This window comes from Lissotriton vulgaris, chromosome 6 (genome assembly GCF_964263255.1).
Source record: "Lissotriton vulgaris chromosome 6, aLisVul1.2, whole genome shotgun sequence".
Taxonomy (NCBI): domain Eukaryota; kingdom Metazoa; phylum Chordata; class Amphibia; order Caudata; family Salamandridae; genus Lissotriton; species Lissotriton vulgaris.
Genome location: NC_141694.1, coordinates 1,433,889,420 through 1,433,961,508, shown reverse-complemented (window position 1 = coordinate 1,433,961,508; position 72,089 = coordinate 1,433,889,420).

The following is a 72,089-nucleotide window of genomic DNA, read 5'->3' as shown; positions in this document are numbered from 1 at the left end:
TCTTCGTTTTATTATTTTTTTTTACGGCAGGATCCACGCACCACGCGTGCATTTTGCCATTTAAAAAATATAATAAAATACAATTTGGGCTCTAGGGGTCCTTGTGGGACCCCCTAAGCAGGTCTAGAGGGTCAGGGTATTTCTACCCTGCCCCCTTTATACATTTTGCACACTTGTTCCACTGACTTCTGCAGCCTTGCTTCTACCAAGGCACAAAATGGCTGTCAACACTTCCTGGTTTCGAATGTTGACAACCTTTGACAACCAATTAGCATTCAGCGCCTGATCGGCATGGAGCGCTTAGGGAGTGCTCAGGATGCGCTTTAAGTTCTGTGAAATGAGCAATAAGGCCAAAACAGCCTTGCAAAACCTTAATGGGAGAAGGGGGCTGCGCGCCCCCCATCCCAGGCTCCTCAGGGCCTGGAGACCCCATCCACAGGGGCTCAGCCATCATTCAATGGTTGAGGGAGTCTGTAAGGCCCCCTCCCCGGACCGATTTATTTTCAGCCCTGGTGGCCCCATCCCCAGGACCCGACCTTGTCATTCTGAGTGTGCTTGAGCCCCCCATGGCACCCAGTCTTCACTGTTGGTGACCACAGGGGAGCACAAATGCCACAGCGGTCCCTGCCAGCTTCCTGCCTTCAGCCAGAGCCAGCATTGCTCTCATACACAGGAAGCTGCTAAACATGCAGTTCTCTGTGTGTGTAAGAAATTATTTTCTCTGTCAGCAAAAAACTCCACTCACAGCAAGTGGGAGAACTTTGAACGTTGGGGTCTACATTTGACCCTTCTTCAGGGGAATTTTTTTTTTAACAGATATGTAACATATGACGTTATTTCCAATTGGTGTGTTAACTGTGATGCTTAGGTTCGTCTTGCTGGCACTGTAAAAGAATATGTGATATAATCTCATTCATATTCTGGTTATCAAGATACATTCAATAATACTAATTGTGTTTGCACATGCGGCGTTCTGTGTGTCCCAGTGCCTGTGTTCAATCAACACCCAAATCAAAATCTAAGTGAATCCTGTTCTAGTGGTGCTCAAAAATAAAAAGAAATTAATAATGGCACCTATATAAAAATGATCAATGACACTGTTAAAAGCCAACTCACGTTGTGTCAAATAACCTGATTCACTGAAAATGAAAAGCAGACCAAAACAAACTAAGTCAATGTCCTTCTGTAAACATAGCTAACTGCGAGTAATAAAACACTGGGTTACAGGGTTGTATTTTAAAAGAGGCTTACCAATGATACATTCACTAGTTTTTCATCTAAAGATTCCCAAGCTCCAAGTAGAATTAGATACCAGCTCCGGGTTTATCGTGCCAGTGTTTAAATGTGTGCCCCGATTCTACAAAATGAAGGTTCCCTCATCAGTTACAGTACCAAAAGGTGACCGCCCAAGCTGTGGACCATAAACAATAAAACAGCTTGAAGTGCACAAAACCGCTATCATCTTACCTCCGAATTAACATATACCCTCCAAATACAAGCAACCACCACAGCGTCTTACAAGCCTCGAACCGCTGGCTTCTGCCGGGAACAGGTAGACCCGCCCAACTAGGTCATGAGGTAATTCTTGGTACGTCCTCTCTTACGGAGTTCCAAAAGACACTTTGTTATTCCAAACTGATGGGAACAAAAATAAATAGAAAAACTGTATTTTGCAGTCAGTCACTCGACGTATTCATCATCGAGTTGCATAAACTCTGTGTAATAAAATATGAAGTTGTATGATAACTCTTGAAGTCAGCGCAAAATGTTAATTATGCACAAGCCCATAGTTAATCTTAAACTACCTCCAAAAATGTCACGTTGTCACCTCCTCTGGTGAGAGTAAATACATCCATGTAATTTAACGCTGGTGTGCCACTCATCACCAACACAGCCTCTGTGGTGTGTAAACAGGTGGGATGATATGAATTGCACCAAGACCGGCGTAACTGATGTGTGCCTCAAAAAGAAACCATATTCAATGCAAAGTGTCCATCAATCCCAGGTCATAAATTCAATATTCAGTTAAAAATGAAAAATCAATATGTAGCCTGCCATGAAACAAACTTACCATACCATAGAGCTGTTTGTAAAGCTCAGGCAGCCTACTAAACTAACGAGATTAACCTCAGCTCTAATCCTGCTAAATGTATCTTCAAGATTTTAAAAGATCTCAGAGTCAGGTTCCTGCAATTACTTTGGAATTGCAGTGTGAAGAAGTGGCCTCCTTCTTCGTGGAAAAGGTGCATGCTATATATAGGTCCTTTCCTTCTTTGACCTCTTCCTTTAGACCGATCCCTTTAAGTTTAGGCTCGAGCTCTAGTCTCACGGTTATTCCTGAGATTTCTCAAGAGGAGCTGATTAGGTTAAGTACGAAAATTAAATCAGGCTCCCCAGCTGACCCTTTAAAGCCCGCTCTTTTCAAAGAGTCTCTTCCGTTGTTTTTAGCCCCTCTCTGTCAGATTATTAATTCTTCCTTTTTCTCTGCCATGGTGCCTACAAGGTGGAAACAGGCATGGGTGTCCCCCATCCTTAAGAAACCAGCATTGGATCAGGCCAAGCCCGGCAACTTTAGGCCCATATCTCTCCTTCCTTGGGTGGAAAAAGTGGCGGAGTCACATGTTAACACCATATTAACTAACTTTTTGCATTCCAATGACATTCTGGATATGTCACAAAACGGTTTCCGTCTCGGCCATAGTACTGAGACTGCTCTCCTGGCCATGACTGAGCATCTACGGACCATTCTTGATGCAGGTCAGATGGCGGCACTGATCCTGCTGGATCTCAGTGCCGCCTTTGACACAGTCTCACATGGCATATTGATACAACGACTAGAGGAGGCAGGTATTACGGGTGTGATTCTGGAATGGTTCAGATCCTTTCTGTCCGGAAGATCTTTTTGAGTCACTGCTCCCCCTTTTCTTTCTCAGGCTCACTCTATTGAACAGATTGTGCCTCAGGGCTCTGCCCTGAGTCCCACTTTATTCAACCTGTATGTCCAGCCAGTAGCTGCAGTCGCAAGGCAGTGGGATCTTTCGAATGTCTCATATGCGGACGACAAGCAGCTGGTTGTGGCATTGACAGAAGGTTCCACCCTGCACGCCTCTAGATTTAGAGATGGCTTGACGGCGGTGTCAGAGTGGATGACTTCCAACTACCTACAGTTAAATGCAAGTAAAACTGAGGTTCTGTTAGTTGGTAAGAATGCTAGCCTGTGGGGTGAACATTGGTGGCTGACGGCATTAGGTAAGACTCCTGAACCTAAGGTGGAGGCCAAAAACCTGGGGGTGTGGATGGACTCCTCCCTTAGCTTTCGGATCCACACTAAAAAAGTTGCCAGTACATGTTTTGGTTTATTACTGGGGCTTAAACCTCTTCTAAAGTTTTTTGAACCCTCAATGCGTCAGCTGATTGTCCAGTCAACTATTATATCTCAACTGGACTACGTGAGCTCCCTTCTTTTGGGGGCCAATCAAGCTGAGATTGATCGATTGCAACGTATTCAAAACATGGCGGCTCGAACCTTGTTAGGGCTTCCTCGGTGCTGTCCTATTTGTGACACTATTCAGAAACTCCATTGGCTTCCTATGGCAGAGCGTATTAAGTTTAAAACCTTATGCCTTTCATTTAGGATACTGAAACTTGCTTCGCCCAGCCTGCTCTGCAACCTGCTGACTCCTTATGTTCCACCTTGAGCGGTGCGCTCTTTTGGGCAGCACCTGGTTATGGTTCCCCATGTGAAGCGCTGTCGAGCAGGAGGACGCTCTTTCCGTTGTCTGGCGGCCAAACTATGGAACTCTCTGCCATTCCAGATCCGTGGTTTGGAGGGCATGCTGGACTTCAGGAGAGCAATTAAAACGTATCTTTTTCCATCACAATAGTTTATGCCGTCAGTTCTTATTGGAGTTCCTTAGCTGTGGCTTTCGGGATTGGTCTCTGTGAGTGAAAGCATCGGGATGCCCCTTTGCTGGGGCAACAGAGCGCTATATAAGCATAGTTAACATAACATAACATAACATAATAAGCGGTTCCTCAGTGTGTTTCCTGACAATTTTGGTGAGAAGTTCTTAACAAAGAAGCACATACTTCATTTAGTTAAGAGGAAAGACCCTTGTTTGAGGGAGATTTACCTCTTTATAGTCTTGTTGTCATCTCTGTAGGAGGATCATGTTATCACATATTTCTGAATAAAGACACATCAGGATAATTCCCATTGCCAAAATGCACACAAGGCCACTGGTGACATTTCATTGTGCTCCATTTTGGAGCTGTAGTGTAGAATATGTACTGGAGATTTTCCCAAGGAGGTAGCACTAAGAAATTAAACCGTAGAAAGCACATCACCTGGGTAGATATTTTGTGCAAAACTGTGGACTCTTGTTGGATAAAAGGGCAGGTGTGCTGATTTTCTGGCCAAATCACTCACATAGCTACTGACATACCCAGGAAGATACTTAGATACTCAAACTCTCACTCAGACACTCATGCAGCAACTCGCAGACCCATACAGCAACTCACCCAGCCAATACATTTTTAAAAAACATAGAAATTCACAGAAAAAAAACAGTGACACTTTACTTAGGAAATATACATTTTATTAAACCTTAGAAATTCACTGAAAAAAACAAAGGTTACCGGGATGTTGTAGTTAGGCTCAGATTTCACTCATACAAAACTATTGAAATTCAGCAGTTACAGTTACAGGAGCTAAGTATAACTTAAGCCACCACTATGCTCTGCTTATCACCTCACTTATTACAGCACTCATTATATGGTCAGTGATATCACTAATGACATCTCAAATGATATCACTGATGACAACATCTACAAAACTACTCACATAACCACTCAAACCCCTATACAACCTCTCTTACACCCTCTCACACAATCACTCAAATACCCATTCATTGACCCATGCAAGTACTCATACAACCAGTCTCTCATCCAGATCCACTTGCACACCTACTTATTCACTCATACAGCCACTCGCACAACCAATCACTCACCCATACAGCCACTCACACAGCTGCATACTCAACCATATAGCTACTCTCACACACACACTTATTCCTGGATGCATCCACTCACACACCCACTCTTTCACCAAAACATCCTTTCAACAAAGCCACTCACTCACTCACCCATTCCAGCACTCACACACTCACACTCACACAATCACTTAGAAACCCATTCATACAAAGCACTCCCAAATCCATTCACTTACCCTTACAGCCATTCAGACAGCCAGTCACTCATACATGCAGCCATTCAGATACCTGCTCACTCATCCATAGTCACTCACACACCCACCCATATTGTCACTCAGACAGTGAATCACTCAACCATAAAGCCACTGACACACCTACTCATTCACTAATACAGCCACTCACTGACCAACACAGCTACTCACACATCCCGGTATACACTCATAGAGCCACTTACTCACACACCCATTCACACACCCATACAGCCACTCACACACCGACTCACACATTAGATACAAACAGTGACACAACCACTGGTGTCACATATGTTAGAAAGGGTATCACTCAGTAGTGCAGAAAGAATAGTAATTCAATTTATGCAGTAGCTTCATATATATATTTAAGCCTCAGAAAGAAACGTTAACAAAATAATTGCACTAACTGGAAAATGTCACCACGGATGTCATTATAGATGTCATTATTGATCTCATTAGTGATGTCACTGACCGCCTCACGAGTGATGCAGTATGCAAAGTCTTAAGCAGTGCATTGTGGGGGCGTAAGGTATAGTTAGCTCAGGTAACTAGAACTGCTGAATTTCAATAGTTTTGTACAAGTGAGATTGGAGTCTAACTATAGTGTCCATGTAACCTTTGTTTTTCAGTGCAAATATAAACATATATACAGACAAAAACAGCTTCACATACACTTACCTTAAATACACCTAACTATTGCTATAAAGGTGTATATATAATAAAAATACATGTGGTAAATGCATTGCAGGAAAAGGCATTGTATAGCGATGCCTGCATTGTAAAGGCTGTTTCCAGTTATTACCTACACTAAAGGAAAGATCATGGAAAATGAAAAAATAAACAAATTATTGGTTACATCCAAATGTATCTGAACGTCACACTTATGACTCATGTTATTACTAGGGATGGCCGTCAAATTCCGTTCCGCTTGCGGAAATTGCTATATTTTGACATTTTCGCGTTCTGCGAAAAGTGCGAAAATGCCAAAATCTCTGCGATTCGCAGCGTAGGGGAGATTGTTTTCATGTTTGCACTTTGAAAATGCGTTCTCGTGCACATAATTGCCTTACCGGGATCCCCGCGTTCACTGACGAGTTTTCCGATCCGTTCCCATGCTCCACGAGATGTTGGTAGCCGGTCGTGTTATCTCGCGAGAGATAGCAATCACGTTATTCGCCTCGCCATCAGACACCGCGAGAGTCTGAGATTGCAAACATGTCATTCTCCAACACGAGAGAGAGCATGAGGTCACGAACACGTCAATCTCCACCGCGACAGAGAGCGTGAGATCGCAAACACGTCATTTTGGATTCGCCATCAACATCCAACGGAAGTGTGGTGAAGCTCGCGACCTCGAACACGCAATATTTTGAATCTGGAGAAGAATATTATCTCTAGCAGCATAAAACCTTCTGTAAATGATGATTTGAATAAAGAAAACTGCTCAGATTGACATTTGGCTGTCCTTTTTTGTGCAAGGATTCCTTTTTAAAAAATCTTTAGGGGGAGAGGGAGGAAGTGCCACAGAGTCTCTAACTTCCTGTTCCTGTCCAGCAGGCTCCTCCCAGTGCTTTGTCATTCTCCTGTTCATTCTGCCTTTAGTTTTTTGAGCTGGAAGGATCACTCTTTGTGTCTGCTGCATCATTATCATTGGATTTGAGGACATTTGAATTTGATATTTTACAAGCAAGTTGGTGTTGTGTCTGTTTGATTGGGGACATTGCAGTTGCTGCAACTACAATTTTGGTACTTATCATTCTTTTTTTTTTAATTGTTGTGGGTAGCCAATAGGCCCAGAGCTAGTCATGGGTGGGTGCATGATGAAGCCATTGTTCCTTTGGTGGATGTTGAATGTATTTCAAACATCATTTAGGGCATGGATGGCATTGGATTGAGTTGGAAAATGTGTTTTTGGGGGGTATTTCTGTTTTTGGATTTGTGTTAAAGAAAGGCATTTGTTGTGTGTGTCTGGTGTGTTGGTGTGCACCCTGCAGACCTTGTTGTGGCATGTGGATTTTCGTTTTTGGCATTTTATTGCATTAAAAAGGCAAAAGGTGGTTTAGCATACATCCTTTGCCATGCTTTTATAGGCCATTTGTCAGTTCATTGTTTCCCAGGCCTCCTGCTTGTTGCTTGTGATTTGTGAGTGTCCATGTGGCTGGTGGCCTTTTCTGATGGGAGTTATTAGTGTGTTGCTTTTGACATATAGGCCTGCATGGTATTCTTTTGTGGCCTAGGCTTCTTGGTGTGGGCTTGGCCATGAGGCTGGCGGCCATTATGAAGGCAGGCAGTGTGCTTTTTGCAATAGGCCTGCATTGTCTGTCTTCTGTTTCTTGTAGTTGGGTAGGCCTGGCCACGTGGCTGGTGGCCATTTTGAAGCCTAGGCCTGCAAGCTTGTGTGGCCTTGTCTGCCAACAGGCCCGCTTTCATCCAGTAGGCTCAGAGAAGTTAGCCACAGGTGCATTAAACAAGTGTTTCTGTGTGGTCTGTTGAATTTAAACATCATTTAAGGTATGGATGGCATTGGATTGAGTCTGAAAATTTGTTTTGGGGGGATATTTCTGTTTTTGGTTGTGTGTTAAAGAAATGCCTTTGTTGTGTGTGTCTGGTGTGTTGATGTGCACCCCGCAGACCTTGTTTTGCCCTGTGGATTTTCGTTTTTGCTTTTTATTGCATTAAAAAGGCAAAGCAGTGTGGTTTAGCATGCATCCTTTGCCTGGCTTTTATAGGCCTTTTGTCAGTTCATTTTTTCACAGGCCTCCTGCTTGTTGTTTGTGATTTGTGAGTGTCCATGTGGCTGGTGGCCTTCTCTGGTGGGAGGTATTAGTGTGCTGCTTTTGGGTCAAACAGCGCAGCGGGAAAAGTAAGGAATTGTGATTTGATGCACTGATCCTTCCGGCAGGTAGAAAATACGAGGGAATGATAAACCAGTGACCGGAGGGCACCCAGCTTTTTCACTACACAGCAGACTTCTTAATTGGAGGTGAAGAACTGGCTCGCCCCCACGGGGGGTCTGTACACCCCTGGCACATAGAACTCTTATAGTGCTTGAGAGTGTGAAGAAAATCACAGATATTTTTGCCCTTGTCCTGAAGAGGCCTAAAGGAATTGTGAGGTGAAACACAACCGCGACCGCGTCAACAGATATTTGAGGAGTCCCAGAAATTATGATATTGGCTTAAGAGTATAGGTGCAAACTAGTGAATAAGAAAGAGGTGTGATACCTCTGGCTCTAAAAGGACGACCTCAGTGTATATCACTCGGATTTAGGAGTGTGCACCAGTAGTTGTACATGTCACTGTTTTGTATAGGCTGTATTTATTGTGTATATGTATTATATTGATGTTGTTATAATGATTTGTGTCTCTTTATGTTATATGTATATTATGTCCGATGTCTTTGTTTTAAGTGGAGAAGTGTGGCTCAATAGTTAGAGCGGCAGACCCTGATGCAGAGGTCTGGCCCGGGACCAGGGTTCAATTCCCGACGCGGCAGGGTCTTGGGTCAAAATGTCCGCGGGCTCGATAATTCTCACCTCGGTGCCTACTCTAACCATGGGTTCCACTCTGCAACTCTGTGCAATAGCTTGCTTAATCTCCACAACGGCCCCGTCAGCGCTGGGGATGCCTGGCTTCACCTTGGAGATGCCCAGAAGAGACCATCTCACAGGGAAAGCCAGGAAGGGTTCCCCAGCGGTATACAGCGTCAGGACACTCCAAGATGGAGTCCCAGTGCGCTTTACAAGTATACACATTTACATTTACATTTTAAGTAATGGATTTCATGTCCCACTGAATAATATATGCTCTTATTTGAATAATTCATAATTATATTTTTGAAATACTTAAAACATCAGGGTAATTGATGGTACCTTGATTGAAAATAATGAGTGATTGATCCCTCCATACCGTTCCTTTTTTGGACATCTTTGATGTTTTTTGCCCATGCATAGGAGGGTCATTTGGGCATACCCCCCTTAACTGTATCTAGCTTTTGCCATATAGGCATGCATGGTATTCCTTTGTGGCCTAGGCTTCTTGTTGTGGGCCTGGCCATGAGGCTGGTGGCCATTTTGAAGGCAGACAGTGTGCTTTTTGCAATAGGCCTGCATTGTCTGTCTTCTGTTTCTTGTGGTTGGGTGGGCCTGGCCATGTGGCTGGTGGCCATTTTGAAGTCTAGGCCTGCAAGCTTGTGTGGCCTTGTCTGCCCACAGGCCTGCTTTCATCCAGTAGGCTTAGAGCAGGTAGCCACAGGTGCATTAAACAAGTGTTTCAGTGTGGCCTGTTGAATTCACACACCATTTAGGGCATGGAAGGCATTGGATTGAGCCTGAAAATGTGTTTTTGGGGGGTATTTCTGTTTTTGGGTGTGTGTTAAAGAAATGCCTTTGTTGTGTGTGTCTGGTGTGATGCAGTGCACCCTGCAGACCTTGTTTTGCCCTATGGATTTTCATTTTTGCAATTATTGCATTAATAAAGCAAAGCAGTGTGGTTTAGCATGCATTCTTTGCCTGGATTTTATAGGCCTTTTGTCAGTTCATTTTTCCCATGCCTCCTGCTTGTTGCTTGTGATTTGTGAGTGTCCATGTGGCTGGTGGCCTTTTCTGGTGGGATTTATTAGTGTGCTCCTTTTGCCATATAGGCCTTCACTGATTTCCTATTCGCATACTGCTTCCATCCATCCCCTTTGCCAGTAGCAGCTCCATGAATGATGTGATGGTCAAATAATGTAATGCCAAACAGGGTCCACCCCACTTCCATTACATTTGTATTTTGGTTGTTGTTCTTATTCTCTTTCCTATCCTTCTTGAGTGTGTAGTGTATACACAGTAGTATACCATAGCCCTTGTTGACAAAGTCTCACAAATGGCTAGACTATATCTTTTATTTGTTTGTTTGTACTAGTAGTAATTGGACCACAATAACAAATACAAAATTTCACTGATGTTCTTCTCCTGGCTTATTTGCTTTTAGGTGCACAAAAAGACAGAGGAGGAGGTGTCATCTTCATTACCCGTTGTACTGCCAGATAGAAGTCCTGCTGCGCACCACATCATGTCCATGTGTGACCACAGACATCTCTGCAACTTGTGCACCTGCGTCCTGCCTGACAACTGAAGAAGATGGCCCTAAAGAAAGGTACCAGGTCCTCCAGTACTAAGAAAGTTGCTGGTGAGAAAAAGAAGGAACAGAAAAAGGAAGTGGCACTAACCACGACTGGTGTGCCGACCAATGTGTTTCTTGGGACCAAAAGAATTACGCCTGCAGCAGCGTTGTCTGGGAACCAAGCTGGGAATAGCACCTCTTCACCAGCGGGCCAACCCCACCAACCTAGGCCCAACCCCATGAGTGTCGCAGAGGTAGTCAGTCTACTAACGAGCAGTGATGTTGAAATGTCATTATCGTAAAGTAGTACACAATCAACGCAGGTGGAAACTCAGCAGATAAGTGTGCAGCAGCAGGCGCAGCCGCAAGAACAGCAGCAGCCTCAAGAACAGCAGCAGCCGCAAGAACAGCCAAAACAACAGCCCACAATAGTAGTTGTTCCTCCTGAAGTAGGGGCATTTCAGGAAATCGAGCTTCCTGCAGACAAAGTGGAGCAAACCACTGTTTCAGAAGATCCATTGTCTTCTAGACCCCTAGAAAGGAAAAGGAGGGTCAGTCCATCATCTTCTTCTTCAAGCGCCACTTCTGATGATCAAGATGTCACTTGGAAGCCACTAGCTCAGTCTGAGAGTGATGCACGCCACAAGACAAGGCTAGTGAAAAGGAAGGTTCCAGAAAGCCTTAGAGTTATGGAGGTAGATGTACAAGAGGGGGATGATGATGATGACGAGCCAGTTATCACGAACATCACTCCTGGCCCAAAGGGGATGGAGACCAACATTATTACCCTATCCAAAATGGCTGCGAGGGATGTAACACGGATACCATCAACCAAGGTAACACCACCACAACCTCCAGCTTCCATATTTGCATTTGCAAAGGCCCCGCAGTGACCTATATCCAGCATAACTACCATCTCAGTAGGTAGTGATAGAAGTCACAGTGTAGCAGCACAGAGTCACATTTCAAGCACACCCTCCAATTCATCTGGTATTGAAAGTGACTTATCCATCAGCACCAGAAAGTTCTCCTCCCCAGTTTGGGACTTCTTTTCGGTTAGCAGTAAGAAGGAGAACATTGCTATATGCTCAATTTGTCGACATGCTGTTAGGCGGGGTAAGCTTGGTACAAGCTATGGTACCGGAGGCAAAATAAGTAATCTCAAAATACATCACACTATCGTGTGGGAGGCTCACCTACTTCGCTTAGAACAAAGTAAAACTCAACCCATTGTTGTTGTGGGCATGAAGAATCAGTGGACGATATTATTGCAGCGGAAGGTCAACAAGAGGGAGACATTTCTAGCCCTGTCTCCAGTAGTGTAGTGGTACCGCCCACATCCTCAGCAACATCTCAGTGGCACCGCAGGAAGAGTCATACTCAGAGTCAGGCTCAGACACAAAGGCAACGAACTACTGTAATGAAACAAAATGTGTAGTTGAGCTTAACTGGCTTAAAGAAAACAACAGCACCACATAATAAAATAATCCAGCCTACCATTGAGAGCAGGCTTAGGTTGGAAGGGCAGTACCAACACAACCACCCAACGGCACCGTTGTACAATGCAAAGCTGGCTAAAATATTATCGCTGGACCTTCTGCCTTTTCCATTTGTGGAAGGGGTGGGTTTTCTTGAATTTGTGTCAGCATCTGCCCTAAATGGAAGGTTCCCCGCCGGTCTTATTTAGCAAGAATTGCTGTTCCAGCACTACATCAAGATGTGCTGGAATTTGTTAGACAAGCTTTGCATCAGAGTGCTGTTCACAATATCCACCTGACAACAGACATGTGGACCAGTTGCCAAGCCACTGATTACATGTGCTTCACTGCACACTGGGTCTCTTTTGTGGGGGTTAGAGATAAGCTATCTGAAGTAGGTGCTGTTGACACAGCTGAGATTTTTAAAGCTACTCGGAAACATGCAACTGTAGCCATGTTCGCCATGGAGAAATCTCTTACTGCTGTAAACATATTGGAAGTTTCACATCAAAGTTTTTGAATGGATGCGCCCAAGAGGGCTTAACATTGGTTTTGTTTCCACAGATAATGGCAGTAATGTACTTAAGGCCATGGTCCTTGATTCCTATTTCAGGGTTCCGTGTTTGGTGCACTGCATTAACATTATAGTTCAAGACTTTCTGAAAAAAGAAGCCATAGTCAGCAACTTACTGACCACCTGCCAAAGAATATGCACTCATTTCAGCCATTCTCTCAAAGCTCAGAAGCAGCTGAGGATCATTCAACGTGACTATAGAATGCCAATGAAAACACTCATCTCGGAGGTGGCAACAGATTGGAACTCAACTTATCACATGCTTGACAGTCTGTTTGAGCAGTACGGGCCAATCAATAAATATGTCATGCGAAGAGGGGATGCTCCTGTGAAAGGCATGACCCTTCAAATGTACCAATGGTGCCTAGTTAAATGCCTGACTGAGATGCTTCTTCCTTTCAAGGTCTTCACACGTGAAGTCAACAAGGAGGACTGTACTATGGGCAAAACTATCCCATTATTGCAAATTCTGGAGCATCAGCTGAAGGAGGTGTGTGAAGCATACAAAGATGTAGAGGAAAAAAAAGAAGCATATGAGTTGGTAGAGAGCTTAGCCTGTCGCTTAGCTGACAATACAAGGGTGCAAAATAAATGTTGTCACAAGAACAGTACATTTGTGCCACAATCCTGGATCCATGGGCAAAATGAGCACTGAAGACATTAATTCCTTTTTCAGAAATGGTTGTTGCCCGCTACAAAACTTGGATAGCTGAGTCAGCGAGTAAGTTGGAAAATGAACGGCTGCTAATTAAAAGCCTGCTAGATCAACCCACAAGAAGTACTGCACCAGGGCATCAGGCATCTAGTTGAAATTCTGAGCCTGAGGGCAGTGCGTTTGGCTCAGAACACTCACCAACACTATCGACAACAGCAAGAACTGGATCATTAGGCCCAGTAAAATTGTTAAACGATTGGTATTTACATTTAGGCATTGGTAAGTCCAGTGCTGATGCAAATAGAAAAGAGCCCAAAAAAAGTTTAGCACGCCTGAACATTGAGCGAATGGTTGAGGCCTACCTGGACGACCCAACAGAGGTGTACATTGATCAAAACCCATTGCGGTATTGGTATGGGAAAAGGGCCCAATGGCCACTGCTCAGCAAGCTGGCAATAAACTATCTGGCTTGCCCTGTCGCACGTGTCTCTTCTGAACCTGTTTTCAGTGCTGCTGGTTCTATTGTAACAATGAGAAGGACCAGTCTCTTGCCCAAAAACGTGGAGAGGTTAACCATGATCAAAATGAATCAGCACTTTACACCACCGAATTACCCAATACATGACTCAAGGGGGGAAGATTAGGACAGTGGCTCAGGTGACAGAAGTGTGTTAGATGATGATTACCTACTTCTTGTTGAACCCTCAGAGTTTGAGGATGAGCTATACTTCCCTGACAATTAGGCTTGCACTTCTAACTGTCTTCCTCCCTTATTTTCCTTTATTTGTGTGTCTCTCTTTCTGATTAGAAACTTTGAATTACAACAAATCCATCACCACCGTCTTCTACTCTTTTTATTGCAATATACGAGTTCCAGCTGTCTGCATTTCACAGTACACTCCTCCGAATCCTGCTCCTCCGTCCTCCTGAATCTCCCTAAATCCATTGCCCTCAAGACAGATGATGATTGGATGATGCAAAATAGAAGATATAATACATTATTTTCTAGTCCCTCCAAAAGAAGTGGAACATGATGATGATTACTATAGCTATCATCCTTTCTGATCCGAGAGAGACTGCCGATTAACTGAAGATGAGAAGGAACAGGTAATGAATATGCCATGCATTGGATGCTGAGTGATTTTGCTGTTGTTTGTTGTGCACAAAGTTATTTCATTGTGTACTATATATAATAATCTACACACTAAAAGTAACTCAAGGCAATTTTTCTCTTCTTGTAACTATTTTTATTAAGAAATGTGTACTTCTACTGCAGCCCGGTACATTGCTTTTGAATATAGGAAAGGGACTTTACATAAGATGAGAAGGAACAAGTAATGAATGGCATGCATTGGACACCAACTCTGAGTGATTGATTGTGTTTTTGTTGTTTGTTGTGCATGAAGTGAAGTCAAAGTGTACTCGTATTTACTCTACACACTAAGAGTGACTCAAGTCAATATGTCCACTCTTGTTGTTTAATAACACAATTGTACTTCTACTGCAGGCCGATCCATTGCATTTTTGAATATGGAATCTGGACTCACTCGGTACACTGCAGACTGAGTTGAAGAACACCATCATGATGACCACATTGACATAGTATCTTCACAGTTACTCAGTACAAGTATCGGAGATGATTGATGGAATAAGTCAGGGCATTTCATGAGTGGCATAAAAAGGTAAACAAGTGAACAACAACCACAGCAGACCTAAATGTCTGTGTAGCGGTGGAAATGAGTGTAGCAGCGGTAGGACTGAGGTGCATTGATTTAGTCACTTAAATTGTAAAATGCTATGTTGCTGGATATGTGCTTTGTCCAACTCTTTCAAAAAATGTACGCTTAATGGATGATGTGCAAAGGGTGCCGTCACTGTGGGCCTGCTCTGTCCTGTTGTTGTAATAGGCCAATGCTGGAAACAGACTAGAGTAGAGATGATGCATACATGCCGCCTCGGAAAGTGTTCTTGTTGCACTACACCATAACTTGTGTATTTTTTTTTACTTGGTTTCTCAATATCTCTGTTGTTTTTCCCATCTACAATTACCGGCCAGGCCTTATCCTGTGCTATACTTGGGAAAACAATGTACACTTATCTTACCAATGAATCTACATCTGCCAGGCAGGCAGTGGCGATACCAAAGATTGATGGACGGAGCATTCATGGAAGGGAGGACCAAGAGGAATGTTGAGATGCAAATCCACATTTTGACCAGGATAACACAGTAACAGTATCAACTTTCATCATCTTTTAAATAATTTGATTCATCTTTACAACAGTGTGTTGTTGTTGTTATTATTATCATTAGTTTGCTCTCTGTTTATAATTCATCCCCACAGATATTTTTAAATGTTCTTTGCTATCTGTAAAAGTAAGCCCGGAACAACTGAACACAAACTGTATGTAATCCGGGTCTCCTTATCAATCATCATCATCATGCATGCATTTCCTTTTTCTCCCTTAACATATTGATATGGATATGGTAGTCTACAAAGATTGTTATTTGTTGTTTGTCCATGCGTACTGTTTTTCTGTGTCAAACTTTTCCCCAAACCCCCCTTCCCATCCATTCAACAAACCCTAACCCTCTTCCTCTGGGCTGCGTGACTTATTGAGGTGTGACTAAATTAAATGTACACCAATAATTTATCATACGCTTGCTGGGGTGGATGTGGCAAAAGCAACAGTACTTCAATTTCAAGGCAGGGCGAGGATCTTCTTCTGCTTGCCCACCCATGAACAGTATATTTGTGAGGGTGATTTTTTTACCAAAGGAACCTATACATCAGCATTAATTGCCAGCATCAATTTCATTTGTTGTCATCCTCCTACACAGCACTAACGGTTACGCTTGTGTCCAGTGTACTGTAGTGGTGAAATGGTGTTTCCACCCAATCGCGCACTGTTCACTTGGCGCCCTGGCGCTTTCTATATTCTTAATGCTTTAATCTTATTTAAACCACACTTTAGTTGGATTACATTGGTTTATTTTCTTATTTCATGCTTATATTTTCTTCATATAGGCTATGATTGCATTGTTCTACATCCGCATAATTTCATGACAACAAACATATTATCACAATATTGCTTAACATCTTGTATATCGACATTTGTTTAGCACTTCTATTGTTTATACATTAAATCAACTTTTCTTGAGCGAGCCCAATGCATTTCGGCACTCGTGTGTGCCTTCATCAGGGGCAGAATCTACAACGTACCTGTCGACAGCGTATTGTTTAGAGCCGGTTGGCATTATTAGCGAGAGGTTGAGAAACAAACTGATGTGGTTGCATTTTTTTTTTTTTTTTTTTAGAGCGCTAGGAGCAAGACAAGGTAAACACGGCTAGCTAACGCGACCCGTTTTCCGTTTTCATTTGCTGTTCAGTTTTCACTAAGGAATCGGTTTGATTTGTTTATTTCAGAACCTCAAGGCATATTAGAACAAGGTATGTTGCAACAACGTGCTGCATATAGATTAATTTAGCGGATGAGCTCATGGTGTTGAGACATTTTTGTTGTTTATTACTTTTGCAGAAACTGGCGAGATCACTATTGAAGGTATGTAGGAGATCTAGTGGTATGGTTCTATTACTCTTATAGGCATATATGGATTAGCTACAAATGGGTTTACATTTGTATTTTGAACAGGAGTATAGTGGTCACGGTGAAGGACAGCATCTCATCACACACAACACCATTAACCAGGTAGGCACAGATCAAATTTACATATCCACACAACCCCCCACCAACACAAGACACTTACACTGTTTTCTGAATTTTCTCTTGTAGATTCTGCCCCTGATGAAGGCACACACGAGTGCCGAAATGCATTGGGCTCGCTCAAGAAAAGTTGATTTAATGTATAAACAATAGAAGTGCTAAACAAATGTCGATATACAAGATGTTAAGCAATATTGTGATAATATGTTTGTTGTCATGAAATTATGCGGATGTAGAACAATGCAATCATAGCCTATATGAAGAAAATATAAGCATGAAATAAGAAAATAAACCAATGTAATCCAACTAAAGTGTGGTTTAAATAAGATTAAAGCATTAAGAATATAGAAAGCGCCAGGGCGCCAAGTGAACAGTGCGCGATTGGGTGGAAACACCATTTCACCATAACCGATTCTTGAACCAGGTCTGACAAACCTCAACAATCGCAGCACCAGTGTACCAAATTGATCAACACAGGAAAAACGGAGTGCTCCCATCACCCCCTCAAAATTTCAGTGTACTGTAGGCCTAGTCAAGTGACTCAACACAACTATAGTTTGTAACTTTGTGTACTAGGCTATCCCCACCACCATTATGTTTTATTGTATTTTTGCATATTATTGTTTCGCAGTAAGTTCTGTACTGTACTTCATTCTACTACTCCTCGAAGACTCTCTCCCAGGCGACTGACTGTCTCATTTTCTTTTTTTGCAAATGCTGCTGCCAGTGTCTATTACTACTACTACCACCACAACCATGGAATGTTAGGAAAGGAAACCATCATCAATCAATCAATCAAAAACATTTATAGAGCACGCTACTCACCCGTGAAGGTCTCAAGGTGCTGAGAGGGAGGGGGAGGGTGCTGCTACCGCTCGAAAAGCCAGGTCTTGAGGTGTTTCCTGAAGGTGAGGTGGTCCTGGGTCATTCGTAGGTGTGCGGGGAGGGAGTTCCATGTTCTGGCTGCCAGGTAGGAGAATGATCTTCCTCCGGCGGTGGTTCTGCGAATCCGTGGAACGGTGGCGAGGGCGAGGCTGGCGGAGCGGAGCTGGCGGGCTGGAGTGTAGAACGAGAGGTGGTTGTTGAGGTATTCGGGGCCTATTCGTGGATCGCTTTGTGTGCATGGATGAGGAGACTGAATGTGATCCTCTTGTTGACAGGGAGCCAGTGCAGGTTTCTCAGGTGAGCGGATATGTGGCTGTGGCGAGGGATGTTGAGGATGAGCCGTGCGGAGGCGTTCTGTATGCGTTGTAGTCATTTCTGTAGTTTGGTGGTGGTTCCTGCATTTAGGGTGTTACCGTAGTCCAGTTGGCTGGTGACGAGGGCCTGGGTGACCGTCTTTCTGGTTTTGGTGGGGAGCCACAGGAAGATCTTTCGGAGCATGCGCAGGGTGTTGAAACATGATGACGAGATGGCGTTGACTTGCTTGGTCATCGTGAGGGAGGAGTCCAGGATGAATCCCAGGTTGTGTGCGTGGTCCGAGGGTGTCGGCGCGGAGCCCAGAGATGGGGGGCCACTAGGAGTCATCCCAGGCAGATAGGGATTGTCTGAGGATGAGGACCTCCGTCTTGCCTGAGTTCAGCTTCAGGCGGCTGAGCTTCATCCATTCTGCGACGTCTTTCATTCCTTCCTGTAGGTTGGTTTTGGCGGTGGCTGGGTCTTTGGTGAGGGAGAGTATCAGCTGGGTGTCATTGGCGTAGGAGATGATGTTGGTGTTGTGTTTGCGTGCGATGGTGGCGAGGGGGCTCATGTAGATATTGAAGAGGGTTGGGCTGAGCGAGGAGCCTTGGGGTACACCGCAGATGATCTCGGTGGCTTCTGAGCCGAAGGGAGGGAGGCGGACTCTCTGGGTTCTGTCAGAGAGGAACGAGGTGATCCAGTCCAGGGCCTTTCCTTGGATCCCAGTGTTGTAGAGGCGGGTTATTAGGGTGCGATGGCATACGGTATCGAAGGCTGCCGAGATGTCCAGGAGGATGAGGGCGGTTGTTTCTCCGTTGTTCATCAGGGTCCTGATGTCATCGGTGGCTGCTATGAGGGCAGTCTCGGTGCTGTGGTTGGCTCGGAATCCGGACTGGGATGGGTCGAGTGAGTTGTTTGCCTTGAGGAAAGCAGTCAGCAGTTTATTGATGGTCTTCTCAATGACTTTGGCCGGGAAGGGAAGAAGAGAGATGGGGCGGATGTTCTTGAGGTCTTTGGGGTCCACTGTGGGTTTCTTCAGCAGGGCGTTGATTTCTGCGTGCTTCCAGCTCTCAGGGAAGGCAGCTGATGTGAACAAGATGTTTATGATGTTTCAGAGATGGGGTACGATGATGGTGTCCGCTTTGTTGAAGATATGATGGGGGCATGGGTACGAGGGGGAGCCGGAGTGGATGGAGTTCATGACGTTGGTGGTGTCTTCAGTGCTGATGGGGGGTCCAGGCGCTGAGGGTGGTGGTCGCTGGTTGGGTGGCTGGAGGCGGAGTTTGGGGTCCGAAGCTGTCGTGTATGTCTGCGATCATTCGGTGGAAGAACGTGGCGAGGGAGTTGCAGAGTTCTTGTGACGGTGTGATGTCGTTGTTGCTGGTGCTGGGGTTGGAGAGCTCTTTGACGATGTTGAAGAGTTCCTTGCTGTTGTGGGTGTTGTTGTGTAGTCGCTCTTTGAATGATGTCCTCTTGGTGGTGTGGATCAGCTGGTGGTGTTCCCGGGTGGCGATCTTGAGGGCTGTCATGTTTTCTGTAGTTCATTCGTGGTGCCAGGTTTTTTTGAGGGTTTGGCAGGATTTCTTTGATTCTTTGAGGGCGTCTGTGAACCATGATGTTTTCCTGTTGCCAGTCATGCCTGGGGGGTTCTTCAGTGGTGTGAGGTCTTCGGCGCAGTTGGTGATCCACTGTGAGAGGTTGTGGGCTGTGTCCTTGGTGTCGGCGGCTGGCTCAGCGTTGAGTGGAGCTGATCTGTGGTGATTTTGCTCCAGCATCTGCGGGGGATTTGTTGCGTGCGGTGGTGGGATGTATTCTTTTTGAAGGTGAAGTGGATGCATCTGTGGTCGGTCCAGTGTAGTCTGGAGGAGTGGCTGAAGGAGACGTGGTGGCTGGCGGAGAAGATGGGTTCGAGCGTGTGCCCGGCGATGTGGGTGGGGGTGTTCACCAATTGCTTGAGTCCGAGGTTGGTGAGGTTGGCGAACAGGGTGTTGGTGGTGTTGTCACTGCGTGGCCTCCATGTGACTGGCTGTGGGAGAGAGGAGCAGCTGGGGGGCGGGAGCATGTTGCGAATGAGGACAGCAGGGGGCGGGCCGTATGAACGCAGCGTCGGGATAATGGTGGTACGGAGGGAGGCCGGGGAGGGGCCACAAGGGCAACGAAGAATGAGGCGCACACAGTGAACGGGTGCACAGAATGAAAAACGGGGAGAGGGGGCACAGAGCACACAAGAAAATGAGGCAACAGAGTTCAGGAGCGCAGAATGAAAAAACGGGGAGAGGGGGCACAGGGCACACAAGAAAACGAGGCAACAGAGATCAGCGGCACAGAATGAAAAAACGGGGAGAGGGGGCACAGGGCACACAAGAAAACGAAGCAACAGAGATCAGGGGCACAGAATGAAAAAACAAGGAGAGGGGGCACAGGGCACACAAGAAAACGAGGCAACAGAGATCAGGGGCACAGAATGAAAAAACGGGGAGAGGGGGCACAGGGCACACAAGAAACAAGGCAACAGAGAACACAATTACAAAACGGGCAGGACAACATGAGACCAACAGTGAGCAGGGTCACAGCAAACTTGCTCAGGCGGCAGGCGCAGCGAGGCACTAGCGGGGGGTAGCGCCACAGGAGGACCGTGTGGCGGCTGGAGGGCGACCTACCTGATGGCAGGGTCAAAGGTCGCTCATCACCATGCTGCCATCGCTGTGCATAAGTTAAACATCAAGCAAATGTAAGAGAAGTTTGGGGGAGGCATAATGAATAATGGACATCAGTTTTCAGTCAAAAATACTTTATTTGGTTCATTACAAAAACCACAAAAGTATACAAAAACATGCAAAGAGGTCCAAAGGGCACCAAGTAACACAATAACATAAAAAAATATGCAATTAAGGTATAAACAGGGGTGAATGCCCAATTAAAAATGCATAAAAGTACAAGTACATGGTGTCCAATTTAAAAAAGAGTTATGAGCAGCAATCCATGGTTAAAAAAGAGGAATAAAAACATTATGCACTTATTTTAAAAAGAAATAAGATGTATTATAATTCATCTAAGTCCAATTGATCTTTTTACTGAGTCTCATTGCTATGGTTAAAAATTTGGCGACATTGCAGATTTCCCATATGTTTGGCAGTAATTGAAGGTACAGTAAAGCGGGCTTCACTTGGCTAAATCCTTTCCCCTATAATAAGGGTATAATAAACTTTTTCCTTATATAAGTGAAGTAACCACAGAAAAACAAGAAATGGGCAGTATCCATGAGGGAACAACCATCGCATTTGCACAGATCCAGATCAAGGGATTTAGTCCAACAGGGGCGGCCAGAAATCAAAAAGTGGATTTTATTTAACCAAAACTTAGTTAAAAGATATCTATGGTTTGAGATGTTGACGACCTTTAGATACAGTTCCAGTTCGCACCCAGAGGATACGATCAATTGATGCGTTCTCACAGTAGGCTTTGCCAGCTCCAGGCCTTCTCTGTCCGACCCTCTATTTAACATAAAGGTGCTTTTCACCCACTTTAGGTCGCCCTTAACCAAGTAAGATGGCTTATTAAACAGTTCTGGCCGTCCCAGCTTTATGGATAATTGTTGGACATATTTCAACACAGAATGTAGTCCCAATGATCTAGTGCGAGGCAATCATTTAAAACTTTGTGGTTCACCTTCAATTCCGGGTTCAGCCAGACTGAAATCCACTTCAGTAGTGGGGCCATAGCGATTCGATCCTCCAAATAATTTATGCCACATTCCTGATGTACAATAAAACCGGCCATAGATCTTGGTAAGGAAAGAATTGTTTTGAGAAAATTGTCCTCCGCTACCTGAAGCATCTTAACGGGTCTGAAGCCCCACAAGTCTGCACCATACATCGCAATAGCAATGCATTTTGCAGTATAAACCTTCAGTACCGCCTCCAGAGGTTTCACCCCTAATTTGCAGGAAAAACCCAGAACTTCCGAGATAGAACGAACAAAAGCATTCTTTTTCTCCAACAGTTGGGGATGCCAAGTTGAACAGTCATCAAAAACTACCACCAAATAGGGAAATCGCGACACTCTTGTCAATTTATGCCCATTGCAATGCAACGCCTTAACATTTTTCTGGGCCCTACCTTTCTGGCCCACAACCATTACATGAGATTTACCACAATTGACAATTAGATCAAGAGATGACATGAAGACATAAAAAGAATTTAGTAGGCATTGGAGACCCACTGCAGTGCGGGCTAAGAGGGCAGCATCATCCGCATATAATAATGCCGGTAATAGAAACTTCCCAGCCCTGGGTATATCTTTACATGATAGTTCTAAAACACCTCCCAGATCGTTAATAGATAGTGTAAAGAGCAAAGGAGCTAAAATGCATCCTTGCCTTACACCATTGGAGATGCTCATCTTCCCCGTGCTGTTACCTTTTCGATCATACCTCACAGAGGCTGTAAGATCCCTATAGGGGTCTGTCAGGAAGTACACAATATCGGGGTCAATACCAATCCTTAAAAGCAAACCCCATAACTTGGACCTATTTACTCGATCAAACGCCGAGGATAGGTCCATAAATGCAATATACAGATTTCCTTGCTTCGCTATTGTGTACTTCCCTATGAGCAGTTGCAAATTGACGCTTTGGTCTATTGTGCTTCGCCCTTTTCTAAACCCATACTGTAAGGCGGAAAGAGTATCAGTTTCTTCAAGCCAATCAGTCAGTTTGCATAAGACCACTCTCCCTAGGACCTTTACGGCTGAATCAATGAGAGAAATTGGGCAGTAATTACCCGGGTCACCTCTATCGCCTTTTTTATAGATAGGGACAATAACCGACTGGGACCATGTCTCCGGAATGCCTATACTAGAAATTCTATTAAAAACATTTGTTAAGATTTTGGACCAAAATGCTATGTTAGCTTTGAAAAGGTCGGAGGGGACACCATTCGGCCCTGGAGCCTTATTACTAGTCATTTTGCCAATGGCGTCGACCACCTCACCTTCGTTTACTGCTAATGTATAAGGGAGCCTGGTGAAGGTGGTCGACGCCTCAGCCCCAGAATTCTTATCCTCATAAACTGACTTAAAGTGCAGCAGCCATTTATCTTCTTGTATTCCACAGTCCAGTTCATTGTTAAAAGAGTCAGCAAAATAAGATTGGTTTACCACTGCCCAGAACTTGGCGCTATTTTTCAACACGTCAATTGACGTTAACTCTGCCCAGGCGTCCTCTCTAATCTCACATCGCCTCCTTTCAACGGCTACCTTATAATCTTTCCTGAGGGTGGCTACAAGCAGTCTGTCCAATGGTTTGCTTTTAAGGGCCGCTTTTAGTTTTTTGTTGGCCATTGAACAATTTTTATCAAACCAGCCTGCCCTCCCATTGGTTTTACCTTTGCCATGTCGTGTCAGGTTGGAGGCAATTTCATGACAGACTTTTTGATACGCCTCCACTACTTCTTTGTCCCCAGCATCGGCATTCATACAAAGGTCCAGTTCCTCCCGGCTACCATTACAGAGATTTGAGAAAAACTCCTTTGGGACTATCTTGCACCACTTAATTCTGCGGGCTTGGTCAGTTGACCGGATATCGCATTTGTCCACCATATTCGGCCTACTCTCAGTTATTATGATAACATCTCATATCCTTAACAGGACTGGATTGTGGTCACTGAAATGGGACCTCACAACGGAATAACTGATGATATGACTGCCACAGATACTACTTAAAAAAATAAAATCTATTGTTGACCCGCTGCCTTGTCCTTTAAATGTGGGAATGTCTTCACCTCCCCTACTTGGTAACATCAGCCCATTTTCAGCCAACATGGTTTCCAGTAAAACACCCTGGTCTGTATGCTCGAAGTGAATGTCAACTTGATCCGGGGGACCCAAAAAAACGTTTGGTGGATATTTGTCCGGACACTCATGGATATTAAAGTCCCCCAACAGTAAAATGGTGCATTCAGCCTCAAGTGACTCTTTAAATCTTAAGAAGAAAGAGTTTAGCATCATTAAGTTGCTTGTAGGTTGAGCCCTGTCAAAGGAATTATAAAAGTTTACCACAAGGACATTGTGGTGACCCTTACGTGTTATTTGTACTGCCAGGCAATAGGGGCAGCCAGTGGCTATTTCTTTGTACATACCAGGGATTTTAGCAGAGATCAGCGTTACCAAACCACCCCGCGCCCGTCCCCGAGTAGAGGAGACAGCTGGGAGATAGAAAGTGGTGAAACCATCTACTGTTAAGACATTTTGTGTGTCCCAGGTTTCCTGCATGCCGATAATGTCCATAGTACTTAGGAAATCCCTCCAAATGGGGTCATCAACTTTGTTCCTAAGACCGGCAATATTCCATGTGGCCACAAATAACTCCCCCTTCCCTCTTACTTTCTTATTTTCAATTACAGGTTCTTGTTCACCACCGCCAATACATGGGTCGGTAACTAAGGCTGGTAGGCCCGTGTCTGTGTTCAACTCCTGAAAAGTCTGGGTAGTTTTTACCTGCTGTGGTGGGGTTTGGGGGGTGTTTTCCATCTCACTTACCAATGGGCCCTGTGTTTGTCAATCTACCCTGCCTAGGTTGGACAAGCAGTCATAACGATTAGCCATGGGGATATTAAAGTATTAATCTTGACAGTTAACAGACTGGGGATAACTGTTAAAATGGCCATTAAATGACCCTGCCCCAAATCCCCCATGTGTGGATCTACCACCTCTTCCATAAACCATGCTCCAGCTATCCTCACCTCCACCACCCCATCCATGGGCATTAGCATTCCATGGGAAGTTAGACCTCCTCCTTCCCTTTTGGTCATTTGGAGCTCTCAGCCAACTCCATCTTTTGTCCATCTGCTCAGTTGGCAGATAGAAATAAGAGAGTGGCCTAGCAGTGACTGTACTGGCTTGATAGCGAGGGGTCCTACTGCAGATATGTTCCACCACCTGCGGGTTTTCAAAGGTTACCACTATGCAATCCCCTTGTAATCTTTTATTATTTCCACCCACCCAAGGGGTTCTTTCCACCATTAAAATGTTACTGGGGTGTTCACTGGTAGGGGATGGTTATTTGATAGCCAGTGGCATACCTTATTCTTTAGTGCTTGGAAGGGTTCCACATAGGGTGGTGTTAGTTCTGTTACCCTAGTCAGAACCACAACATAGGGGCCAGCATCTGGAGGAAGGTGAATATTTCTTAGGGGCTCTGCCTTTTCTAGTGGGGCTGAGTCCAGATTTGGGGTCTGGGGGGTCTGTGGTACCTGGTCTTTAAATTTAACCTGGGTGGTAGACTTGGATTTAAGAGGAATAGGTGTTTTATTTAATTCAGGTGTCTTAACATTTGATCCTCCCAAGTTTGAGGTCCTAGTCAGGTTCTTTGGCATGTTTTTTTTACGTGTGGGTTATTGTTTACGAGGGTTAGTTGTCGCACTGGGGGCCATGTTATTCTTAGCGGGGCTGGGGGCACTTATATCCATATGGATATTTTTCAACATAAGTTCAATGCCGCGAAGCCTTGCCTCCAAAGGTGCAAGTAGGGTTTTCAAGATTTCAATGACATTGTTGCTCATCAGGTTTGCCTCTCTTCCTTCCTTGCGAGTATCCCCCAAGTTGTCATCTTCCCCACTTACTTACAGGATATCATCCAAACTGTCATCTGCAAGCGTATCATCAGGTAAACTCAATGATAGGCCACCAGCTACCAGCTGGACGTTCCCTGGATCTTCAACTCTTACGGCCGGGTCCCAACTAACAACTACAGTCTCCTTACCAGCTGTCATCTGGTTAGAGATGGTTTCTACTTTCCTGGTTTTATTGACAATCGACTTGGTTGGCCTAATTTTAGGAATCGCCCCCTCTATCTGTCCCCTCTGGTTAATATCAGTAGTCATGGATTGGGTGTTCACATGCAAGGCTGCAGAATCGTTTCCCAATGTGCCTTCTAACAAAGAATTAGAGTCAGGGGGTACACCAGGGCTTTGTTGGGGACTGGACCTAGCTGGCATAGTAATGCATACTGAGGTGTCAGGTGTTCGTGTGTGGGCAATATGGCCTAATGAGGATCTTTTGGCCAATGCCAAATCTTGTGACACCCTTCTGCCCATTAAGACTATCCCCTCATCAATTAGTGAGTTGGTACGAACTATAAAATCATCTAGGGTACCAGTCAACTTTTTAACCCCTGCAGTCATACTTCTGGTCTCTCGGCACTCCATGTCAACTCCTCTTAATGCTTAAGTTACAGTCTTATCAAATCCCAGCAAAAAACAAATACCAAGCAAGTATACACACCCCCTTTGTATCTAAGTGAGAAGGAGTTCGAATTATTGCACCCGTGCTTACAGTTCAGGTGTCTATGTGTCGGTAAGTTGATACGATTGAAGCATGGTGAGTGGCCCAGCCCAGGCTCTTCAGGCCTCTGAGGGCCACAGAGGGCCCGCCTTTTGCCCAGGCTTAGCCCGGCGCCACCCGCGCGCGTCCCGCGAGGCGGGGAGTGACGCTTGGTCTTAAGCGCCTCCTGGCGCGCTTCCCGGGTGAGGTACTTCCGGCCAAGGAGGCTGCTGGGAGATGTAGTTGCAGCCTCCTGATGCTCGCCCCCACTCTGCGGCCGCTGTAGAGTGTTGTGCGCGGCGGGGGGGGGGGGTGAGCTGCACTGCCGGTGGCGAGGGAAGGGCTCCGATGCACAGGTTGCAGAATGCAGGTAAGGGCTCTCCTTGCGTAGGGAAAAGGAAGCGGATTGTCCCACTCACCCGGGAGTGACGCTTGGTCTTAAGCGCCTCCTGGTGCGCTTCCCGGGTGAGGTACTTCCGGCCAAGGAGGCTGCTGGGAGATGTAGTTGCAGCCTCCTGATGCTCGCCCCCACTCTGCGGCCGCTGTAGAGTGTTGTGTGCGGCGGGGGGGGGGGTGAGCTGCACTGCCGGTGGCGAGGGAAGGGCTCCGATGCACAGGTTGCAGAATGCAGGTAAGGGCTCTCCTTGCGTAGGGAAAAGGAAGCGGATTGTCCCACTCACCCGGGAGTGACGCTTGGTCTTAAGCATCTCCTGGCGAGCTTCCCGGGTGAGGTACTTCCGGCCAAGGAGGCTGCTGGGGGATGTAGTTGCAGCCTCCTGATGCTCGCCCCCACTCTGCGGCCGCTGTAGAGTGTTGTGCGCGGCGGCGGTGGGTGAGCTGCACTGCCGGTGGCGAGGGAAGGGCTCCGATGCACAGGTTGCAGAATGCAGGTAAGGGCTTTCCTTGCGTAGGGAAAAGGAAACGGATTGTTTTCATTAATTCAATTTACACACCCCTTTGAGTCCAGTTGCAGAATGCATAGACTAGAAGAGAATGACAGTACTAGTAGGACAAGTCACTCAGTGAGGGGTGCCACATCTATCTGTTTGTGTCTTACAAAGTCAGCCAATTATTTAAATCAAACACTGGCTGTGGGCGGCCGTGCCCCAGCAAGGAAGCAGTGTGATGTAAAACAGTAACCCCACCCTTAAAACATTAACAATATTGTATGTAAAGTGGAAATATATAAATTAATACACTAACATAAATAAACTATGTAAAAAAAAAAAAACCCGACCCACCCCTCTCCCTAACCACAACCAATGTCCGTAAAGAAAAAGTCTAACCTAATGTCCAATTGTCCAAAACCCCAATGCCCGATTCCCACCCACCAAAAGAATAAATAAAAAAAGGGGCAATGAACAGGTTCTTATGTTCGGCAGGCTCGACTCTGGAGGACACGTACTTGCTCCTCATAGAGCTTCATAAGCGGCAGTTGCATCCACAGTGGGGGGCAGCAGTGATGTTAAAGGAGGGGCGGTGGCAGGTGGCTGCCAGACGGTGGCGCCGTAACACTGGAGGGCAGTGGCTGGGGCCGGGGGCATTGGAGGAGGCTGCTGCCGCCTCCTTCTCCTCCTCTTCCAGAACCACCAGCCGACAGTATTCCTGCTGTATGCCCTTCCAGCTTCCGGCGCCGGGCCTTGGCAGCCAATTCCTTCCTGTCACGTTTCCCTTTGGAAGGAGTAGCTATATATCAAGAAGAAAAAACAATGCTATTGTAAATTATACTCTTAGCAAAGCAGTAAGACAAATTAATTCTACACATAGTGGCACGCTAGCACTAGCAAGCACAGTACATAACATTTGTGGCATATATCTATCCTTCCACTTCCTTGGCCTTTAACATTTGTGGGAGTTTTAGGCATTCAACCAACCATGCATCTGATTCCTATTAGCCACCTATGCATACATGCATCCCACGTATCCTTTTCTGTCCGTTACACATTTTAAATCCTGCCCGTCCTTCTTCCTTCCCCCCTTCTTTCCCTTTTCGTTCAACCCATCCATCAAGGTCATCTGATCTGTCTTTTACTCTTCTTCATAAAACTTTCACAGCTGAGTTGAAATCAGATAGAAGAGGCCATTGGTTACTCAACACTCCTGCTGCTACTGCTTTTACTAATGCCAAGTAAAGGGAGTCTTCAACCGTTCACAATAACTTCTTACTTAGTAAGTCTCAACAGTATGGTATAGAGTACACCCTTGCAGTGTGTGCAATGTCAATAAGTAAGGATTAGGAATCTACCTTACCACTGCCTGTCACTGCTGCTGTCTCACCCCCTGCAGCTCCCTCTGCAACTGCTGCATCCTCTCCTCCATCACCAGGCGTTTCGCCTTTGCCACTGGCCCCGGCACTGGTGGTCGGTAGTGTGCCTAGAAATAACATTACACATTTTTTAGGTGTCATATACACCTCCCCCTATTTTTCAGTAGCAAGATTGAAAAATTAGTTAATAGTAATACATACATGTACAACATACATCACTAGTAGAAATCAGGTAGTAGTAGAGTAGACACTAGTAGTTATATGGTCCCTAGGGCCATTCTAGTCTTTGCTTTATTAGCCTGAGCCATGCAATCATTTTACCTTTGTGTCTTTTATTTTTGCACACGTTTCCTCACAGCTTGCTCGCAGCTTGTTATATAAGATGCCTTGAGCCCACATGGGCTCATACTGCTACTGTCTAAGCACTGCGTACAAGGTCAACCAAAACAAGCCACTTTGTAACGGAGTTCTGGAGTAAGTCCATATTGCTTATCCATAAAAATGCTAAACTTAATGGCACGACTGAGAAATGCTTGCAATATACTAACGTGCAGCATTTTTCTCATAACAGATAGAAGATTCCCTTCTATGAACCAGAGCTTTGCAGAACTTATGATGTAACCAGTACTAGGTTCTTCTAAGGTGAGGGGTCTCCAGAATTCGCTCAGATCTTCATTCATAATTTTATATAAACTATAATCCTACCAAGGGGATGGTGGTGCTTCCACCACTGTTCAGTTATTATCATGATTTCACTTTTTTTCACCTTCGTTCTATGGACTTGTAGTTGTTGTAAGTGTAACAATGTTTATTGTTTTAGTCTTATGTATTTTGCTGTTGGTGCTGCATTATAAAAAAACGTACAGAGCTTGTCAGTTGCAAATAAAACTTTTGAACTTACATAGACTCAGTGGTATTTGGTGTGGATGGACTTACACGAGAGAGCGAGCGAGCGAGCGAAAGGAAGGGTGTGCATGTGCATTGCTTTGACGACTGAGAGGTCAGGAGGGTTATATTCTGGGTTGTCTACTCCTTGGGTCTCTTGGGGGGGGGTTCGGAGAGCTAAAAGTTATGAGACACTACTATAACTAGTTGGGCAGGGGACTGTGGAGGGTTCTGATTGAGGTTCGAGGAAGGTCCAGCCTCCCATCACCAACATCCTATTTTCTTGTGCAAAGTTCTGTATGTGCAAAATCCCTACACAGTAGTAGTATGTCCTATACTATCAAAATAGTCAAATCTGGTTGGGCATTTTGTAGGTGGGAATTGTCGAAAAGCCTCAAGATTAATAAATCCTCAAGATTAAGAAGACCAGAAGGAGCACAAGAGGACAACTCAAAGGACTGGACTCAATGGCTAGAGCTACTGGTGAGTCTTATTTAAAACCTTTTAAATAAGGAGTGGTAAACTGGGCAAGCTTAGCTACAGACAGACTGATAATAGTAGTACAGAGTGTCATAGCAGAGGCAGTTAGAGGCAGGGATAACAAGAATTTAGAAATAGATAGTCTAGATCGAAGAATAATTGTTGGTAAAAAATAGCATTATGGAACAGAAGCAATAGTTCGGCAAAAAACGGTGCAGTAAAATTTAGTGAATAGGAATTATTAATATTAAAAACAAGAAGACTTACTAGGGCCAGCAGAAGAGCCCTGGTCCTCGTCCTCCTGTCCCTGGTGTTCATCTGCTCCCGCCGACTCTGACCCCGTCTTCTTGTCCCTGGGAGCGGATCAGGAATGATATAAGAAAGAAAGAGACAAACATTGATGATTGGTGTGAAACAAATAAAATATTTTAAAAAGACAGTCAAAAAAACATTTACGTAAACAACAATTACAATACAATTGACCTATTTAATCTGGCCGACAAGTAGTATCAGGGGATTCACGAACCGACTAGTTATTATTTATCAACTCTAATCCAGTGTTCCATTCTGATTCCAGAATACTAACTAAGCCTAAGTAGTACGTACCACCTGACCTAGCCCACCTTTTCCAGGCATGCCAATTGTACATTAGGAAAGCATTTCCACTTCTTTTTGTCCTCAAAAATGCATAAATGGTGGACACATACGTACATTATTGCATACACCAAATTGTTAGTTGGTTGGTTGATGCTGATGTTCTAGGCCTATTACCACTCACTGAACAAACTTCAAAAGGTTCTACTAAGGACTGGGGTAAGCACTAGCAGCACTCAGCAGCACGTGACGTGACAGAGGGGGCGTCACGCAGACCACTAAAAAATTACAAACTCATAATAAGTAACTAAACCTAAGTATCAATCCACCCCTATCTCTTAGTGACTGAACAAAGGAAGGACTAGAGTCACTGTAGCTGTACTTAACTTAAGTTCTCTAAAATAAACTCCTACATAATTACGCAAAATGAGCGCAAACGCAAAGTTACAAATAAGTAAGATTAGTTAGTATCGCAGAGCACCTGTGTCATAACAATCACAGAAGACTTTTAAATGTAATTTACCTGTAATGTAACCAGCAGCATTCTAGCTGGTCGGAAAAAAATATATTCACAATATATAACACAGAGCAGAAGAACAGACACAAAGTACTATTAAATAGCTACTCACCAAGACCCGAGACCTCCATTCCCAGCAGGTCCAGCAGGTCCTGCTCCCGGTCAAGGATATCGGACCACTGGTGCGTCAACTGGTTCTGGGTGCGCCTGACACCAGACCAGCTAAACACTGCCCGGAGAAACTTTCCCCACTGCTGCCAATGCTCCCGGAGGCCGTACCTGGATCCAGGCCTGCTGCTGTCTGCCAGAGTTAAAGGGAGGTGGAGCTGCACAAAAAAAACTTATGCAGCCAACTCCATCTCCCCAAATTAGGCCGGTGCCTGCACCCCTTGTAGTGGCTCTGGCTGCGATGATAAGCCCTGTGGCCCTTTGCCATGGTTCCGGGGTAGCCGGAGGGCGGAAAAGTGAAGGTAAAAATAAAAAAAGTAAGTAAAAGAAATGAAAAAAGCAGGTAATAGAAAAAGAGTGAAAAAGTAGTTAAAAAACACACAAAAAGTAGACAAAAACAAAAAATATAGAATCAGAAAAATAGACAGAGAGATAATAAATAAAAAAGATCAAAAAAAATTCCAGATACAAAGGATTGAAAAGATAGAGGGAGGATTGAAAATCAGGCCCCAGAACCATAAAAATAGAGTGCAAAACAAGATGGACCGCATGGGCAAGTTTAAGCGGTATTTTCCACCAAACACGCAGAAAGTGTCGCAAACACGTAATACGTGTTCCTAAACAGGAAATACTTATCACGAACGGGCATGAGCATGCATTGCGCGACCCGGAACAGGAAATAGCATCGCAACCGGGCGTGACAAGGGAAAACAAGATGGCTGCTCCCATTAGCATGGGCGATACATTTCCAACACGATCATGCAAAAAAACATTGCAAACAGGCGGGACAAGCACTTCTGCATCTTCGCAATATTTCCACGTGCTCGCTGAGATTTTTGGTGTTTTCGCGAAGGTTTGCGTAACGCGATTACGCAAATCCCGCCCACCCCTAGTTATTACTGTTAGACAATGAAACTGGATTGGTAATTCTAAGAAGATGGGCCTGAGGGATTACATAATGATTATCTTAAGGGACTCAATGCTCGTAAAACGTTAATTTGTCCTTGTGTTTTTTTAAATTAAGGCTTAAATATGTGTAATTAGGCTATTTAGAGAAAAACGCCTTCTATTAAATCGCAAACTAATTTTTTACAAAATGTTTGTTTAATGGGCCTCTCAATAGCTCTTTAGTAATCACATAGCCAATAATGTAGATATTATAATTTCTAATCCTTTAACTTACACAATTCTATAGATCCCTGTAATAAAGTATGAAGATGCCAGTTGTAACTCTTTTCACATAGTTTTTATTCATGAAACAAGGTAAGGAATCACCCAACCCTCCCGGCCAGGCACGATTACACAATTCTAACTGCCAAAGTATGGAACGCTACACATGTCTTGTAGAATGCTGTCTATGTAGTAGCAGTCACAGCCTGGCTGAGGCTGCCAGACAATGTATAACACATCTCCTTTCCTTTTCACTGACATAAGAACACAAGTAGAATTAAAGTGATAGTCATGAAAAAATTAAAACAGTAATCAGAGTGGGTGCACAATGAAGTGAATGAGAGCAGAACACGGCAGGTAGGTGGGCAGGGGTGGATGGGATCAGAATCAGGCAAGATTCAGTAAAGATCACTGGAACTATATACAATGTTAGCTTTTAAGTTATCTATTTCTAAAAAGCAAATTCAAACCAATAACAATGCAACAAGTAAAAATGCAAATTGAAGATAATGCAACATACAAGACTCTACTCATTCTCTTTACACACAGAAAGGAGCATTATTTGTGTGAAGGTTATATACATATGTAATCATTCAAGCAGATAGAAGTCCTTTTCTCCCTTGCACCCCTTTCCCCATGCATGGAACCTCTTGTTGCACAAACACCCTCCCTCGAGGACTTAGTAATATTGTTATAATCACTCTTGAACTCATCATTGTCTGCTGATGACCATGTAGAATAAGATGTCTCCACATCCCTTGAACTACAAACCCCTCCTTTTTGATAGAGAGTTACCCCCATGAGATTCCACATTTGACCATTGTGCATTTTTACCCAAATGCCACCGACAACTTTGACTTTGTAAGGAACCCTAAACTTGGACAGTACTCTACTTACTCTGACTAGTTTGACTTTTACCCAATCACCCTCTTAAACAACTCTGGCACCAAGAGATTTCTGGTACATCTCTTGTTTGACTGTCTTTAACATCAACAGGAACAATTTGGTGCCAAGTTGCCTGGAGCACGTCATTTTAGAAAGGCTTGCTTGTGCACGGTATTGCGATATGCCATACAATTTCCTTAATGGCCTTTTGTACTGATAAGCTTGCTGCAACAGCTAACTGCATTGTCCCCTTTACCAATCTGTTAACCCTCACACACAACACATTCCCATGTGGATTATAAAATGAGGTGCACACGTGCCTTAAACCAACCTTTCCAAAAAACACTTCCATCTCCTTTGCAGTTAGCTGGGTACTGTTGACCATAAGAATTACTGATGAAATACCTTCTCTCCTGAAAACCTCATGCAATACATTAATGGTTGACTCTTTGGTAATGCACTACAGAAAGACAACCTCCACTCATCTTGATCTAGCATCGACCAAAAGAGCTGCATACCTGTCATGCTCTTGCAATCCATGGAATGGTCCAATTAAATGTAAACAGACCTTATCACAAATATGTTAGCCTCAATATTGTGTTGCGCTCATACAACTCTACCCAAACCAAAACATAATCTCTTTTCGGACACTCTACAACACCCACAACTTTCAACCCATTCCTTTATCTGTTTGTCTATGATTGGCCACCAAACCCTGTCCTTCTCTCTACTTCCTGTTAACTTCTGCCCTGGGTGACCCCCATGAGCTAAGCCAAGAAATCTATGCCGCATTGGACTCTGATGGCACAAACCTCTTATTTATCGACACTACCCACCCATTTTACAGGGACAACTATTTTTTTATTTTAAGTTTAAATTTCTTTATTGTGGTTTTAAGGCGCAATACATGTACACATTAGCATATAGTCAGGTATCATTCATTAAAGCTTCGATGTAGGCATTCACAGTCAGCAAATCCCAGGACTGGAACTCAGCAGTTGATACATCATCAAATAGTGTCACATCCAATTACTTATCCAACTAAGAAACAGTCCCCATAAACACCCCTCTCCATACCGGCCCCCTCCCCTCCCTCTCCCTGTGTTCCACATCCATTGCCTAGTACTTCTAAGTTCATCTGCAAGTCTCTTTCCCCTTCAAGTCATCACCTGCGCTCATTTTTTATTTTATAGAAAAGTCTGAGACCTTGCGGTAACGTAATTTCTCGTGCCATGCCCTTCTTGACCATCTTCACAACACCCTTTAGAGTATCATCATCTTGCATGTCTACCACCCACTCTGACCTTGTGATGGGACTTCCCAGCCCCCCGTGATGTTATTCAAAGATGATACCACCTCCTCAATTCCTCAAGCACAGCCTTAGTGTTTGGTAATCTCGACAAGTAGTCTGTAATTTTATTCCTCCAACTGTGAGCATACTCCATGTGACAGGGGAAATCTTGTAATTTCACAGCCCAACGTGTCAATCTCCTCAAGCAATTCTTTGTTACATTTAGACCAAGCACTTTAAGAAGGGGTTTATGATCAGTCCTTGATATAAAAGCTGCACCCCACAAAAAAACTCTGAAAAGTCTGGTGGCCCATGCAGCTGCAAGCACTGCACACTCTATTGCAGAATAATTCCATTCAGCAACTGTCAATGAACGTGAGGCAAAGGCTACAGTTTTCTCTTGCTTGTCATGCATTTGTGCCAAAATAGCACCAATGCCCACCGCAATAGCATCAACAGTAAGCATGGTGTGTAGCCCTGTCCTGAATGGTACCAGAATTCATGCCTGTTGAATATCATGCTTTATCAGGGTGAAAGCTTCTTGTTGCTTCTCACCTCACATGAACTTCTTTACTTTCCTTAATAATTCCCTCATTGGCTCTGCCTTATGTGCAAAGTCTGGTACAAACTTTGCATAGTACTATATCATTCACATGAACAATCTAAGTTTGTCCCTATCATTGGGCACTTCCACATTCACAATGGCACTTAATAGATCTTGTTTGGGTTGTATTCCTTCACTTTCAGCGATACCCCAAATAGTCCACTTCCTCAGCTGCGAACATACATTTTTCCTTCTACAGAGTTAGCCCTGCCCCACATAAACAAGATAATACCTTCCCCAATTTTCTGTTATGATCCTTCTGGTCAGTTCCATACATTAAAATATCTTCCTGAATAACACACAACTTTGTCAGTGCCCTGCAAGATCTGTGTGATAATTCTTTGAAAGGCACTGGCTGCCGAACACAACCTAAAGAGAAGCCAAATGCACTGAAATGCCCCTTCCGGTGTAATGAAGGAAGTGTACTTCTTTTAATTGGGGTGCAGTTTAACCTGGTGGTAGGCACTGCATAAATACAGTTTTGAAAACCCTTTTAACCCAGACAACATCAAAATAATCTCATTTATGTTGAGAAGAGAAAAGTTGTCCATAACTACGTTTTCATTTAAGCTCCTCAAATCCACACAAAATGTAACGATTCATCCTGTTTCTTGGTGATGACAACCGGAACCAACCTATCAGCCGCCCCATCGCCTCTATGATGTTATCATCAAACATTTGTCTAATAATGTATTTAACTTGTGTTCGAGCTGCCATGGGTATTTTCCTTGAGACGTGTTTGACTGGCACTGAATTCTCCTTTAACCTTATTTCATGCTGGAACCCCTTAGCTTCGCCTAACCTTTCCTCAAAGAGATTATTATGTTCAAGAATGTCATGTACCTGACTATCGTTTAATGATCAAGACCTGTTTACCCACTCTTGGGTCCACTCTACTGTTCAAATTGTATTAAAGAGTCGACCCTAGTATGGCTGGTCCCTTTGGTGCCATGCACACTTTACCGGTGGTTTGTATGCCTCTAAACTTTATGGATGCCTCAATATAACCCAACACTCCAGTGTTAGTACCCTGATATCCCATCAATACTACGTCAGAGGAGAATAGCGCCATGTCTTTCCAGACTGCATTGAAGATCTTCTTGGGAATAATGGTGTATAATGATCCGTGTCCACCATTAAGGGCAACACTACACTATTCATTTCTAAATCAGCCTTAGGCTGACTCCTATTCTTAGCCGTATAACCAGCTTGTTCATCCCCTTCACCATGATCACCCTAAGTTTGGAATCTTTATCTTCTATGACAGATACGTTCTTCATAATGGCTCTGCACATGTGTGTGTAGTGGCATTCCTTTCCTTGGGCAAAACAATTCTTAAAGTCTGCAAACTGAGATGTACTTCCACACCTATGACATGCTTGTTTGGAGACCTTTGCTGAAGTAAATGTACCTTTACTCATTCTAGCTTTACTTACACTGGTACTGACACGACCTGTGTTGGTTCTTCTATACAGAACACTGACACCCTCTAAGTCATCTTGCATAGTTGCTACCTACACCCCCCCTCGCCTTTTGCAAACCCTTCATGTCCCTCTAACACTTTTCAGAATATTCTACTACTTTAGCTATGGCAATTCCTTCCTAAAATGTTGGATTGCTTGCAGCCCATAACCTTTCTTGTGCTTTTGTCTGTTGCATTGTACAATCAGTTGTTCTTTTACCATCTCATCCTTCATTTGTGCAAACTGACATTTTGTCGACAGTTCCCTTAACCTGAAAAAGGATTCCTCTATTATCCCGGTTGGACGTTGGGGTTGTGTGTAAAATGTAGGCCTGTGCATAACAATATTTTTCTGTTGAGCAAACCTAAAACGCAACTTCAAAACAGCGTTCTTGTAAACATCTGTCACTTCCTCACCTGTCGCTGGAAGATACTTAAATATGTGTTGACCCTGCTTCCCAAGTGCCCCTAAAAATAAAGCCTTTTTCCTAAATGCTGGAAAATGTATGCCATCCAACGCCACAAAATAATTTTCAAAACAGTCAATCCAACGCTCCCATTCTTTTTTTTTTTTTGCTTTATTCTGTTAAAAATTTAAAACCATCAAAGCACAGCAATATTTCATGGGGTAAATGACACATTACAAACAACCGTATAATATTAATGACACTTTTACAAGTCAACATAACACCATCAAGAAAAACACTTGGCATTCAAATAAATAAATAAGTTAAAAAATTGTATCATCCATTAATTTTTCCATATGAAGATCCATAATTCATTAACCAGATCATCACATCACAAAGTTTCTATTTAAAAAGTCACCATAGGTAAGAAGGTGGAGGAAATGTCCAACTATGTCTGTACTTTATTTCTTTGCCTGATAGCACCCGTGATGTAGCTAGCTACCCCAAAGCACACCACGGAGGATCCCAACATTTGCAAATAGGCCAAAGCTGGCCTAACTTGCTCAAAGTTACGGCCTTTTAGCAATGGCAAAATGAATTTCTTGCGCAATAAAACATAAAAATTGCAGAAAAAAAACATATGTAAAGTATTCTGCTCCGAGAAATTGTCACAAGGACAGGGCCCCAGGGCCCCTTCCTTGGAGAAGCCTTTTGGAAATGATAATAGCCATGAGAACATGTTATACTTGAACCTTATTAATACATACAGATGATAAGGCTTGTTTATATAGGTTAAGTATGGCTGAATTTCTCTCCCTATACTCAGCATTACAAGGCTCCTGGCTGAGGGTTTTTGTAGTTCCCTTTCTTCCCTCATCATCATTACCGCTCAAAAACTAAAACTTTATGGCTTTAATGGCTGCCTTGCCTAATACCCCAGGGTTAGTAAACAGATCAGGGCTACCCAATAAATCCATTTGAGTTTTGACATATCGTAACAACGGGATATCAAGGGCTCTGTCTAAAGAGATACAATCTTGGATGACCAGATGGTTTAGGTTAGGTGGCTGCTGTGCCCAAGTTCTTAGCCAGCCTAATAGTGGGGCCACGGCAATCTCATCTAAAATGTAGCCCACACCAAGGTCCTCATGAATATTAAACGTAGCAGCAGAGGCTAGGAGCGACAACAACTTACGAAAAAAGGTGTTCTCTGCCTCTTGGATTTCGCTAGCATCTGTTTGGCCACATACCTCGCTCCCATATAGCACCATTGGAACACACTTCGCATTGCATATTTTCATGATGGCCGGAAGTGGCTTAGAACCTAACCATTTTGCAAACCCTAACAGAGCCCCAGTTGCCCTAGCAAGGGTATTCTTTTTGAGGGCACGCTGCATGACTCAGGACCTTCTATCGTCAAAAAGAATCCCTAAGTATGGGAAGGCTGGTACTTTAATGAGCTCTAGCCCTTTACAAAAAATGTTTACCCTTTTTGCCCGTCCTCCTCCTATTGACATTGAATGCGACTTTTTAAAATTAGTTATTAAATCTAGAGAGTCCATAAAATCAATAAAATAGTGTAAAAGCAGTTGTAACCCTTTTGCATTTCTTGCCACTAACACTGCATCATCTGCATACAATAATGCAGGGATCATTTTTGAGCCGGCTCTTGGGATATCCTTACAGGATGAGATTAGTGCGTTACCCAAATTGTTAATATAAAGCATAAACTATAAAGGAGCAAGGATACATCCTTGCCTTACCCCTCATTTTACTGGCCAAGCTTCTGTTAGACTCCCGTTCTCATTGTAACGGACCGCTGCATTGTTATTCTCATGGATGGCAGCCAGGAAAGATATCAGTGCAGGTTCCATCCCAATGTCATGAAGGGAAGCCCATAACTTTTGTCTATTTACAAGGTCGAAAGCAGTGGACAGATCCACGAAGGCTAAATGCATGTCCCCCTGCTTTGCTACTGTATACTTCCCTATGAGCAGATGCAGGTTAAGGCATTGGCCTGTTGTACCTTTTCCCTGTTTAAATCCGTACTGAAGATCCGAGACAACTGAATTTTTGTCCAACCAGTCAGTGAGACGGGCTAGTACATATTTTCCCATTATCTTGGCAGCAGAGTCCAACAGTGAGATGGGCCTATAACAGGCCGGGACTTCTCTTGAGCCCTTTTTAAATATTGGGACTATGACTGCTTTACCCCAAGATGCTGGGAAACCAATTTTAGAGGCTGCATTAAAAACAGAGGTTAAAATCTTCGCCTATAGACTAGGGTCTGCCCTATATAAATCTGCCGGCACCCCGTCTGGCTCTGGTGCTTTCCCCTTTGCTGTGGACACAATCGCCTCCATTACTTTCTCCCCAATAAAATTAATTTTTGGGCCCTGAATAATGTTCCCAAGAGGGGTGGGCAGCGGCTGACTGGTCTCGGTGTATAGGCCACTAAAATGATCCACCCACTTTTCTGGGGGAATAAGACAATCTTTGATTGTATTATCTGTCTCGTCAAATACTGGGCTATTAATCACTTTCCAGAAATGGGTGCTACTTTTCAGAACACTAGCTTGACTGAGTTTGTCCCAAGCCATCTCTTTTACCTGGATTTTCCTTGCTTTAATTGCGTTTTTGTAGGCCCTTCTCGCCTCTTCAATCCTGATGGAGTCCCTTTCAGACTCTTTCAACACCTCCAAAAGTGCTGTATGAGCAGTATTGCACGCTTGGTCAAACCAATTTTTTAATTTCTTAGGGCTTGGTTTGCCACGCCGAGTTAAGTTATCCGTTAACTGTTTTGTGATGCGTTCAAAGGCACCTAGAATTACCCTTGCCCCAGAGTCCGTATTTAGACATGTGCTCAAATACTCAGAAATGCTACTATACACATTTTAAAGGAAGTCCGCTGGAGTGATTACCTCCCATCTTAGCCTGGGACCCTGGCATTTGGTAGCTATATTAGAATTAGAAATAAGGGTCGGCTGTGCCTCACTGTCAAGGGCCTTTATTTTAATGTCCATCGTGAGGGGATTATGATCACTCAGACTATTCTGTGTGACACAAAAAGAACGTATTAGGTCCGTCAAAAGACATGATATTAAAATGTAGTCAATATTACTACAGTGACCTTGACCTATGTAGGTTGGGGTAGGGCACAGGGTTTCTGCTTGTGAAGGGCAAAACAAGTAATGGGCAGATAAAAAACTCTCTAGATACATCCCGCTGTTCGTGAGCTCAAAATGGGTAATCCACAGAGGGCCATATTCGTGCTCCATACTTTGCAAACAGTTTATATGACATACATGAATATTAAAATCGCCAAGGATTAAAAGATGATGAGGCATATCATTATTTACATCAAAATCATCCAAAAATAAAGACAGTGCTTTCAAATAGTCCAATTCATCCATCCTTGTAAAGGAATTTTAAAAATGTACTACTAACATTGCAGGAAGATTATCACCTATAAGCTTTACAGCTAAAATGTTTAAGGAATTTGTCACAACCAGCGCCGGTTTATACAACATTTTGAGGCTAAATAGTAAAATGAGACTCCCCCTCGATCTCCCCATTGCTGATGGTTCAGCATTTTTACTAAAAGAATGGTACCCATCCAAGTGGTAGGGATTTTTAGCCTCCCAGGTTTCCTGCAAAGCAATAATATGATGCAATGACAAAAAAGCCATCCAATTTGTGTCCCCTCTTTTCGCACACAACCTAGCAATGTTCCAGGAGAGAATCTCTACTTTATTTTGGGATACAGAGTGCCCCGTGATTTTAGACTCCAAAACCACTACACCAGCAAGATTAGATTGAGCAGACAGATGTGCGACCTCTTCTTCATGGTCAGATATCAAGGCCGTTGACTCCCCCTCACCCAACAACACAGCCACTATCTGGCACTCATCAGACCCATCCCTATCCTGCTGTCAGCCTTGTTTATCAAGATTGGACAAGGCCTCAAATCTATTGAAGACGGAAATAGACAAGGCGATCCTCCCTTGTGGTCTCGCATGGGGCCTATAAAAGTAGCCCAATGGGAGAGCCGTAATACAGGTGGTATTTGGAGAATGATCTTGTGTTTCCAGGATTTCTTGGGCAAATTCAGGTCTTCTAAAATTAACAATAACACAGTCACCCCCTGTCTTTTTCTGTGAGCTGCCAAGCCATGCCACTCTACGTACCATGAGAATATTATTTGATAAGAATGTTCTAAAGCCTTTGTGTCTGGTAAGCCAATCCACAGTTTTATTTGTTAGCTGGGACCAGGTTTCGGCTTGATCTGATCACAATGGAGGAACACCAGCCAAAACTACAACCAGAGGGACAGCGGCTGGTGGTAAATCAAGACGTCTTCGGCTGGCTTCGTCATGTTGTTCTGGGCTTGTCTATTCTGCCCGCTCTCTTGCCCTGCTATAGGTATATTCCCCACCCCAGGCAAATTGCTTAAAGTTTGCCGATGTTGTGCGATAGGGGGGTGTGGGGGAATTTGCTGGGCTAGTTCTTGCTGTGAGTTTCCATCTAGTAATATCTGGCTACCAGGAAACAGACTCCCAACTGCCACTGGTTGGTTTGAAATAGATTTTCTGGCAATCGGGTAGTCAGTGGCCATGGTGGTCTTTTGCGTGCCCCGGGTGTCACCTATCGCTAAACTCCCTGAATAGGTAGTAGGTCCAATTTCTCCCCCACCAGTCTGTTGGTAATTACTATTTCTTTCTTCTGTGTCTTTAACCAAATTCGTGATTTTATCCTCAATAGCCTCAAGCTTAATCCAAAAAGGGGCGAAAATGGATGAGATTAAAGACTCCATACGCCCCCAGAAGGCCTGGGTACCCCCTGAGTCACACAATTCATTTGCGTCAGCATTTGCAACCTCGTCCTGGTCATCCCCAATAACAAGAGTACCTGATGTTTCCCCCTTCGAAACTTTACTTTTCCCTTTGGCCTTATTTTGCGACTGTGTCGCTAAACCACCCCTTGTCCGTTTTGCCAAAGGCTCGCCCAAACCACCACTTGCACCAATACATTCCCTGGCTGGTCGTTTTGGCCTGGTCGATCTGGTGTCACGAGTTTCCCATTTATCAGTAGTGGGGTGAGTTTTGACAATATTTAAGGTTTGATCAAGAGGGCAGGCCGGTTTTTGAAGGGAAGAGGGTACTGCACTCCTATCTTGCATTACCTCAGACACGGCACCCTCCCGGTGAATGATAAACTCCTGGCGTGGTGGATTATGCCCAGTCCTCACATCTATAGTTGGAATTAAAACTACATCACCCATGTTCCCCTGTGAATGATCTGAGGGGTCAGTGCTTAAAAGACTTATAGGTTGGGCCGCAGTCACAGGAGATTTTACTAATTGAATATTGCCCATTGAAGATCTTTTTTGGGCTGCATAGACTCCTAGCGAGAGCCTTTTCTAGGTTAACATTATCTCATGCTGGAGCAGGGACCCAACTCTAATCAGAAAGGCATCCAGTGTGCCGGCAACACTTCCCCCTCCCCCTACCCCTGTCTTCTGTCCCGCTCCGTTGTGTTTAGAGGTCATGGCCCTAAATTGATATTACACTCTTTAAGAACTTTCAATTTACCAAGCGCTCAAAAAGAGCTTTTAACCTTCAATTAGAGCACTATAACAAGCAGGGACACTTGCATTCAATTTGACAAAGCGGCAATAAATATGTCCACCAACTACTCCTAGGGTAACCTCTGTTCCACTAAAGGCAAAGTTATCAACAAGATCTTTAGTATGATGTCAGACTGTATTCCGCTTACTTTATGTCCTAAAGGTATGTCCAAGGATCCCTAACCCAGCCTCCTCCGGGCTAGGACGGACAGGAGGAGCAGAGTTCTTTTAAGCGCCTCCTTTTTGCGCTGATGTCAGTGGTGTACGCCCCTCTAGGGACTCTGGGAGTCGTAGTCCCGGGGCAGCACACAGATGCAGAGCCTCCCCTACGTTCCGGCGGGAGCAAGGGAACAGGAGCCGATCCAGCCGCACAGTCCGCCCTCAACAACAAAGTTCCAGGCACCAGGTAGGCAGGTATAACCGGCAAAAGTGTCCGCGAGAGACGCACTAGTAATTATCACCACTCCCTAGCTTTCACCTCCTGAATGAAACTTTATACAGCACCAGTTGTGAGCAGACTCTCCCGTCCTAGTCACTTTTCAGATTGTTAAGAGTTCGTTTTAAATTACAAACTTTAGTCTTCCGGTAGCTCTCACCGCCCAGCCTTCAGTCTAAATTGCACTTTTCTTATTAGACTGCTGCCTGCAGCCTATGAGCTGAAACGTTGATTTTACCGCATCCAGAAACAAAAGAAAACAGACGCAGAAAATACCTTGTTTCTAGTTGAAGCATACCCCACACTGACCTCCATGCCACATACAAACACTGCTTCTGCAGGCACCAAAGAAAGCCACGGGTTTGCCGCAGGTGCCGCGGGACCACGCTCAGTGTAGTCTCTCCATCTGCAGCTCCTCCACTTCTATAGTGGGTTCTCCCACTGAAACGAGAAAGGGGAGCTGTGATTATGTTAGCGATATTCATAATGAAGAAGTGACCCCAAAAAACTGATGACTATAGTGTGCCATTGTGTTTCAAAATTGGTGAATATGAAGACAGCAAAAAGCAAACCGAAATTGAAGTAGTAGCCTTGTAAACTGTATGGTTAACTGATATTTGGCTACGGAAACAACCTGCACAAGGAAAACCTGCAGCAGGATTAAGAATATGTGAATCACTGCAGTACATTGTTGCACGCAGTACAAACACCTCATTGCTGCATAGCTCCAGAAAGTTTGCCAATCACTGAAAATGGAATAAGCAGTAATTACTTGGGGATGCTGGAGAAAGGAGCGGAGGCCCCAGAAGCGGCCTCCTGCCTTAAAACAGGTCTGAATTGATTCCAGCCAACGGAGATATGCCCAGTGGGACAAACAAACAATCTGCTAATCTATGCAAAATGCTACGCGCACATTTGGTTTCATTTTGAAGATGCCAATTCTAGAGACAATATAATCAATATGTTGAATCTAACACAGCACAAACGGCCCAGTCAACTCAGAATATGTATGTATCCATATATATATGGTACTTCTACAGCGCAACCCTAGCCAAGAGGCAGTGGAGCACTATATTCATTCAAGTGTACTTTTCACAAATTAACATGTACATATTTTGAGTAACTGGAATTAACTACCTTGTATTTATTTTAGAATCGAAATAAAGTCAGATTATGATTCACTGCCAAGTGGGGTACCGTTCTGCCTGATTGTGACTGGCCCGGTGTAGCTGCACCAAGTTTTCCCAGTTGCAGAAACATTCGACCTGATTTTACTGGATCAGAGCAAGTGGAAGGTTTGTGTACTTTTAACCCCTCAAAAAAAGAGACAAAGTGTGTAATACCACATAGTAATTCTGTGTCTGCACAGTTAACCCAATTTAAATGTGTTCAACTGTAATTGTGTGATAATGGTGAAATGTTACTGCACAGGAACAGTAATTATGTGTACAGAGTTTGTACCCGCCCAGTTCAGTGTTGCACCCTGCCAGTTCAGTGCTACTCGCAATCAGTTTGATTATATGCAGTTGAGGCATCATTTTTTTAGATGCCTTTTCTGGTCTTTATAAATCTACTTTGTCATTCATTTGAGGCCAGCATAACGCAGATACATTATGCCAGCAACAGATACTTTTCTGTCATCATTTCCTTTTTCTTACTTTCTACAAAATATAAAAATACATACTTATAGCCAGGGCTTTAAGTGGGCCGGGTCTGTCCGGGTCTGAGCACCGGCAGTTATTTTTAGGGGGCCTGGAACCGGGTCTCTATTGGGCTCTGTTTTCAGGCCTCCAAAGGAAGTCCGTTTTCTTTTTCTTTTTCCTTGACAGCAGTGAGAGCATGCACATGATGTGCCCATGCTCACAAACAACTTCAGAAGAACTAACGTCTTACTTTTTCACAGCGCCCCTTACCGCGCTTTCACTTTTACAGTAGTTGTTGCGCTGTCCCCGAACTCACAACACTCCCTCTCCAGTCTCCTCGCCCTCACTACTCGGCAGCAGACGCCAGGAGCAGCAGTGCCACCGGGTCACGCCACGCCTCCATCTTGCAGGAAGACGAGCAGTAGCAACTGCGTGGTAACCTGCACAGGATCATCTAAAAGTCCTTGGAATTAATTTTGTGCATGTGAAGAAGCGTTTCTTAACCTTGCATTCCAACCTCCATAACTGATCACAAAACTACCCCAAAGGCAGTGTGTCCAAATAGAACAGCGTTTTCATTTAATGACTGTGGTTTTTTCTTTGTCTCGGATCAGAAAGGCACAACAACATACCCTCAAATTTTTTTCAAACATACGAGTGTGCTTCCTTCGCCGTATTATTTGTTATAAAGTGATGAGCATAATTTGGGCAGACACTTGAAAAACAACGTGCAGGCAGTAAATAAACATTCATACCGCCAGCTGAAAAACCACAGTCACCCCTTCCTCTGCCCCCACCTGCTGCAACTGCTTCGCACTTCGGTACCGGATGCAACAAAAATGAAAGGACATTTGGGTGGTTCCTTTCACAAAGTGTATTTCTGCCTAGGTTTGGACAGTTTCACAATTATTTCGAATCTAGTCACTTTGCACCCTTCCTATTGTACCTGCGATCCCTTCATTAACAGCGCGTGCAGAGATGGGGTAAGCCAATGCTGAACAGCCTCACCCCCATTTTGAAAAGGATTGACAGCGAATGGGGAAAAGCAAAGATGTGCACCTGCCCTTGGGACAGGAGTGGGGTGGTGACAGGAGTTTTTTTGTGCTTGGGGACTCCATTTGATTTCATGGAAATAGAAAACTTCACGTACCTACTACCTACAGAACGGATGTTTGCTGCGAAGTGCTGGTACTCTTTCTCTCCCCTTCAAGTTACAAAAGTGTGGGCACTCTGTACAGGAGAGCACATGCCCGTTTGAAGCACTGGATAGTAAATGAAACTTTCCCTGCCAATGACACACAAAAAAGGCCCTCCACATCCTAGCACTCAAACAAAGCTAATGTGTGCTACATTACTTTGACATATGTCAAGGCTTAGTTTGGGCCCTAGAGTCAGGCAGTTTTAAAAGTGCATTTGTTTCATGTACTTTGTGCAACACGTTATTGCTGATATAAGGTGCTTAATGTAACTGCTCATTCTCAGTATTGGTTGGCAGAGCACGGTTTGTGTTGTATGTTTGGTACAGGGCTTTAAGTGGGCCGGGTCTGAGCACTGGCAGTTATTTTCAGGGGGCTTCAAAATGGGTCTCTATCAGGCTCTATTTTCAGGCCTCCAAAGGTAGTCTGTTTTCTTTTTTTTTTTTCCTCGACTCCAGTGAGCGCATGCACATCGATGTGCGCATGTTCATTTTGCTCACCACTGAGCAGCGGAGGTAGTGAGCATGCCAGGTGAGCCGCGTTGTAGGAGGAACGCAGCTTTAGAGAGCCATTTTCTCTCAGGATTTCCCTTCCTGCAGCGCATGTGCAACGTCGTAGTGGTGCCAGCCTTCACATCATGGGATGATTAGGAGAGAGACGACCACAGGCAGCCCGCTCCAGCACAACCCTGCTCTGACTTTTCACACTGAGCGTCAAGGCTGCAGTGTAATCAAGCAATAATTGAAACGCAGAGAGAGGAACTAGTCTGCGTGATCCTGCCCCAGCCCTAACACAATGCTAGTTATCTTGATTTAGACCACGCCCCTACCTGGATTGGCCACGCCCCTTTACGTGGTTTCCCCGCCCATTTTAGAGCACCCCCAGTTTTTTTTCCCACTTAAAGCCCTGCTTATAGCACTTCAAATTGACTACCTGGCTTTCATTATAAATCGTTTTGTATAGTTGTATCATAAAATAGCTAAAAGGATTAGCATCATTTAAGTTCATAAAGTATCACATGCTTTTTAAAAAAAAATTGGTCCCTGTTGTCAGAAAAATGACACAAAATTCAGTACTCAACAGCAAACGTATGCATATATTGAAATTAACTAGAAAGGATTGTTCTTTCCCTCTAGAAGAGCTTGTTCCTAGTAAACTTTTCTTGGCAGAAACTGCTTTATTTGAACGACTCTCTAAAGTAAATCAGTCTCGTTCTTAGAAGTGTTTACCATACTGAGGGCTCAGTGCTCCACATCTGTTTGCACAGAAGCTTCTCGAGACATAAGTACATCTTCAAAATAGTTCTCCATACTAAATAGTAGCTTCTTCACCCTTACAAATCATGCTGACTTTGCAGAATATGGGAGCTGTTTATGACACCCCTTCCCCCATTAATACAGCTATAATTGCTGTGATGGTACTAATATTATCTACAGCCCTTGCCAAAATGTTTAAGGAATGATCCTCCAAAAGAGAGACTAATAAGCATTATCGAATCCTCAATCATTAACCCTTACCTGATGGAAACTATATGCATATCATTAGGAGTTGTGCAGCATTAAAAGCACACTTCTGGGTCACTCACATGATAGCTGAAATGTGGCTGAGCTGCAACAAATGTTGATCACTCATATATCGCATGGCAAATGTATTTTTACACCACAGCATTACAGTTGGACTCTAAATGACAGCCTAAAATATATCTTCTCCCTTAAATTGTATTCTTCAGCAAACAATGCTGCAGTGCCTCTGTCCAGTTAGCAGGTAAAAACTAGCATGTTTCCAAAATGTCCCTTTACATATTTTTAAAGTTAGTCCTCTGATACGTAACGTTCTAACTAGGAATATATATGGTACTGTTAGAAATGGGAGTCTTTAGTTGGTAGAGGTTTGTACCCTATCCAAGTAGGGACCCTTCCTTCTAGTCGGGGGAAGGGGACTACACACCGAGATAACTCCTGCTCAACCCTTAGGTAGCTTGGCACAATCACTCAGGCCTATTTCATCTGCAATGTGTAAAGCATTTGTACATAAACACACAGTAACACAGTGGCAAATGGACACCACACCAGTTTAGATACATAATCTATTTTTATCTAAATCAAACAAAACCAAATCAACAAAAATCCAAGATTCATAAGAATAAATATCACTTTTTAAAGGTTTAAGCAAGTTTGTCGATAGAACTCTATGGATGCATTGATTTTGGCACAAAGTACCTTTGATGCATCAAGATCCAAAATGAAAAACAGCCACAGAGGAGGGAAGTGTCAACAAACACAAGCAATGAGTTGATTCTTGATTCCCAGTGAAATGTAGGCTTCAGTTCAGCTGCAGGCAGGAGAAGTGTTGCAGCGAATTACGAAAGTGGCTCCTTACTGCAGGCCGATGTGCTGGAAAGTTGGCCCACAGGTGCGATGCATGGAAAATCTGAATGCGCTGGGGTCTATGGGGCGGTGGCAAAATAGGTGGTGCGTCAGTTCTTTCAGCCAAGGGCAGGTGATGCGTCGATTCCTGCAGACACATAGCAGGGCCTGCTTCGGAGTTGGAGCAGGGTTCTCAGACATCGGAGATGGTGCTGTATCAAGTTTTTGGCCATGGTAATGCGTTGGTTTTCCAACTGCACAGGTAGCTTGCGGAAGGAAAATGGAGCTGAAATTTCAGCTCTTGAAGTAGCAAAAACCCCTCTAAGGGCCGAGAACTGGATGTGGCACCACTTGGCAGGCAAGAACTCCCAGCAGAGGAGTTCAGGGGAGCTGCTGATGAAGTCTTTGAGGGTCTTGAAACTTCCAACACGAGGCAAACACACAAAAGAACTTGGAAAGTAGGATTTGGGAAAGCAAATAGCAGTTCTTTCACGTCTCACAGACAGAAGCAGCAACTGCACACCAACCCAGCAAAGCAACACATTAAAGGGACAGTACTCCTCCTGACAGTTTTTCAGTTGTTCTTCTTAGCAGAGTCCTCAGTACCAGAAGTGTAATCAAAATGTGGGATTACAGGTCCAGAACTTATACCCCTTTCTACCTTTGAAGTAGACATACTTTGAAAGGTACTCTTTGTGGTGTACAAATCCTGCCTTGCTCTGACCTGGCTCCAGACACATTACAGAACACTGAAGACAGCATTGTGAGAGGACAGGTACCGCCCTATTCAGGTGTCAGTGACAACTCCTCCCACCAATGTATGCTCAGGAAGGCCCATCAGCCTGGTGATGGGCAATCAGGATATGCAGGGCACATTCATTGTGTGACTGTCTAGAATGAATGAAAAATCAGCCTAATTGTCAGTCTAAACCCGACATGGATTCTACAGGCAGGCAAAGGCACAGGATGGCAAAGCAAGAAAATGGCCACTTTCTGAAAGTTCTGGGACCTCAAACTCCAAATCTCTATCTCTTCCAAAATCCCAAATGAAAGTTACACTTGTGAGGTGTAACAAGGCAGCTCCAATGATAACCTATGGGAGAGATTGTCCAAGCAATAGTGAAAACCAAAATTAGCAGTAGTTCACTATCGTGACACATAAAACACACCAGCATATGTCCTATATTTCACATACACTGCACCCCGCCCATGGGGCTATCTTGGGCCGACCTTAGGGGTACCTTACATGTAATAAAAAGGAATGTTTGGGCCTGGGAAATGGGTGCTCTTGCCAGGTCAACATGGCATATTAAAACTACAATGGCAAACACTGCAGTGACGGGCCTCAGACATGATTGCAGGGCTACTCATATGGGGGGGCACAGTCAGTGCTGCAGTCTGACTAGTAGCATTTGATTTACAGGCCCTGGGCACACACAGTGCATTTTATGAGGGGCGTACCAGTAAATCAAATATGTCAATCATGGATAACCAATCACAATCATATTTTTCACAGGGAGCACTTGCTCTTTAGCACTGATCTGTAGTGGTAAATTGCCCAGAGTTAAAAAAAACAGCAAAAGCAAAGTCTAGCACACACTCAAAAATACACATGATAGAGGCAAAAAGATAGCGAAAACTTTGTCAAGGATACCAGGTCTAAAAGATAATTAGAAATGCATTACTCTTATTTCTGAACTCTGAGGAGTAAGGTGTTCTGGTCATTCTTTAGTGTCATGCTCATGAGAAAAGTGCAGCAGTAACCTTTTTCTTTGATTTACATTTATAACACTTCTAGTTTTTAGACTTGTTTTCAATTTATCTGATTGCAGTATACTTTTCACAATTCATCCATGTAAGAAAAATAGTATGCTACTGTTATTTTTTGTTTCACATTTCCAGTTGTACATCTGTTCTTGGACTAATGCATACAAGCAAGGATGACATATGAAAGGCCCATTACTACTACAAAATAAAATAGTTTGATGGATTGTTGATGACCTGTCTCTTGCACTCTTTTCACAGGACCATGATGATGATAGATTTTGATACAGTTTATTTTGCTCGGATATTATAGTCTGTCAATAAAATAGCAGATGTTTTGTTCTCAAGGGTTTTACTACTGAGTCTCGGGTACTAATTAGAATAAAGAATGAATGACTCCAATAATTGATTTTTCTACTTCTTTAATAGTTTATGTTTTATAGATTTTTTAACTCAAGGGACTAGAAAGTAAGATTATTCATTTTGGCACAGGAGATTCGGTTGCGTTAACAAGAGTTTCTGACCTCATTCAAGAAAAGAATGCGCTCTTTCTTCAGGCATTTTTTTGCGCAAAAGTTACAGTTGTAGAAACAAACATTTGAAATGCCTCTACTTGAGACCTGATAGCCAAGTCAAAATAAAATGTGGATTTTCACCAACCCCTAACCTGGCATGCATGCTTGCCGTATTAAAATAGGTTCAGTACTTCACACCACCTTTTTACTCCGTATGTTTAGAGAAGTTACATAGAGGATTTATTTTAGAAAACGGAGTGCTTCTTCTAGATACTAATATTTTTCACTATATCGGGGTCATTTATAATATAGTACCTCTCTGTGCACTTCAAATCAATACAGATGTCAAATACATTAATCTACAGTCACAGGAAACTCATTCCTCTCCTGCAGACATCTCACTTACTTGGCGCAGGCCATGATGATGGAACTGGTAAACTGTAAAGGGTACATACAGTTCCATCAAAGAGTTCACATGCAAATCACAAACGATACAAAATCACGCAACAAATTTTGTCTGAACCTTCAGAAACCCTATCACATAAGACCATCTCCCAGTTAACTGCAGGGTAATTTAAATATCTTTTGACGGCTTTAAAAAGATGTCACCGTTACACTTCGACCGAAAACCTACAAATTTGGAGGCAGAGTACAGCACATTCAGGGTACTGCACGCTTCAATACCTGAAGGCCTACCTTAAGAGGGGAACTCAACCGCTTCCTCAATGAAATTCCTGAAAACCAAACGCTTAAATGTGGTTTTTTGTTGAGGACCTACATTCATCTGGATACAGAGAAATAAATACCAAATAGGACTATTTCCCCACATTACATTTTATTCGGAGTCCTTTATTCCGAGCACTTTGATTAGTGCTGTTGAGGGTGAAAAATGAGTGTGGATCTACGCTAAAATCGGGATTATGAGTCATTTTTCTGGAACTCTGTATTGTTTTAAATCCCACTTTTTGAAAATCAAAGAATAGGTCTTTGCTCAGAACAAATCGATTCTGCAAAGGAAAAACACAAAATCATAATTACTACTTTCTGGTTAAATCTTTAAAAATCAAAAGTAGGCTCTTCTATTCAGATTTATTAGTAAGTGCATAGTCAGTTAAAACAATTAGTCATAAATAAGCAGAGCGACCTTTGCAATAAAAGAATGGGGAGCAAAAACAGTACAATCAAAAATTACTGGGTTGAGATAATTACGATTGTTACGAAAAATGGCCGGTTACCAGCGGACATATTACTACAACTGGTATTATATTTTCATGTGTAAACTTCAGTCTTGCTCTAACTAATTTGAGCACTTGCTTTCGCAACGAACATTGCCCGAATGTTACTACCTTTATTTTCCAACTCCTGTGTTCAAGGTTAAGATCCTGTACGAGTGCTTTTTGACAAGTTCTTACTCCAACTCGAGCTAGGGGGCCTCTCAACAGTTTCTTTCTGTCAATCAATCAATCAGAGTACTTGTAAAGCGCGCTACTTACCCGTGAGTGTCCCAAGGCGCTGAGGGGATGGGGGGTGCTGCTACTGCTGGAAGAGCCAAGTCTTGAGGAGTCTTCTGAAGGCGAGTAGGTCTTGGGTCTGCCGTATGTGGGTAGGGAGGGTGTTCCAGGTCTTAGCGGCGAGGTAGGAGAAGGATCTGCCACCGGAGGTCGTTCGCTGGATGTGGGGGACAGCAGCGAGGGCGAGGCTGGCGGAGCGGAGCTGGTGGGTGGGGGTGTGGAAGCTGAGTCTTCTGTTCAGGTAGGCTGGTCCGGCATTGTGGAGTGCTTTGTGTGCATGGGTGAGGAGCTTGAAGGTGATCAAAACCAGGCACACATATTGTATACGAATCGTCGTCTCCTTTCCATTTCAACAATACCTAAAGTCCTTGCTTTCAGATTGTCTGAACCAGGATTGCGTCCGGCCCTGGGTTGGATGAAACCCAAGACGAAGGTGCTTAAATGATATCTTTAGAATGCATGAATATCCATGGTCGAATATGGATGGGGTTTTGAATGTGTATAAGAATTTATGATTTGGAATGCATACGTCTTGCTTGCCATGATAGCTTTAACCTCATGGAAAGAAACTGATATGGCGATTTGATGGATATGTTTTTTGAATTCTTTAATTGAAATTTGCAAATTCCAGAGGTTTCTAGCGTAAAGCGATTGAATTGCATTTCTTAGATGATCATTTAATCCCTCCTTTGACTGGGGGGTTTATATTAGTTGCCAAACCCGGGCGGACGTGGTATTGGTTTCCAGTGGAAAATGTAAATGTTTTGTACTTGTATAGCGCACAGCTACCTAGACCAGGTCTCCCGGCGCTTGTACTCATACCGCTAAGGAACCCTTCCTGGCTTTCCCCTGTGAAATGTCCACTCCTGGGCATCCCCAAGGTGAAGCCAGGCATCCCAGCGCTGTGGGGCCGTTGTGGACATTAAACAAGCTATTGCCCAGAGTTCCAGCGTGGGACCCATGATTAGAATAGGCACTGAGGTGGGAAATCAGGTCCGAGGAATTTAGAGCTCAAGACCCCCACCAAGACCGGCCGACGCGGGAATTGAACCCTGGTCCCGGGCCAGACCTCTGCATCAAGGTTTGCCTCTCTAACCCTTGAACCACACTTCTCCACCAAGTGTATATTTTAAGCAAGGTACTTTTAATGGCCCAACTGTGTTTCATGAGGCCAAATTGAAGACACACCTGGGCTTTCGCAGAGTAGATTGGAATTTTGGAAGTCTGCCGGTAGGCCTTGGTTGCTAATAAGATGGCAAAACCATGAGACTTCTCTTCCACTGTTCCGAGGCCATATGCTATGGCGTGAAATAGATTCACTGCCATTACCTTTGTAGTGGCCCAAGAATTGGGTCATGCATGATTTTTGCTGGATTCGAAAAGCCAGATGTTAATGCGGCAACCTTCATGATCATGGACTCCATATGGGAAATAAAACAATAATATTCTATTGTTTCACGCAAAGTGAAACAACTAATAACTTACTTAACAGTTGCTTGTGATCCTAGCTCTGCTACAGTGAAAGTCTTGAGCTGTTACAGATGTGGGTTGTGCTTCATTGGTAGGGGATAGACACGCTTTGACTTGCATCATTTCATTATCCTTCTACGTAATGTACCTAGAGCTTTAGGTTGCAGCGTGACACCCCAATAATGAATATGTGTACACAGTTAGCAGACTCCCACACTCGTGTTCATCCTGAAGTGGGTGTGTTTGTGGGATGCACGGATAAATTGGGTAATTTAATCAGTGAGAGAGTGGGGTTGTGTCTGAGATTTCTCAACAACAAATGCAGTGTATTCGTCAAATATAGATGGCGCAATGAACATGAGTTGTGCTAACTTAACCTTTTCGCTGATAGACATTTCCCCCCGTGCTCAGCGTTTTTTTGAGCTATTTGGGGTAGTTTGCGCCTCTGCCCCTGTAACGTTTTGCCCAAATATGGTACAGACACAATATTTTTCATCCTTTTCTTCCAACATCATGGGGATTTTAAACATACCAGGGTTTGAGGATTCCCCCCGAACGGACCCAGAAATTAGACAGAATATAGCTACATTTTGGGCCAGATGTAGGTGGGAGATTTTGGCCATTTACCGGCCGGTAACGGCCGAATTCGGCCGTTACCGACCGGTAAATGGCCATGGAGATGTAGGGGGATAAAAAACATGCATTTTTGGTAATTTTACCGAATCGGTAATTTTACCGATTCTGTAAAATTACAGAATCGATAAAATTACCGATTCTGTATATTTTACCGAATCAGTAAATATACCGGTCGGTAAAATTACCGAAAATGCATGTTTGGTATGTAGGTGCCAAATTTAACATTGACACAGGGCTTTGAAAATCGGTATTTTACCATGCAATACAATTGCATGGTAAAATACCGATTCAGGTGTACATGTACATCTGTGCATGTACACCTGTGCCATGTGGCACACATGCATGCCTAAGGGCATGTATGTGTGCCACATGGCACACAAGCCTAAAACGGGGGTGCCAGAGGGTGTCAAAGTGACACCCCCTGCACCCTTGCAAAATTCGGTATTTACCGATTCGGTAAATACCGAATCGGTATTTGATATTGAATCCTATGGGCTTCAAGGCCCATAGGATTCAATAGCAAATACCGATTCGGTATATACCGAATCGGTAAATACCGATTTTTACCGATTCGGTAAAAGTTACCGAATTGGTACCTACATTAGAAATACCTACTCTTAATTACCGAATCGGTAAAAATCGGTAATTAAGAGTCGGTATTTCTGATTTTGCTACATCTGGCCCCTAGTTTTTTGGTGGGAAAAATGGGGGAAAAGTGTTGCTGAAGAGATTCCCTGTTTTTTCCCTGCAAATGGTAAAAACAAGGGGTTTGTGGTGCTGAAATGACCATCTGACCACCTTCACGGCTTTCAGGAACAGGCAGACTTTTGTCAGAAAATCTAAATTTTCTACACAGTTTTGGCATTTTACTGGGGCATAGCCTATTTTTGCTACTTTTTGTGCTTTCAACCTCCTTCCAGTTAATGGCAAAAATGGGTGTGAAAGCAATAATGGATCCTGGAAAGCTATACATTTCTGGAAAATAGACAAAACTCTGAATTTAGCAAGTAGTCATTTGTGTAGATCTTTTTAAGGTTTTTTTTATATAAACTAACAGTTGAAAGTCAGAAATATTGAAAATGAGTAAAAAAAACAGTCATTTGTGCCAACGTTTTTACCTGTAACTTCTTCAAAGTACGACATATTTTTGAAAGCAATATACCATTCCATCCACTGAACCCTTCTGGTTGTGGGGATATATAGGGCTTGTAGGTTTACGAGGCACCGGGGTAACCCAGAGCCAATAAATGAACTGCATCTTGGGATTGTTTCTCTCTGTATACTGGGTATGTAGCAATTCATTTGGTCAAATATATAGAGTGAAAAATAGGTATCAAGAACACCTATGTATTTCCAAAATGGGAACAAAATATAGAGTTTAGAAGCAGTTGTTATTTGCATATCTCAAAGAATTGTGGATATCGATACTAGCATGTGAATTATAAGACATTTTTCAAAGTGACTTCTTTTTTACACATTGTCTTACATTTGGAAGGCAGAAATGCATTGAAAGTCAATAGGTATTAACAGTTGGTCTACAATTCTGTCTTTCCCTAAGTCTCCTGATAAAAGTGGTACCCCACTTGTGTGGGTAAGCCTAGTGCCCGCAACAGGAAACAGGCTAAAACACAACATGAACACACTACATTTTTACAGTGAAAACATGCCCTTTTTTTCAAAGTGTCTAGCTGTGAATTTTGAATCCTAGCTCTGCCGACACCTTAGCAAACATAAAATTTTTTGACAACTAGACACCCAGGGAAATCCAGGATGGGGTGACTTGTGCGGTTCCCACCAGGTTCCGTTGCCCAGAATCCCTCGCAAACCTCAAACATTTCTCTGATGGCAAGTTCTGCAATTTGCATGGACCACAAAATTCTACCCACCCCAAATGTGTCCAGATAAAAAGGGTACCTGACTTGTGTGGGTAAGCCTAGTGTCCGTGACAGGAAATGTACCAAAACACAATGTGGACAAACCACATTTTTACTGTGAAACTGATCCTTTTTTACAAAGTGCCTAACTGTGGATTTTGAACCCTAGCTCTGACGGCACCTAGGGAGCCCTAGCACACCTGTACATTTTTGAAAACTAGACACACAGGGGAATCCAGAATGGGTGACTTGTGTGGCTCTCACCAGGTTCTGTTACCCCGAAACACATGCAAATCTAAAACTTCATTGAACAACACATTTTCATCACATTTCTGTGATGGAAAGTTCTGGAATCTGTGTGGATCCATAAACTTCCAACCACCTGCATTCTCCAAAGTCTCTTGATAAAAATGGTACCTCAATTGTGAGAGTGGGCCAAGGGCCCGCCGCAAGGAAGGGTCCAAAAAGTATTGTGGAGATATCAAAATTACCTATCAAAAAACAATCTGGTTTTGCAACGGGGGCACCTGGGTTTTTGTCCCCGGGTTCAGCAGCCAACCCATACTTTTCACACCCAAGTTAGTCCAGGGAGGTATGGCTTACGTGGACCCCCAATGATTTCCGACCCAGAATCCCCTGCAAAGCAAATATAGCTGAAAAAATCACATTTTTTTCTCGCAAATTTCTGTGTGGGAAAGTTTGGAATCACCGGGCTGACATGAATATCCTACCACCCAGCATTCCCCTTAGTCTCCCGATAAAAATGGTACCTTACTTGTTTGGATAGGCCAAGTGCCTATGACATGGAAGGGCCAAAAAATTGTAGAGATTGAGCAAGGCCTAAAGCGGGTCCCAATTGCAGTTTGTTTATAGGCTGACACTACTTTGGGCACGCACACAAGTGAGGCATCATTTTTCTCGAGAGACCAAGGGGAATGCTGGGTAGTAAATTTGTGCCTGTACGATGATCCTACAACTTACTCACACAGTAATGTGAGGAAAATGTGACTTTGTAAGAAATTTGAGGTTTGTGGGGGATTCTGGGTAGGAAAATGCTGGGGGAACCATGCAAGCCACACCGTCAGCCAAGAGTCAGTACCACCACACCACCATCCACAGCCAATGCTATCAATGCACACAGTCAGCCAAGCAATATCAACGCACACTGCCAGCCAAGTGCAATCCAAGCACTCCGACAGCCAAGCGCCTTCCCGGACGCACGCCCAGCCAAGCAGGGCTGGACTGAGAACAGCAACCAGCCCTGGCAGATTGCTGCTCGAATGGCCCTGGGAGGGGGGCGTGCTCGTAAAAAGCTCCACTCCTGGGCCCGATAATCGGACCCCAGTGACAAAACCGCCCCACAGCAGGAAAATTGCCCCTACCCCTCCGGCCCACTGGGAAAACGTCCGGTGCCTGCTATGGCCAGTCTGGACCTGCCACCATGCCACATCCATGCACACAGCCAGCCAAGTCTTAGCCCACATACACAGCTAGCCAAGCACCACTCCAAACACACCACCAGACAGGTATTAATCTACACACATCATCATCAAGCACGAGTCCAACCACTTCATTAGCAAAGTGCAAGTCCACACAAACTGCCAGCAAAATGCCAGACAAAGGTCAGTACATGCAGACCATCAGCCAAACTCCAGTTTACACACACACACACAATCTCTCCATTGTTTCTAGTGGTTTTCTACTCCTGCTTGGCTGCAGATGAGAGTAAAAATATCACTTGAATAGCCAAAATGTGTGCCTAAAAAAAAGGGAGTTACCATTGCCTATTGGGCTTCTCACTGGCATGCCCATAAACATATCCCTGGTCCTTAGTGAGCTTTCTGCCACACAGAGGGCAGATTAGGGACTATTGCCTCCATCTGCCTCCCAAGGGAAGTACAAAGGCTTTGGAAATTTGTTTTTGGGGGGTGGGGCACTGGCATGGCCATTTTAAGCAGCCTCTATCCGTAGGAATAAAAAATATCCCTGGTGCCTAGTGGGCTTCCCGCTCCACCCAAGGGGGCAGATCAGGGGATATTGCCCTCATCTGGCTCCAGGGGAGCAGAAAGACTGTGGAATGTTTTTGGGGGTGGGGGTGGGGGCATTGGCACTCCCATTTTGAGCAGCCCCCACCCATTTACACATAAAATAAATCCTGGTTCCTATTGTGCTTTCTGCCCTCCCGGGGCAGATTGGGGGCTATTATCCCCATATGCCTCCCAGGGGGGTCAGAAAGACTGTGGAATTTTGCAAGGGTGGCGGCATTGGCATGCCCATTTTGGGCAGCACCCACAACTAAATAAAATAAGACAAATAATTCCTGGCATCTAGTGCGCTTTCTGCCCCCACGAGGGGGCAGAAAAGGTGCTACAGCCCTATCTGCCCCCCCGGGGGGGCATAAAGACTGGAATTTTGTTGGGGGTGGGTCATTGGCATGCACATCTTGGGCAGCCCCCACCTCTAAATCAAATTTAAAAATCCTTCATGTTTAGGGCGCTGTCCCCATCTGCCCCCATGGGGGGCAGAAAGACTGATTATACCTGACTTTAATGGGGGGAGCAGAAGCCCTTGCCCAAGGGGCTGCTCCCCCCTCCCTGGTGACTAGTGGGTGGATCCCTACTTGGGGATTGCCCTCCTGGGGCGACCTCATAGTAGGGGTACAATTGGAAAGGGGTGATTCTCCCCTTACCAATGATACCTCTTCCGACTTTCTACGTGCTCAGGGGGCTGAGATAGCCCCCTGAGCATAAAGAAAGTGAAACTGAAATGAGCCTTATGGCTTCTACGCAATGATGTCAATGTGACATGCGGGCTGATCATCATTGCACAGAAACCAAAGAAACAGCCTCAGAAGCTGGGGAAGCCCTTACCCTGCTTCTGAGGTTTTTGGGTGAAAAGGAAATCACTCTGGCGCCTGCACCAGAGGGATTTCCAGTGCCATGTGCAAGGACGGCCGGGAGTCATCCTGCGTACACGTGCACCGTGGCGCAGGACGCCTCCTGACCGTCCTGCGCATGGAAGGGGTTAATTGCTGAAATAGTTGACCAGGCATCCACAGTAACTTATGGTAACTTACCATAACAAAGGACCATATAAATGGCAACTTGGTGTATTAAGGAGACTTTTTTTCAATAATATTTCTTTATGGGAAAACATGATTGGACATAATCCTTCCAAATACAAACTGCAGCGAATAATGACTACTTTACAATAAGGTAGAATGCGTAGACTCTTGAGCACCTGAGTTGCTTCATAAACATGGTAGGTTCACAGGAAAGACTTCAATAACCAGGAGTAAACAGACAGCTAATTTCTTTCAGGGACTGAAGAATGGGTTAGATGTGTGTGAGCAAGCACTAACTGAAGTCTTTTAGAATACTTTGGAGGGCCACTTGACCCATTCAAGCAGAACCATTATGAGAAGCATAATTCATTCAAAAAGTAACCCACTTATGTGCATCATCCGCAGAGTTTATCATCAGCAACTTAGTAGAATCCCTAAAACTATTCCAACCATTCCTGAGCGTTACTCACATTTGAAAACCTTTATTTGACAAATTCAATACAATCAGAACACATTTGCATCAAATCAGAGCGACTGACACAATGGAATTTATTATAAGAGAAATGGCCAGCAAGGGTTTTTTTTGTTTTTCTATTTCTCAGCACTGTTAGGACCTGTTGTAAATAATCAGAGTGCCTAAAACTGAGTTTAATCAGTGGCTGTCCTATGTTGTTTAACTTTTTAGAAAAAGAATCAAAACAAACAGTGTTACCACACTAACACAGTATATACAATTTTTGATAAAAATGCAAAAAAACAGGGTTTTGTGTTGTCTGAAAGTTATTATTTGTTTTCAAGACAAAAAAAGTATATTTTTATACAGAAAAGATAAACATTCATCTAAAATAGGGTACATACATAGATACAAAATGGATATTCAAGGTATCGGTTGTTTCCTCCTTTAATCTATCCAAATCATAAGTCCAGACTGCTTAAACACAATGATACATTGATTTCAACTCAAAATCAGAAGAAAATCAAAGATGACATAAAATTCAAAATGCAGAGTTGGACTGAATAGTCGACGTTTCGGTCTTTTTGGGAGTTTTTCATAAGACCATCATCAGGACAAAAATAATTCTATATACAATAGATGACCCTCTGTAAAGAAAACAACATTATGTTACAATATGTACATATATATTCAAACACCTGGTTACAAATCTATACACAATTTTTATTAGAAACAATCTAAATTTATTTACATTCTTACATGCCTATTACTAGGTTGCTTAAAAGAGTCGGTGTGGCGACTAGAAAACATAGGCAAAATGAATTTTAGAAAAAATAATGGTCAAAGATCCAATCAGTGGTATTTTGAACTCACTTTTATTTGGTTAGAGACACGTCACTATTATATTCAGGACGGCAGCAGCGCTTTCAATTGTGGCGTTGATGCGAGGCAAAGAGATAAATCTTTTTATGCCAAAATTTTACTGCAAGAGATGGGGGCAAACGGTAAACTATCTTCCTTCCACAGTTTTTAAAAAAAAAACATTTGCATGGACTGTCAAACGAAAGAAGGGCGTTATTGGTTTACCTCATATTATACACAGGAGTGCTGTCAACAATTTCTGACAGGATGTCCAAATTCGATCAATTCCAGAGCACTTGTATATTTCTAATTGGGTAAAGAAATATATATACGTGTTTTTAGATTCACAGTATGTTATTGTTGGTTATCAACTTTGAGGAGTTACAACTATATTGCATCATGTCCATTTTAGCTTGAAAAGGCCTTTAACTATTCTTGGGCAACCTGTACGTAGTTAACTAGTGGTTGTCAATTACTATAGCAGTGAATCAACTAAGTATTAGAATCTTAGCAAATCGCTATAGCCAATGTTCACGGTAAGAGAGATCTTCTTTTTGAATCACTTACTTCGAATCTCGATCGTAACCGCGCCAAAACTCCAAACGAATCAGGTTAGGGCTTACAACAGTGTTTGCGTATTGGTGCTTGTTTATAAAGCGTCACAAATATCAACGATTTGCTAAGATTCTAATACTTAGTTGATTCACTGCTATAGCTAGAATACCTAGGTCCCCCGAATGGCATACTTGTATATGAATTTTCAGGGAACATTACTTCTACCCTGACATTATCGGTACCCTTTTAAATTTTCTAGAAAAGAAGGTGCCTATAGTCACTCGAAAAGCCACAAGTTAAACCTAACAAACGTTCCAACTTGTTGCCAATAGCAGTTTTAACATCCCCTGTGAACTAGTACTAGTAATTGACATCCACTAGTTAACTACGTACAGGTTGCCCAAGAATAGTTAAAGACCTTTTCAAGCTAAAATGGACATGATGCAATATAGTTGTAACTCTTCAAAGTTGATAACCAACAATAACATACTGTGAATCTAAAAACACGTATATATATTTCTTTACCCAATTAGAAATATACAGGTGCTCTGGAATTGATCGAATTTGGACATCCTGTCAGAAATTGTTGACAGCACTCTTGTGTATAATATGAGGTAAACCAATAACGCCCTTCTTTCGTTTGACAGTCCATGCAAATGTTTTTTTTTTTAAACTGTGGTGGGAAGATAGTTTACCGTTTGCCCCCATCTCTTGCAGTAAAATTTTGGCATAAAAAGATTTATCTCTTTGCCTCGCATCAACGCCACAATTGAAAGCGCTGCTGCCGTCCTGAATATAATAGTGACGTGTCTCTAACCAAATAAAAGTGAGTTCAAAATACCACTGATTGAATATTTTGGATCTTTGACCATTATTTTTTCTAAAATTCGTTTTGCCTATGTTTTCTAGTCGCCACACCGACTCTTTTAAGCAACCTAGTAATAGGCATGTAAGAATGTAAATAAATTTAGATTGTTTCTAATAAAAATTGTGTATAGATTTGTAACCAGGTGTTTGAATATATATGTACATATTGTAACATAATGTTGTTTTCTTTACAGAGGGTCATCTATTGTATATAGAATTATCTTTGTCCTGATGATGGTCTTATGAAAAACTCCCAAAAAGACCGAAACGTCGACTATTCAGTCCAACTCTGCATTTTGAATTTTATGTCATCTTTGATTTTCTTCTGATTTTGAGTTGAAATCAATGTATCATTGTGTTTAAGCAGTCTGGACTTATGATTTGGATAGATCAAAGGAGGAAATAACCGATACCTTGAATATCCATTTTGTATCTATGTATGTACCCTATTTTAGATGAATGCTTATCTTTTCTGTATAAAAATATACTTTTTTTTGTCTTGAAAACAAATAATAACTTTCAGACAACACAAAACCCTGTTTTTTTGCATTTTTATCAAAAATTGTATATACTGTGTTAGTGTGGTAACACTGTTTGTTTTGATTCTTTTTCTAAAAAGTTAAACAACATAGGACAGCCACTGATTAAACTCAGTTTTAGGCACTCTGATTATTTACAACAGGTCCTAACAGTGCTGAGAAATAGAAAAACAAAAAAACCCCTTGCTGGCCATTTCTCTTATAACAAGTTCTGCCCGAGCCCGCAAGGGTATATTGGGTTGCTCACCTATATATTTAGACAATGGAATTTAGCCAAACATCATAAGTGTAGTGACATTACCAGCATACAAGACATAGAAAATTATGGGGAACTGCTATAGCACCACAACCAATGCAGATACTGAAGAGGGAAGGAAGACCACTATAAGGATGAGGGCATGCACAGTGAGGAAGGAAAGCATGGGGAGAGAGGCAGACAGTTACTGGCCAGCACCGGTGGCCACCTCGGGCAGGGTGCCGGCGGGGAGCACGGAGGAGTCAGCACTGCTCCAGGGAAGGCGGGAACAAAGGTATGTGACTAAAGGACCCCATATGTCAACTGGGCGAAATCTTGCGGGAAGCAAGTCCCAGAATTTAGACAGCAAGGTCTGACATCTCAAGGCGTACTCAAGTCAGTGAGCGAATTGTGGCGCTGTTCTGTGCACCCAGCACATTGCCACCCTACGCCTGGTCAGAATGAGCAGCAATGCAATCAGGCTGCAAGAAGCATCCAGACCGAATTTAAGCCTTGCAAGCACAATGGTGGATCCGGCTGAACCGATGCAGAGGTCATTTCAGAAATGGCAGCGCATACCATCTGCCAGAAATCAGACACCTTAGAGCTAAGCCATGCTAGGTGTGTAAAATCTGCAGCAGGGGTGACGCAGCACCTGCAGCTGTTGTTTGGTATGAGTCCAAGTTTGTGAAGTTGGGCAGGAGTACGATAAAGTCTGTGCAGATATTTAAAATTAATAAGATGAAGCCTGTCATAGGGTGACAGTTTCTTTGTCTGATTACAACAATAAAGCCAGTCGGCCTGAGCGATATCCATGCCCAAGTCCTCACCCCAAACCACACGCACCCGGTCCGCTGTGCTGGAAGTGGATGATAACGTGAGGGCGTATAATTTGGTGACTATTTTATATGGGGCAGGGGAAGTATAGATGAAATCCAGTGCAGGCATCATAGTTGGGGCTGGGGAAATGTAGGGGGAAACTCCCTACATATACCGCGCAGTTGATAAAATAAGATAATGTCCAGCAGGCCAGAAACGATGAGAAAGGAGTAGAACGACTCACCAGGGTATAGGTCTGCCAATGTCAACAGGCCCAAGCATGAGGCATGTTTGGACATACTAGATGGTTGGAAAGGGGGAAAAGCAGGATGCCGCACAATCAGCATGGTCTCAGTCGATAGCAGCAGGGCATTGGTGAGTTGGTGCAGGCCCAGCACAAAATCTTGACCGTGTCCACCTCCGCCCGAGGGCGAACCGCTGGGGTAAACCGAGCAGTAGTCAGCAGCCAGGGAGAAGCAATATCCGTCTCCACAGGCACATGAGGTTGAAAAGGTCAAGGATGGATCCAAAAATGCCGAAATCTGGCCTGGGCACTCAAGGCATAAAACTTGAAATTAGGAGTGCCCTTGCCTCCTACTGACATGGGAAGAGTAAGGATGTCATACTCAACCCTGGGATGCTTGCCAGCCCAGACTAGAGAGATAATCAGGAAATACATTTTCCGAAAGAAATGAGCAGTGAGGAGGAGGCGGATGTTTAAAACGAGGTAGAGGAATTTCGGCAGGACCACCATCTTAGCAATGGCTATTGGGCCGGCCAGGGACAGAGGGAGCCGATTCCATTGCGGGATCCAAGACTCAAGCCAATCCACCGCATGCCTGAAGTTATTCCTCCAGAGGTCATCCAGATCCCTACTCAACCAGATGCCCAGTTAGTGAGTGGGGCCAGAAGCCCAGACAAAAGGAAAATCTGGTGTGAATGGTTTAGTGGCATCCGTAAGGGGGAACAATACAGACTTGCTCCAATTCACCTGTATGCCAGACAACCCCCCGAAGCGAATTATCTTGCGCATCAAAGGACTGAGATTGTCTTGGGGATGACGAACGTACAGTGTAAGATCGTCAGCATACATGGAAACTAGGAGGGCCCGGGCTGGGAAACCTATGCCCCTCTGCAGGTGATGCTGCCGGAGTCTGGCCGCCAGGGGCTCCATTGCAATGACAAAGAGCATGGGCGATAAAGGGCACCCCTGCCGAGTACCACGTTTAATCAAGATGGGATCCGATATCTGGCCATTGATTAGGAGACGCGCCAAGGGGCAAGTATAAAAATCGGGATCATCCGAGTTGAGGCCGAATACTGCAGCGATCGGCATGGGTTGAGACATCAACAAACCATGCTGGAGCACGTATCTACCGTCAGGATCTGTGTGTACCTGGAGAGTTTGCCAGGGTAGGCCCCTTCATATCAAAATGGAAACCTCCCTTGCGTAAGTGGAATAAAACGAGGAATGTGATTCTCCCCAGTGGCGCAACCGGAGTCTAGAGTAGGGGTGGGCGGAATTTGCATAATCGCGTTACGCAAATCTCAGCGAAACGGTAAAAAATCTTGAAATTGCTTTTTTGCAATGCTTTTTTTTTTACTGTTCACAATCGCTGTTTGTGTGCTCAGGAGGAAATATCTCGCCAACACGCATTTGAGAACGCGAACAAGCAAACATTTCGTGAAGTTGTGGAACGCAGAATTTTGTGCAATTTTGCGTTCTCCACGGAAAGCAAAATTACCCAAATTCCGAGAGCGGAACGGAATTTACCGCCCAGGCCTAGTCTGGAGGAGGTTTCGGGCAGAAGTTGTGTCTCCTGTAGGAGGCACATGTCTACCTTGTGACGCTGCAGGTGAGAGTGGATGAGCCTGGCTTTTCGGTGGTCGTTAAGACCCCAGATATTCCAGGTCCAACAAATGGTTTCGGTCAGGAAGTCGCAGCGCGAATTGAATAGACAACAAGTAACGCAAGTTAGTGTGCTGTGGCATAATGAAGCAGACTGACTGGGTAGCACACCGGCTACCCCTAGCAAGCACCCGGGCAGGTTGGGAGCTACAAGGACCCCCAGCGCACAAATAACAGATAGGAAGTGAGTAAGGGGGAAACGCAGTGCCTTTGGACAGAGGCGAATGCCATACACAAATCTGCAGCAGGTGAAGACAAAAGTAGCAATAAAGAGATTCAATCTGATTATGATTAAATAATGAAAATGAAATATCAAAACCCCTACCACAATGAAATGTGGGGCAAACCCACAGCGCCCCCGCCCACAATGACCAACCTTCATGAACCTGAAATTCTGAGGCTGCCCAAGTAAAGATAGGTAAGAGGCGGGCTACTGTGACTGTTCCTGTAACCCAAACCCCAACCAAAATCCCACCCCAACAAATCAAAAAACAATGTCAAAAGGAACCGCAACCCTGCACCTACACCGACCCCCGAACAAGTGTAAAAACCAGTTGCTTGAAAATCAAATAGACAACTATATCGACTGTGAGCAACAAGAATGACCCCACCACCACCCAGCCACCCCATCCCAACACACCAAAAAGCAATGACATCAGAAACAACCACCCACACCCACTCCAACCCCCAAATAGGCTGAGACACCACCCCTACCCACCCCAGGGAACCACAACTGGGAAGATGGGGAACAACATCCAGAAGGGGAATTATCCCATGAGTGCATGGCACAGCTCAGCGTACACCCCTGCAAAAAAGCAGGGTGGCCAAGCTATGGTGTCAGTTGACAACATACACAAGAGACAAATAGTGGATATCTAACAGCATTTCAATTGTTATCGCTCAGGTGACCAGTGCCGGCTTGCTGGGAGCTAAATGGAGAAGAGTGCGAGGATCTGTAGAGTTTCTTGGCATAAGCAAGGGCATTCTTGGGATCGGGGAATACAAGCGTCTTTGTGCCCTGTTTGACCCTCAACTTAGCCGGGTAGGCAAGTGAATAGGTGACCTCGTGTCTTTGAAGAATCAGCTTTGTGGGCAGGAACTCACGCAGGGCAGCCTGAACCGTGAGAATGTAATCTGGGTAGAATGAAAGTGAGTTCCCTTGATGCCTGATCTTGCCCATGTCAAGAGCTTCATGAAGGAAGGCATCCCAGTGTCTGAAAAGTTTGGCAATGATTGGACGAGGCGGCAAACCAGGATCAGGCCGTGGGCCAAGGGAGCGGTGGGCACAATCAACGATTAAAACTGAGGAGAGTATGGCACCAAAGAGTTCCTTTACAAGTTGCTCCACCTAGTCCTCCATGCGGGAGATGTTGGTGGATTCCGGAACACCCGTGATGCGGAGATTGCTCCGGCGGGAGCGCGCCTCCAAATCTTCATTTTTCTCGCGAATAACTGTGAAGATTTTGTCCATCTGCAACAGCTTACAGTTCATCCTGTGTGGCGGCATCATCAGTGTCAGATACCCTGGATTCAACATGAAGGAGGTGATTATCATGCGAGCAACACGGGCCTTCACCGAGTCTAGTAGGGCGAAAAACTGGTCTAGTTGGGTAGCAATGCCAGTTACAGTTGATTTCATATCCAGCATGAGCTCCTTTAAGTCATCATCCTGAGCGAGAGGTGCATCCATGCCGGGAGTGGGGTCACCGCTCTCCGAGCTGGCGCCGTCCTGGCGAGTAGACCTTCGCTTCTCAAATGTGATTCTAGGCTGCTTGGGGTACGTTCACTCCATTGTAGGGAAAACCAGGAGGCTGACCGCACTCGGAGGCAGTGAAGAGGTAAGACGATGAGGATGAGCTACACCAGAGGATGTCACAGGCCAGCCAGCCACCCCGAATATGGCCCAGACCAGTAGGGACAAACAAGTACAGTCACAGTTGGCCTCCAGGAGCAGTGGACATGAGGGGGGTGCCAGTGGGGCTGCTTCTGGACCGGCAAGTAGAGCACATGCGAGAGCAAAGAATACTCCTACAGCACAGCGCCCCTCCAGATCTGAGGGAATAGAGGGAGGACCCCATGCAGTTCAAGCACCATAGTAAAGCGGGAGGGTTCTGTGGCATAGGGTTCCCCCTGCAGGCACCAGTCGCAGCGGGACCGAGCAGACCCCTGATGATGTGGAAGGAGGTGCAGGATAGTGCCTATATGCCGCAATTCTCCTCCACATGGGCACCAAGTATAAAGTCCTGAGCTCCTGTGAATGGCGGACAGAGCAAGAAGGCTATGGATTAGGTAAATGATCTAGGGCAGCGGCATCGCATGAGCCCACAGCTGCAGCCCCACCTCCCAGACAGCACCAGGGATGTCCGACAAGCAGGAGCGGGCCCCACTGGTGCAGCGAATATATTGCCCAGTGGACGTAGGCCCAGGGACTGCCAGAGTTACATTCGACGAAAGCCAGGTCCAAATGAGGTGGGCAGAGCAGGCCGTCTCGAGGCGCCTCCAGAATGTGCCCCCTAGTCACCAGCCAGGCCAAGATGTCACAGGTAGGGGCCTCCAGATGCACGTGGTAGGGCAAATTTATAGAGAGCTCAGAGCCCATCACCCACAGGTTGCAAGTGGAGCACCTGCCCAGAGGAGCAGAGGGGCTTGGATCACGTGGGCCGCAGATGCCAGTTTCCTAGGTGCCAGAGTGGGGAGGGCGCCTGCCAGAGTGGGGAGGGCGCCTCTCACTCCGCAGCAGGGGGGAGACAGGGTGTATGCTGGGACCGGGACCGCACTAGTGGGAAGCCGAGGGGAACCAACTGCTTCCCCCCCCCCCCCAGCCCGGGCGCAAGTGGCTGCCACACAGCCAGGCCAGGCCGTGCAGGAAGATGATGCCCCAGCCACCGCAGCTCGGGTCGGGCAGCACAGCAGGTCAACCCCCAACCCCTACAGCAATGACCACCACAACCGCACCACTCACCAGGCCTCACTCAGGGCATCCGCAGATGTCCAGCCGGCAGCAAAGCCCACCGGGAGCCCCACACAGGAGGAGAAGGAGGTGAGTTGCCCCGGCCGGCCCCAGAGCACAGAGCAGGCTGTATCCTTTGGCGGTGCAACTCCGGCCCCAGCAGTCACCCGGTGATGGAAAAGGGATCAGACGGCTCGGCCAGGAATACTGGGTAAAAGGCAGCTGTTAAAATGCAGGGAAATGTTTATTGTCAACAGGATAGTTACGGATTATGGAGCTTGGCCGGCACGCCCTCCCAACCTGCTCACATTTTAATTGAATTAAGTAAGTCAGACACATTTTTGTCACCAGTTGCCCATCCTAAAACACACTAAGGGGTCCATTCTGATCTCGTTCTGGAGGGCTTCGAATCAGACTCGCCTTTGCCTAAACCGATCCGGTACCCTTGTTTCCGACCGACTCGTTCCCAATTCCGACTGACCGAGTACGATGCCTGGAGACCCTTAGCGCTGACCATATTGGTTCTGAAAGGCATCCAGAGAAACAGTGCCTTTCTGGAGCCAATTCGTACAGCTTTATGGACTTGGTGTCAGAGCGAGCAAATATGATGAAAGATTCAGACAGCCTTTCCCATTTGTTTTGTCCAGAACAAAAAGGGTGCCGGAATCAGTCTTTGGGGGCCCGTAGCAGGCACCCCTTCACATGGCGCCCTCTGAATCAGGCCTGTGGGGTACCCAAGGATCCCCTCCTCCCGACCATGCACAGGGTGGCAGGCACCATGGGGTGCCCAACCAGAGGGTGCCTGGTTATTCCCAACCACCCCTTTTGTCAATGGAAGACTGTGTTCTCGTTCGGAACACAGGATCCCGTTGATTCCAATTGGAGCCCAACCAAAATGTATCCAGATGAATACAGATGCATTATACTCTTTTGGTTGGACTTTCCCAATCCGAGTCATACAGAAAGCATTCCGGAACCTATTCGGTAGGATTGCTTTCCGAGCTAGATCAGAATCGGGCTTGAAGTAGATAAACAAAACAACAAACCAGCTTTAGCCCTGTGACAACAGCACACCTCATAGTGAGGCAAAAAAATCCAACATAACCACCAGCCCTGATTGGCCTTGGTCCTCTTTAACAATAACTGAAATGGGACACTCCATTACCTTCACTACCATGATCAGTTTAGCTATTCCTTCAGGCATCCACAATAAAATAGTACAACCCAACTTCCAAACTTGGCAAGTACGCCAATTAGGCCAATACGTAGATTTCTTAGCTATTCCATCTTTCAAACTCAAGAAACTGGAGGGACTAAGATCCGTGGTTCTGGCCACTAAATTTTGGAACTCCTCTGGACATCAGATCAATGACATGGTATCCTCAATTTAGGAAACTCTTAAAGACCTGGCTTTTTTACCAGGCCCACAAGTGAACGACTTAGCAGCAGTACTCCCTGGACCTTAGCGTCATAAACTGTATGGTGTATGTGTGCGCTATAAATACTCTTAACATAACATAACATAACATAACATAACATAACGTAACATAACATAACATATGCTGCTCAATACACAACAACACATAGACAAAAAAAGAACATGGGTAATGTTTGCTGCAAACCACAGAAATATATCACAAAAATATATTTTTAATATCCACACATTCTCTACAATTTGTTGTGATCGATCTCATATCAGTGATCATGTATTTGCATTAATTAATTATAATTTCTTTGTAAAATAATAGGAAAGCATGTGTATTAAAATACGTTTATTATTTCCAATACTCAAATGAACAATGTTCACATTTACAAGAATGAAGCCCCTCAAGTTTCCATAACATTTCCTTAAAATATTGGGCTGATTCACAAAGCTAATCAGAGCCAAAAGTCTAGCATTATGACTTTTGGTATTCACAGAAGTTATTTATGACTTTTGGTATTCACAGAAGTCATTTACGAGCCGTATCCTTACATCCGCACTCGGGTGGCATCTCAGCAGCCAGGCCAAAATCTCAGCACAAAGGCTGGAGTCTCCGCAGTAGAGGTGGAATCTAGGGCTTGGGCTGGATGGTTATTGTCTTTAATGTTAAACACGTATGCAAGTGCTTACCATGCCCCCTACTCCAGTAGAAACACTGCAACGCAACAGCCAATCCCAACTCTGCAGCAAACAATAAAAGCAGAGCTAACACATACAAAGCTTTCAGCATGTCGCTGAATGTGTTTGTTGCTCTGCCCCTTGCCATGAGTCAGGATATTTGAGGAGAAGGAGGATGAACAGGAGGAGAGAAGAGAGGATTTTCAGACAAAGGATTAACCTATTTGGGATGTATGTCGTTACTAGGCATGCTTTTACAACGCATGCCTTTACCATGCAACTTTTACAACGCAAGTCGTTACAACGACTTGCGTTGGGGGGCGCTGGATAGTGAATAGTATAATTTACTATTCCAACTCCAGTCCCTGTGGATTGTAGGGAAGATTTTGGATAGTAAATTAAACAATTCCCTACCCTACAGAGCCCCCCAGCTCAAGTCATTGTAACGACTTGCGTTGTAAAAGTTGCATGGTAAAGGTAGTGCGTGGTAAAAGTTGCGTTGTAAATGCTGTTCCTCACCTATTTTGGATGTCCTGCTGAGATGTCAGGGCCAGATGCCGTTTCCCCCCAGATGTCATCTTGGAGATGGTTCATGAGTGGGAGCAGGAACTTGACTCTGTGACCTGTTGATATGCCATCCCAGCCTATCTCAAGATCCTTGCTGAGGCTCTCCAGTGACCTGTGGGCATCTCTCAGGCAAGCCAGTCCTGGTGCTTACATTAGGTACTGAGCTGCATCAATACTAGAGCCCACCTCCACATACAAATGCCCCATACACTGGACTGGAGACAAAGGGTAGCTAGGGATTTCTACCTCATTTCCTGCTACCCACATGTGCTGGGTGCAGTTTATTGCACCCATGTGGCTCTTCAGCCACCCCAACGCATTGCATAGATCTTCTGTAACAGATACCAATGGCGCTCCATCAATGTGCAGGTTATCTGTGATGCCAGTGGTAGATTTATTGATGTGCATGCCATGTTTCCATACAGTACCCATGGGAGCTTTGTATTCCACAGGTCACCTCTTGCCCAGTTGATGCCTAGATGGCTGCAGGAGAATCTGGTTCCTGGCCTGTTTCCAAAATCTAGGGCCCGAGTGTGTACTCTCCGTATGAAGAGCAGAGGTGCTGCATGAGGAGTGTAGACTTCGCATGTGGCGCCTCTGCTTCGCATAAAGAGACTATGCACTCGGGCCGCAGATTTCAGAAGTGAGCCAGAACCAAATCTATTCATGCAGGAAATGACATACAGGAAGTGGTAGGCAGGAAATACATCACAGGAATTTGCTGGCAGCCATTTTCTTTTCATTCTGAGTCATCCTATGTCACAGATCAGATCCTCTGCCTTCCTGCTGCTCTGTACAACCCAACTACCCCCAACGTGGCTGAGGAACTGGAGGAGAAAGCACCCTTTTTCGCTGAAGCAGAGGGGGTGCTAGAAAAGTATCCTCAGATGTATAGGGGGACCAAGGACCTGCTGAGCAAGCAAGTGCATGCCAGACTCTGGTCCACCATTGTGGAGTGCTGCAGTGCATTGGACGGTACACAGACAAAATATCGATTTTTAAATATCGATATACAAAAATATCGAAGTTTAAATATCGATGGGACAAAATATCGAAGGTAAGTAATATCGACAGTCTTAATATCGATATTGGTATGATATCAGTAATATCGAAGTTGTAAATATCGA